This window comes from Cibotium barometz, chromosome 49 (assembly GCF_041138505.1).
Source record: "Cibotium barometz isolate CiBa-2024 chromosome 49, ASM4113850v1, whole genome shotgun sequence".
Classification (NCBI taxonomy): Eukaryota; Viridiplantae; Streptophyta; class Polypodiopsida; order Cyatheales; family Cibotiaceae; genus Cibotium; species Cibotium barometz.
In genome coordinates, this window is record NC_141094.1 from 27,830,869 (window position 1) to 27,884,548 (window position 53,680).

General features: G+C 42.0%; 1 protein-coding gene across 1 annotated transcript; it reads right to left on the bottom strand.

Moving 5' to 3' along the window:
- Window positions 1-24,027: 24,027 nt before the first annotated feature.
- On the bottom strand, window positions 24,028-47,227 carry EMB2816 (Small nuclear ribonucleoprotein family protein). The gene is made up of 5 exons (XM_086786069.1): window positions 47,078-47,227; window positions 46,907-46,988; window positions 24,550-24,621; window positions 24,404-24,456; window positions 24,028-24,324 (listed from the first exon to the last, which is right to left on the bottom strand). The coding sequence occupies exons 1-5, from the start codon at window positions 47,078-47,080 to the stop codon at window positions 24,235-24,237; spliced, it is 300 nt and encodes a 99-aa protein (XP_086642195.1). The 5' UTR covers window positions 47,081-47,227; the 3' UTR covers window positions 24,028-24,234.
- Window positions 47,228-53,680: the final 6,453 nt, after the last annotated feature.

A 53,680-nucleotide genomic window follows, 5' to 3' on the forward strand; every position in this document is an offset into this window, starting at 1 on the left:
TAATTTGACATCCCTTAACTTGATCTACTAGATCAAGTGTTAACAGTAGCAATCTATCAGCACAATCCACTAATCTCATAATGATTTGCTAAAGTCATTATCATCCTTCCAGTTACAAACATCATCACAGGGACTCGTCCCATTCACCCTCACTGTGGTTTTGCTCAGCTTATCGCTTTTCAACCAAAACTCAGGAATTATCATTTTTCAATCAGAATCCAAATCAACTCATCAGTTCTCAACCAGAATTTAAAAATCATATCAACCACATTTGAATTCATCATCTGGATAGCATTTATGCTTATAATTTCAAGGTCTTAGATTTACTCGTATATACTGCCAGTAAAGAGCTGCAGTTATATCCTCGGAATATACGGGTAGTCACAGTCCTTGGAACTATAAAGTAAATACCATCATGTCTAGGCCTCAAGCAAGTTAGGGATTCCATATAATTGTGGTACTTCCATCTAAAGACTCAATTACCAATTTATGAATTTCAGTCTGAATAACAATTTGTATGAATTTTATCACACAATTACAACCTTTTACTGCTACTTCATAAATTTTTGACATTTTTGGCTTCACGGTTGATCCACATTAGCTAAAATTTCTCTGATACCAGCTGAAAGATCCCTGTCCCCACCGCACAACAAATTCAAGGGTGCTAACAGTGGAAGTAGCACTTCTTGCGCAGGGCAGGGTCCCTCACTCAGGGCCTCGCCCCCACAGATATCCGGACAAGAGACTGATCCCTCGGTTCTTCCAAAACTTAACCCGGAAAAAACTTCCCTCGCCCGAAAAGTGCGGGCAATTCCTCCAGGATATTTTTACTCTAACGTAGTCAAAAGCCTTAACTAATTGAACTGATCTGACCAAACCCGTAAGTCCCATAGTCAGATCAAGGAAAAGATTGCACTCGGATCATAGACACCAACGCCTTTTTTCTCATCAAGAGGCATAGCCGTTGATTCTTTTCCATAGAATAATTTTTACCCGTCGGGATTTACTTCATCTATCGTACCATAACAAAATTGAGTCTCATTTTAGGGATCCATCACTGATCAGTCGAGCCAGTCCCGCCGTGGGTTAGCCAACCGCCCAACCACTGTAGTGATGGGATCCAATTAGGAATTTGGTTAGGCTTTATCTCGGGTACGAGGGAAAAGAGTTCCCAGGCCCCCTAGTCAGATATTCATGCAAACTTAAAACTAGTCACACCACTTCACACCCAATATGAAATTGCCTTTTTCACAGATTCGGCTGTCTTTAAAACAATCATTTAATGAAATCATAGTGTCACTGATCATAATCCTCAAAATCTCCGATTGAATCCTTATTTCCAGTCATTCCTTCATCAGTGTACCTATGGCATCATTGGCAACAACCAGAACGCTCACCACCTGTCCACTCGGGGGCCTTGTCGATGGTTCCTAGCTCATAGTACTCAGCAATATATTCACATATCAAAATGGAATCTCCGTTGAAGATTAGCAAGATCAACCAATGGATCCATATAAAAGAGCCATGGAGCAATGAGGACCAGCAAGGTCAATCATTCAGATCCATGCCCGAATTTAGAAAACAACTCTTACTCCTTGTTCCAATATCTTCCACGACACACGTGTGGGTATGTTCGGTGACCTAGAGCCCGAGCACCGTATGATCAGCACCCTCTAGGATCCTTCGCAAGTGACCTAACGCTTCACTCATAGGCTGCTTCCTTGGTCCCTCATCCACCGTACCGAAAGCTCACCATTTTAATCGAACCGAGGCTTGTCAAGACCTCGGCCGACTTTGCTACGTGAGACGTCCTCCATTGACTCTGTTGTAACTTTATCAGATTAGGTCTCCACCACGACCTCATTCACAAGATGGTCAAAATGCTTCCCTAGCATTCTTGACATAAAACAGTCATTTGAAAACAGGTCATAAATACAGGTCATTTGAAAACAAGTCATAAATACAGTTTCTATAACAAACGCTCGTCTTTCCACATTGTTCCACATCAATCCACATTATTTAAATTACATCCATTTCATATGTATTCCCATTCTCATCCAATCACATCATTTTCATCTCATCACATCTTTCCTCATTTATCCTCATCAGATCTCATCCACTCGCATCTACCCATCTCCACATCTCATCACATCACATTCATTCACGTCTCAATTCACATGACATCACATCTCATTTATTTACATCCTGATTCACATCACATTCATTCATATCCATCACATTCATTCTCATTACCATCCCATCACATACATTCTATCCATATCCTATCTCATTCATACACATCTCATCTCATTCATCCACATCCATCCAATCGTTCACCTGTGTACGACTACCCACATCTATTCATACATTCATATCTATCACTTCACATCCATATATATTCATGTCACATCACATCTCTTTACATCACATCACATTCTTTCACATACACATCTACATACATTCTTTCACATACATCCATTCTTTCACATACATATTCACATCCATTCTTTCACATACATATCCATGTCCAATTTCATCACATGCGTTCACATCCATTCTTTCACATACATCCTTCACATACACATTCACATCCGTATCCTTCATTTACATCCTGATTCACATGACATCACATCTCATCCATTCATTCACATCTCATCCATTCATTCACATTTATCTAATTCACATCACATCTCATCACCTTTATTCACATCACATCTATCCATCCATTCATTCACACCTATCTGATTCTCATCACATCTCATCCATCCATCCATTCATTCACACCTATCTGATTCTCATCACATCTCATTACATCTATCCACCTCACATCTCCTCACCTCTATTCACATCACATCCATCCATCCATTCATTCACACCTATCTGATTCTCATCACATCTCATTACATCTATCCACCTCACATCTCATCACCTCTATTCACATCACATCCATCCATCCATTCATTCACACCTATCTGATTCTCATCACATCTCATTACATCTATTCACCTCACATCTTATCACCTCTATTCACACCACATCCATCCATCCATTCATTCACACCTATCTGATTCTCATCACATCTCATTACATCTATTCACCTCACATCTCATCACCTCTATTCACCTCACATCTCATCACCTCTATTCACATCTCATCACCTCTATTCACAACACATCCATCCATCCATTCATTCACACCTATCTGATTCTTATCACATCTAATTACATCTATTCACCTCACATCTCATCACATCTATTCAAATCACATCCATCCATCCATTCATTCACACCTATCTGATTCTCATCACATCTCATTACATCTATTCATAGAATTTAATTATAGACTTTAAGAGAATTCTAATTTTGATATAGAGATTCTTAACGCATCTATTTATGCATAAAAATCAACTTCAATGGGAATAACACTTTTATAAAAATCCTTTTTTGCATCTTTTTATGCATAAATAAATCCTTTATGCATCTTTCTATGCATAAAATCAGTTTTAATGAGTAACACTTTTGAAGTAAAAATAAATCCTTTATGCATCTTTCTATGCACAAAATCAATTTTAATGAGAATAACACTTTTAAAATAAAAATAAATCCTTTATGCATCTTTCTATGCACAAAATCAATTTTTATGAGAATAACACTTTTGAAATAAAAGTAAATCCTTTATGCATCATTCTATGCATAAAATCAATTTTAATGAGAATAACACTTTTAAAATAAAAATAAATCCTTTATGCATCTCTCTATGTATAAAATCAATTTTGATGAGAATAGCACTTTTGAAATAAAAATAAATCCTTTATGCATAAAATTAATTTTTATGAGAATAACACTTTTGAAATAAAAAAATAAACCCTTTATGCATCTTTCTATGCATAAAATCAATTTTAATAATTAATATCAGTGATATCCATGCATATTCATAGGTGAAAATGTACATGGAGTAAATTAGAATATTTCTTTTAGAATGCACAAACGGTGGGAATTACTCTTTTTGAATAATATAAAAATAAACTTTCTTTTCCACAAAATTCTAGAAAATTTTACCATAACCTCCTTTGTATGGCTGACCATTTCTCATTTTTATTCATAGGTGAAAATGTACATGGAGTAAATTAGAATATTTCTTTTAGAATGCACAAACGGTGGGAATTACTCTTTTGGAATAATATAAAAATAAACTTTCTTTTCCACAAAATTCTAGAAAATTTTACCATAACCTCCTTTGTATGGCTCACCATTTCTCATTTTTATCATTCTATTTTTAACTTAAATTAACCCCAATTAGATGTAAAGGACTCTAATCTACACAATTTTTAATTTCCAAGAGAGTAAATAATAAGGAAAGTTTATTTAATCTTTTTGTTAATCACTCTAGGATAAAGAAGGACTGAATTGTAAAGAAGAGAAGGGGGGTGGCCTTTTCATCAAGGCGTAGCATTAGAATTTACTTCAATCAACTATAAAACAATAAAATCAAGAAAACCATAGATTTAAAATTAAAAAGTAAGAAAAATTTACCTTACATGGAGTTGTAAGCTTTCCTTTGGCTTGAAAGATTGAGGGTTCTACTCTTGTTTGAAGCAAGAGTGGCCACCAATTACTATGGAGAGGACTAAGCCAAAAACAATTGAATTATGAAGAAAATTCAATGTAAATGGCTCTAGGTAGGAGTAGAGTAACAGAAAAACCATTAAGCTTTTACAAAAGGGAGAGGCTTCTATTTATAGGAAAAAGTGAGCCTCTAACCAAGCAAACTGATTCTAGAATTTTTCAAATCATTTGTTCAATTTTTGACCATTTTTAGGTCAGTTTAGCTTACCTTTTGGATCTAGTTGAAACAGGAGAGAGGAGAGATGAAAATATCTCCTTTTTTTTTGTTTAAAACTCCTCTACACATGTGAAATAGGTGCCTCCTTCATGAGGGGAGATCCCCACACATGTGAAATAGGTGCCTCCTTCATGAGGGGAGATCCCCACACTGAGGTGTCAAAAATGCATCATTTCCTCTAAATATCTCTTAATTTTTAACTAATAAACCTTGTACTCAATCAACTCTTCATCTTATGTGAGCATTTACTCATTTTTTAGGGTTTTTCTTTTATTCTTCAATTTATCTCCTCCCTACATTTGGATTAATCTTATTGGTCCATAGGAACCTTAATTGGAGCATAGTTCTAAAATTTCTTAAAATTTGGACCCTTAGGCTAAGGTCCTTTATACCTATTTTTAATTAATTCTAATTGCACATTGGAAATTTCTTTTTTAATTTTTGCTTCAGGGGAAATCATTTTAGACACTAGGAGGATTTTTATATCTGAAAATATCTCAATTTTGAATTACCTCTCTTTAGACATTTTCTCTCTCCAGGCCAAAATATGGTAAAACAGGATCTTTCTTTTATTTCAGAGAGGAGAATAATTATAAAATCAGAAGGGGAGGTTCTTACACCTGCACACCTCAAAAGCTGGAGGGAGGAATCTTACAATCTCAAAGCTTTAACATTAGAATTATTCAATTCTAGAAAGGCAGCTTCTCTCCTCTCCTCTTTAAATACTCTCCCTATGAGCCTCCCTGCGCATTGGTCTTTTGTACGTTGTGCCATGTGTCACGCAAATGATTGACCTTTGTCTCTTCACTCAATGATAGTAACTCTTTCCCTTAGTAGGGGAGGGATCTCTAGGATACCTTTCATCTTTATGTCAGTGAGGTTAACCGGCTCTAGAGTCTTGTCATATCTCATTCTAAGAAGCTGTAGTGAACAAAATTAAGCAAATGGCTCAAATGACTAACCAAGAAAATTTTTGGATAAAATCACTACAACGTGATAGGCAAACAACCAACACATTCAAACCCATACATCACATTGTACTGCATTCACAATCAAAGAAACTCAAACAGGGCTCAAAACGACAAATAAGGAATACATTTTGGAATAAATTCACTACAATGCAATAGGAAGATTTCTAACACATTGACCTCCCCCCATATCGCATTTTATTGAATTCACAAAATGAAGGAAACTCCAACACTCAAAATCAGCTCAAATGACCAAGAAGGAAAACTTTTGAATAAAAAATCTTTACAACGTGATATGCAAACAACCAACAAATTTAAACCCATAAATCACGTTGTACTACATTCACAATCAAAGGAATTCCAACACGCAAAATAAGCTTAAATGACAAACAAAGAAAACATTTTGGATAAAATTCACTACAACACAATAAGAAGACATCCAACACATTGAATCTCCAATATCACGTTGTATTGAGTTCACAATGAAGGAAACTTCAAGATGCAAAATCGGCTCAAATGACTAATAAGGATGAATTCTGGATAAAAATAACTACAACACAATGTGCAAACAACCAACATATTCAAACCAATACATCACATTGTACTGAATTCACAATCACAGAAACTCCAACTCGCAAAATACGCTCAAACGATAAAAAGAACTCATTTTTTATTAAATTCACTATAACACGATAAGAAGACTTCCAATACATTGAAACCCCCATATCGCGTTGTATTGAATTCACAATGAAGGAAACCCTACACATGTTAAACACCTATTTTTACAAGTACGTGTACCAATCAATACAATGTAAGATGATAGCCCATAAGTGCACTATCCTCGTGTTTTACTATAGAAAGAGCAGTGTTAGAGTACTACATTTTTTGTTAGGAATCTCTTGGGAGTCTACGTAGAAGAGGAAGAAGAAGACATGGCACAAGTTAATAAACATTGGATTAAGAAATGAAAACTTACTCATCAACAAAATGTCATCCATATGAAGAGATGAGATGGCGTAGACGACAGAAAGTAGATCACGTTGACAAAAATAGATGAAAATAAGCTATTGTTTAAGAAAAGCTTGTTGCTTAATTTGATGATTAAGGGTTTAACAAAAAAGGTCCCACCTTAAGTAGGTGTGACGCTACATGATGACGTTAGAAGGGTTTAATAGAAGAGGTCCCATCTTCAATAGATGTGACGTTGCATGATGACGTCAGAAGTAATGGTGTTAGGTGCATGTGGCAAGCAATGATGATGATTGAATGCATGAGTGACAGATGTCTATCACTCATGTGTGAAATAACATGGGCGCTGTCAATGTATGACTACCACATGTAAAGACTTCAAGATAATGCACGCACTCCCACATGCATTATTTATAGCATGAGTTTCAAAAACTCTTGGCTTTTTTTCTTTGTAACTATTTTCTTGCTTCTCTATGAGATGGTGCGACCACTGTTGGCAATTCTCTTAAGTGATAATCTTCCCGATACTGATTCGTCCAACCCTTTGGAAATTTTAAGGTGAGTTTCCAAGTCTTATCCGCCTTAGAATGTTCTTTTTCATAATTGAAAAATTATTGTAAGCATCATTCCTTTACCTATGCAAATCATGTATCATTGAAAAATGATTGTGAGCATTAGTACAGCATGATGTAAGGGTTCACTCAAGAACGTCCACCATAAATGATGTTGTATGGACTTGCGTTATACAAGGTCAGTATAGCCCAAATTTGGAACCCTATGGGCAGCCCATACTCACATTTTTATAAAATAGGTTATATTTATGAGCTTTAGAAGCCACTTTTTTATGTTTTTTACATATTACCTTATATATTATAATTCAATACAACGCGATATAAGGCTTCACTCGCCAACATCCACCCTATATCACATTGTACTGACTTGCAATATATGTGGTCAATATAGTGCAAATATGGAACCCTACATCCGATTGCCATCCCATAATGGAAAACGTGGTTGTTGCATATTTATGCAACGTGAAACCATATAGTCGAACCCTAAGTTGTACATTGCGAGCTTTAGAGGCCCGTTTGTTGCATATTAGTGCAATATAGACCTTGTATATTGCAAGTTAATACAATGTGATATAAGGCTTCCCTTGTTGCCAACGTCCAACCTAAATCGTGTTGTACTAACTTGCAATATACAAGGTCTTTTTAGCTCAAATATGGAACCCTATTCCTAATCTATGTCTCATAGTCGTGTTTGCTTAAATTTTAACAATGCACATAAGTATATCTTGAATATGGAACCTTACGGGGGGGATCGTTGGGGCTAGCCCATAGTTGTGTTGTAATGAAAAGTTGTAATATTGCTAGCTTCTAATGCATATTTGTGCAACATAGACCATGTATATTTTGATTAAGCACAACGCGATATCAAGCTTCACTAAAAAGAGCAGCAATACGAGGAGACAACTTTGAATGATGGATTCATCCTCCTGAACAATGTTGAGTACATGCACGTGGATGATCTTGTTTCATCCATATCCTCAAGAGATAAGGCAAACAGGGATATTTCAAAGGTACTGAAAAGGATAAGAAGAAGACACACAGTAAGTACCAACAAGTACACAAGCGTAAATGTTGTCTTGTTGACTACCACTATGGGTCTTTAGATCACCTGCAAGATGTAGTCTCCAAAACCATCCGCATGTAGAATTTCACCTAATTTTTTAGGTTGAACCACAGTAAGAATCTCTATTAGATTGAAAAACACCTTTAGGATCTCATGGTTCTCTTTTGGAACCTCAAATGCTCCAAGTTGCCAAATTTTGTTTTCAGATTAAACATTGAAGTATTGAGGATCACCTGGCTTTATGGAAGGATCCAATGCATTGTTCATCAATGTAAACTCTCTCTTTCTATCTTTTGATTCTTCACAATTTCACTCTCATCAAGTTTTAGAACAAATTTTAGTGTGCCAACACATGCAGGTGTCGTCGTGTCCAACTGTTGGAGCCTTATCGTATATTGTAGTGATTTAGTAACCTTGCCAAATCACTATAACGTGATAAGGGTCTTCATGACCAATTGTTGGACCCTTATCGTGTTGCAAACTCTTTCTCTCTCTAATGAAAAAAGGCCCAAAATTGAGTCCACTACAATGTGATAGGGGTTGTCATGTCCAATTGTTGGACCCTTATTATATATTGTAGTGATGTTGTTTTCCTAGTCTTTTGGTAACATTATGCACCTAATGCTTTTGCAAATGTTAATAGTGATTTGGAAACTTTGGAGCCTAAGGGATTTTCATGTCTAATTGTTGGATCCTTATCGCGTTGTATAAATGTTGTTTTACTAGTCTTTTGGCAACATTTTGTACCTAATGCTTCTTCCAGTCTTGTAGTGATTTGGAAACTTTGGATTCTAATTCTTCTGTAATGCTTTCGCTCTAGTGTTGTAGTGATTTACAAAATTTACCAAATCACTACAACGCGATAGGGATTTTCATGTCCAATTATTGGATCCTTATCAACATTTTATTGATTTGGCAAACTTTGCAAAATCACTACAACATGATAAGGTCGTCATGTCCAATTGTTGGACCCTTATCACATTGTAGTAATTTGGAAACTTTTCCAAATCACTACAATGCGATAGGGGTCATCATCTCTAATTTGAAAACTTTGCCAAATCACTATAATGCAATAGAGGTTGTCATGTCTAATTTGGAAACTTTTCCAAATCACTCCTATGCGATAGGGATCGTCACGTTGTATTGATTTAGCAAAGTTTGCCAAATCATTACAATGTGATAAGGGTTGTAATGTCTAATTGTTGGACCCTTATCACGTTGTAGTAATTTGGAAACTCTACCAAATCAGTACAATGCGATATGGGTCGTCATATCTAATGGTGAACCCTTATTGCATTGTAGTGATTTGGCAAACTTTGCCAAATCACTTACAATGTGATAGGGTTCATCATGTTTAATGGTGAATCCTTATCGCGTTGTAGTGATTTGGTAAACTTTTCCAAAATCACTTACAATGTGATAAGGTTTGCTATGTCTAATGGTGAACCCTTATCGTGTTGTAGTGATTTGGCAAACTTTTCCAAATTGCTAACAACATGATAATGGTTGTCATGTCGAATTGTTTGACGCTTATCGTGTTGTAGTGATTTAGAAACTTTGCCAAATGACTACAACGTGATATGAGTCGTCACATCTGATTGTTGGACCATCATCGCATTGTAGTGATGGCTCTCTTCGTGTTGGTCCAAAATCTTTCACTGTTTAGAAAAAAGGCCCCAAATTGAGTCCATTACAACAAGATAAGGGTCGTCATGTCTAATTGTTGGACCCTTATCGTGTTGTAGTGAGTGATGGTGTTTTTCCTAGTCTTTTAGAAACATTATGCACCTAATGGTTCTACCTGTGTTTTAGTGTTTTGGAAACTTTAGAGTCAAATTCTCCCCTAATGCTTCCACCAGTGTTGTACAATGCGATAGAGATAATTGTGACCAATTGTCAGACCCTTAGCGCATTGTAGTGATTTTGTTTTCCTAGGGCTCCCTTCCTATTGGTCCAAACTCTTTCTCTCTCTATAGAGAAAAGGCCTGAGATTGAGTCCTCTACAACGTGATAGGAGTCATCATGTCCAATTGTTGGACCCTTATGGCATTGTAGTAATAGTGTTTTCCTAGTCTTTTGGCAATATTATGCACCCAATGCTTCTGCCTGTGTTTTAGTGGTTTGGAAACTTTTAAGTCAAATTCTCACCTAACGCTTCCACCAGTGTTGTACAACGCGATAGGGATCATCATGACCAATTGTCGAACCCTTACCGTGTTGTAGTGATTTTGTTTTCCTAAGGCTTTCTTCTTGTTGGTAAAAACTCTTCTCTCTCTAGAGTAAAAAGGCCCAAAATTGAGTCTACTACAATGCAATAGGGGTCATCAAGTCCAATTGTTAGACCCTTATTGCATTATAGTGATGTTGTTTTCCTAGTCTTTTGGTAACATTATGCACCTAATGCTTTTTTCAGTCTTTTATTGATTTTTTGGAAACTTTGGAGCCTAATTCTCCCCTAATGGTTCCACCTATGTTGTAGTGATTTAGAAACTTTGCCAAATCACTATAATGCGATAGGGGTCATCATGTCCAATTGTTAGACTCTTATCACATTGTAGAGATTTGGCAAACTTTGCCAAATCACTACAACGCAATAGGGGTGCCAACTTTGCCAAATCACTACAACGTGATAAGGGTCGTCATGTCCAATTGTTGGAACCTTATCGCATTTTAGTTATTTGGACACTTTGCTAATCCACTCCAACGTGTGAAAGGGGTCGTCATGTCTAATTGTTAAACCCTTATTGCATTGTAGTGATTTTGTTTTCCTAGTCTTTTGGCAACTTTATACACCTAATGCTTCTAGCAATGTTGTCTAATCAATACAAGGACGGTTTAACCTCACTCGGTCCCAATTTAATTATAAATATAAAATATTCTTTTACTATTTAAGGAGAGTCAAAACCCTAACCCTAATAAACCATATTAATTCACAAAATTAGCATCATAAAGCAATAACTACTATACTTTTGGGAAAAATTACGAGAGCTGGATTAATCTCTAGTCTTCCTCTACAAAGCATAGTAGAGAGATTTAAAGAAATGCTTAAGATACTTAGTAATTAAGGAATCACAAGGAAAGGGGACGATCACTATGGGAGAAATTATCACAATCAGCCTAGCATTACATGGAAATGTATTAGGGCATAGCTTTTTCACACAATCTCATTTCTCTTATACCCTAATCATGACAGATTTTTCTAATCTAATTAATTAATTTTTCTTGATTTATTTTATCAAAAAGATCTCTCTAATTCAAACTTGAGTACAAAAGAGAGAGAAGAATAATTCAAACTTGAGTACAAAAGAGAGATAAGAATAAGAAAACTCCAAGAATTAGCTTCCCAGGGCACTCACAAAAGTCCACATCACATTAAAGGGAGGTATAATTAAACTAATGTGTTTGAGATGTGAGGAGAGGACACTACCCATGGAGATGGAGAAAGAGCTCTGTAACTCAAACTTGAGAGGGAAAGAGAGAGAAGAATAAGAAAACTCCAAGAATTAGCTTCCCATGGCACTCAAAAAACTCCACATCACATTAGAGGGAGGTATAATTAAACTAATGTGTATGAGATGTAAGGAGAGGGAACTACCCATGGAGATGGAGCCACATTGGTGTGACACGGATGCGAGAAGAAGGAGTGAAGAAAGGAGCTCTCCACAAGAAAGGGTGGCATCTCTTGAGCTCAGCTTGTTGACCAACTTTGCACAGCATCCCTTGATCTCGACTTGTCAACCAATGCCCCACAACATTAAGAGATTTGAGGAGGATGTATAATAAAATCGGTGTGTGTGAGATGTGAGGAACGGACATTACCTATGGAGATGGAGCCGCATTGGTGTGACACGAATGTGAGGAGGAGTCAAAGGAAGGAGGCATCCGCCGTTCAGCTCAGATTGTTGAGACCAACGTTGCATGACATCCCTTGATCTTGGCTTGTCAACCAATGCCCCACAACATTAAGAGATTTGAGGAGGAGAATCCTCCTTTCGCCTTAACATTCATGCTTAAATCCTCTTTTAACTAAATAAGAAACCGGTCCCTTGCAAGAAAAAATCCACATTCAAACCATCCTAACCTTGGCGCTTATCCTTTCCCTGTTTGTTAAAAAGCCTCAATCATTCATCCTCTTGTGTATGTTTTTCAACCTGTTAAGCATGTTCCACACTTTAGGGCACCAGAAATGATGTCCAAGAGCTAGTTCTTAGCATGGAATTTGTTCCAAAAGTCATCCTCCTTGAGTTTTTAATGTATCACCCAAGAAATCCACCCATTTTGGGTCATCTTCTTAGGGTTAGTCACTATGTTACCAAAGGAGTCCAGAGCAGTTATTATACAATTTTGATCTCTTTAAAATTTAGAGGACGAAGAACTTCGAGGGGAAGTTTCATGGTGTTGTCCTCTATGCCTTCTAATGTGTTTCCTCTATGTCTCAATATCATTCCATTTGGTTTTGCACTTCCCATAGTGTCGTAGGTGCACTTCATGTCATTACTACTAGATCCTATGGTGTTAAATCTACACTTTGCATCATTACTACTAGTAGGCAATTCCTTTACTCCTTCAAGCTTTGTTGGACCAAACTTTTTCCACACCCCTAATCTTCCAAATCTCTCTAATGACATGCCACAAATTTATCCCAAACATCACCAAACCAATAATTTCTACCTTGATTTTAGCAATGAAAAAAACATATTTGAGCAAGGAATCAACTTCTTCCCATTCCATTTGGGAGATCTTTGCCCTCTTTCCATTAGCAACAAGAAGATTCGCAAGACCAAGGTGGGGGGAAAGGGAGAATTTATGATCACCTTCTACTAGAGTCCAACATACGTGTGCCTAGGGGTTTAGGCTGACCAGTCACACCAACAATTAACAACAACTATGGAGACTCAAAGATGAAAGCCATGGTTATTGTATCAGAGAAGGTGGGTTATTGTATTGGAGAAGGTGGGTTATTGTATTGGAGAAGGTGACAGTGAGATAGAGAGAGAAGGTATTGAGAGCTAAAGAGAGAGTGAAAGAACACGACTCAAAATGATATGATATTTTTCTTGTGTTGTGATTCAATGAAAGTACACCTTTATAGACCTAAAGGCTCACCTACCATCATTGCTTATGTCACATCATCACACCATAATATCTAGATTTTATTGCAACCCCTCTAAGAGGTGGTTCACACACACATAATAACATATAGCCTTAAAAGGTTTTTCACACACATAGACACCCGTACATATTAAAAGGTGTTTACACACAAACTAGGTACCTCACTACTATAAGAGTGGGTTCACACATGACACAGGCAAGACCTTGACTTCCCAACAATCCCCCCCTCAAGGAATTACCTCATACTATGCCAAGGATAAATCTAGTTCATGGTTCCTCATGCAAGTTTTTTTGGTCAAGGATAAATCACATGAATCTTAGTTTCACATGCTAGCAAGGGGTCCCTTCGATGATAGAGTACACACGAGATCAGGCCAACACATAACTGAATAGCAAACAACACATACTTTGGACTTTAATAAACCCAGACATACACAAAGACAACACACACAAATTTTACACACAAAAGAAAACACAGTTTTGTGCTTTGTATCACCACAGTTATTAGCAACCCTTGATACCAACTTGGCCTATAGTGTTTACATCTCTTTATTTCAAATCTAGTTTGACTATTACTAGACACCATCTTATCTTTGTTCCTATCAAACATGATACAAACTCCTACAATAATCTATAGTTTTTTTTAACTTTACTTGCCCGAGCCTTAATCTATATTTTCTCCTACGAACTTTCTTGTCAAAGACCCAACCAACAAAAACTAATCATTTTCCAAGCTAATATCCGCATGACTACACTAAACCCCTTTCTACTCCTCTCTAGAATATATGGAGGTTTTTGGAGTGTTATGTTCTAATATCATCCAAATATCCAATTTGTTTTGTCTCACATGCATCCAAAAAGCATGACTCTTGCTCTATTTTTCTTAACTCGAGACACTTTACATTCCAAGAGTAACCTTCATGAAAGTTACCTTAAGTTGCCCAACTTCATTTTCATCATACACTCTAAAGTCAAAATAGTCTTCAAGTTCCTCGATCCAAGCTTTAACTTTCTCTCCAATCTTCTTGATTCCATCAAACTCGAAGAGACATGCATGCTTGAAAACCTATCTTAGTGTTACATGAGTTGGATCTTTCCTCTCTCGGGCCTCTTCTATACGATGAACTTCTTGCATACATTTCATGTAACCTCCCTTTATCCTAATATTGTTGTTCACAATCAAAATTACCATCCTCTTGATCACCTTCTTCAATTGGAAAGGAACCCACCTTGGTTTGGTGTTGGTTGCATGCAACATGCAACAGCGCATGCAAAACTCCACCTTCCTCTTGTCTTTCTTATTCAAAGTCATGTTTTAAGTCAACTTGCCTCCTCATATTTATGGCAAGGAGTCATCGTTTTGTTGGGTCCAAATTTCTCTTGTAATCTTGCATTCTATTCCATTAGAATCTTAATTATTTCATTTTGTCACTTTATATGTTGCATCACTGCCATTGGCATCTAATAGATCTTCCATACCTTGTCCCCTCCAAGTCTTTATGCCTCAATTCACATTCACCACACCAACAATTGCAGTATCCGATTACTTTGCACAAGAGATATCCTTACGAATCCATCTAAATCTTAACAAAATTGATAGGGTACATGGTAAGACTCCAAGGATATACTTTGGAGAATGCACTCCCACAAGAACTCAGTCTACTTGACCACTCTTGACCTCTAGTAAGCCTCCATAAATAACTTACATGGTCTACCTCCATTGAGGATAACATAACTCACTTTCACTCTGGATCACAAGTGGGGCTCCATAGATTCTAAGGTCATCCTCCACCACAGACTCATACGCTTTTGCAAAAGACATACAAAAACCCTTTACCATAGTGGTTGATCTCTCTTTCTCACTCTCACTCTCACTCTCACTCCCACTGTTGTTCACTTAAACTAGGTTCAAGTTCTTCAATTATGAAGGTTCATTTGATTCATTATACAACTTCTCAAATATCATGATCATCTAAACAAGAAAAACTTCATAATACAATCTTTAGGTTCAAATAAAATTGAGCATTCTTTGCTTCGTATATGAACCAAGCTTGATGAGGTTCATTGATTGAATCACGTTCGAGTAGTTGCTACATCATAGAAGGTTGCTTGCCTTACCTTCACAAGAGATGCATATAATCAATGAAGGTCTTTGACTAACCCATCTCTGATCAATAACCACATAAGAGTGAGGCTCCTTTGGAGTGGTCTTGAGAAGATGTACTTGTGACCTTCGTGAGTGCTTCGATCAATAACCACATAAGAGTGAGGCTCTGTTGGAGTGGTCTTTAGAATGTGTACTTGTGATCTTCGAGTGATTTGATAAATTTATATGAGGCCCCACACAATGTGATCAACAAGCAATCTTCCTGTGATCAATCAAAACACAAATTTGGCTCAAATTCACACGTCTACCAAATTATCAACATTTCATGAGTCTTCCATAGGATCTCACTCTTATATGGTTATGGATTAAAGATGGATTAGTTGAAGACCTTCATTGAAGTTATGCATCCCTTGTGAGAAGAAAATCCCAAGGACCTTTCTTTGCCATATTATAGGCTTACTTAAGATGCCTCATCAAGTTTGGTTCATATATGAAGCAAATAATATCCAACTATATTTAAATATAATGCTAGAATGTTCTTGAGGATCGTGTAAATTCTTTCTTGTTTAGATGATCACAATATTCAAGAAGTAATGAATCATATAAAGTTTTGTAATTGATGAGTTTAAATGAAGATTGAGCATTGAGTCTCTATGGATATTGGGCTAAAGGTTAGAAATTGAGGAGCTTCAATGACGATTGAGTGTTGAATCTCTACGTAGACTGCACTAACGCTCTGGTGCAAAGTTCATGTTGTGACTCTATGTGTGTGTGTGTGTGTGTGTGTGTGTGTGTGTGTGTGTGTGTGTGTGCACGCACGTACGAGCGCGCGTGCATGTGCGTGTGCGTGTGTGATAGAGAGAGAGAGAGAGAGAGCATGTAGTGTTTGCATTTGCCCTAATTTCTCTATGGGTGAGCGTGAAGCGATTCCATCAGCAGTGCTGGTACCCGTGCTGAGGTTTTACCCCAATTTTGGAGCCATTTGTGCAGACTGATTTTCCACCCCCTCAGAGCCATTCATGCAGACAAATTCTCCATCCGGGGAGTGGAGAATTTGCGATCGCGGTTGCGCGCAAATTTACAGCCTGCATAGTGTTTGTGTTTGCTCTAATTTCTGTGTGGGTGAGCTTGAAGCTATTCCACCAGCTCTGCTAGATGTGCTACCGTTTTACCTCCCTTTCATAGCCACTCGTGCAGATAGATTTTCCATCCGGGCAGTGGATCTTCTCCTCTTTGTTTGCAGGGCTGAAATGTAACTCTTCTCCTTCTTCTGGTGTAAGCATTAATTTTTGGTGTTGAGCAATGGAAATGAGTCAGGGAACCAATTTTGTCAAGGCACATGTCTCAACAAAAGATGCAGAGAAGTTTGAGGGTGGAGGGCCAGGCTAAAAGGCAAAGATTGATCAGCAGTGAATATGGAGAGAAGGAGGCTGGTCAAATGCTTCAAGATACCTTGCTTCTTGATGCACCTCAGAAAGAGAACCATGAGGTGGCTTTTGACTTTCTAGTTGCATAAGCTAATCATATTTTGCAGCCATATGCGATGGTAAATCATGTTAGGGCTACCAAGGTTCCAATAGAGGAAGTGGTAGATACCCTAGATACCCAAGTGGAAACATGGCGGTTTGTGGCATAAGTGGAATCCTTTCGTAAACAAGTCTACAATTTTCTTTTTTGCTAGACGAATTCCATTCTTCAACAGGATTATAGATTGGTTACATGGTTTATTAGATGGTAATTTTATGGAGAAGATCTTTGACAGTCCCAAAGATTCTATGAGGTCCTATTCTCATCCAAAGAAGTTTGAGATTTAGTTATGCAAAAAGTCTTGTTATTTCTAGATGGACAGTTGGTGCATGTTGTACCCTAGTGCCTTATGGTGGCAGAGCAGGCATGCCCTATTTGGGTGGAGGTTGTAGACTTTCTATCAACTATGTGGGAATTGTTATCGTTGGCCATGCGTACTATTAGGGAGGTGTTGGTGGAGCCCATAATGTTGTCCAAGAATAAAAGCATGGTTTGCATGATGTGGGATGATATTGGGAAGCCCCGACCTCGATAATTGAGGTTATGTGTGGATGGATTTGACCCTTTGTATTTCGAATTAAAGTGGGGATCGTTTGCAGACCATTGCTTCCATTGAGGGGAGATGGGTCACTTCATTTCAATGTGTCCAGAGAGGAGGTGAATGCTCAGCCACAACTGAATGTGTCCTAGGGTCCCGACTCATAAGGATACATTAGCTCATGTTTTGCCATCTGGTTTGAATATAGAGAAGTGCAAACAAGTAGCAAAACAAAGTGAGCAAGTGGTAGATAAAGGTAAACAAGTTTTGACAAATACAAAAGATAGACCTTGGCCTATGGTGGCAAAGAGAGGTGCTCGCTAGACAGCTACTTCTAGTGGTAATCAAAATGTGGGTGCTGGTCATGGTGGTGCTTCTTCATAATTTTGTCCTAGTGCCACAAGATGGACTCAAGAGAAAGATAACCAAGGCATGGTATCACCCTCTCAGTACAATCTGAGACCTCGAGTTACGAAAGAAAATCAGGTAAATTTTCCTCTTCTATTTGATAAAAAAGGGGCTATGGTCTCAACCTAGGACAAGAAGTATCTGGATGTCGAGTGGCGACGGGATACATCACCTAGTGATGCCCGTACTTTAGGTGAGAAGGAATGGGTGGATGTTTTGCTATAAAGAGTATGGGAACAGATAGAGAGAGAAGGTATTAAGGATCTTATGCAATATTTAAAGAAAGAGAGGCCAATGGTGGTACCTCTCATTGATTGGCTTTCTGTTTTGATGGATTATGATGATTTTTCTTTGGAATGTAAAAGGTGTGTTCACCGTCCGAGAATTATCGCATGTGGCATACTGTATTTCAAGGTCAATGGGATATGTTTTGTGTTGTGGAGCATAAACAACATTCCATGGCTAGACCAGTATATGATTACAAGGAATTTTGTGTGTTTTATAGTGGGCACCCCACTACACAATAAGGGGTCAGGATTGTAGTGAAATCTCAGTTTAAGCCATCATTGGTTATGCAGGATGTCCGGGGGTGGTTCATTGTTATGGAAGTGGACTTTATGGATGAAATATTATGGCGTGTGGGGTTGTATGCGCATAATGGTGTTGCACAACATCATCAGTTAAGCCTGGCTTTGTGTTGGGACAATTTATTGTGTTTGTGCAACACTAAGCCTGGCTTTGTGTAGGGCGATTTTAATATATATGAATTGTTGGAGCATGCTTCTACACCTCATTCTATTACGGATGGGGATGGAGAGGCTTAGCTATAGTGTGTTTGCCAATCAAGTTTTGAAGCAATAATATGGTCATGGCTACACCCGCATGAGAGAGGATTTACATATGCCTCTCAACAATGCGTGGGTACAAGAGCTCGTGTGGACCGAATGTATATTTGCCAACATGATTTGTTTTTGCCAGAGATAGGTGGAATATAATCATATTTTTTCAGATCATTTCCCTCTAGTATTGGAGATGCATAGCCATTCTATGGATGCTTATAGGCCATTATTAGGAAAGGCTCCTCTTAAGGTTAACCAGACTTTCTTAGAGCATATTTTTTTCCATCAGTTTATGTTGTAGGTGTTACAAAACTTTCGAAGCCATGTAATCTCTGTTGGGGTGTCAACTTGGGAGTATTGTATGTTCAATATTCAAAAGCTTTCTTGCCAATATGGGATTCATAATGTATCATATTTTAGGGAGAAGTCGCGGAACCTAGAATCATTATTGGGGTTGATTTGAACCAGCTGGTTCAAGAGAGGACAGTTCTTGCCCTAACATTGAGATAGCTATTCATTGGTTGTCCCATCAGGTTACAGCATGCATGAGAATCAATATGTGAGATATAAGCTTATGGCTTGAATGGATGCCCTAATGGATTCTAATATGTTCTTTGCTCGTTTGTAGCAAAAGCATGCACGTGAGAATATTGTCAGGACTCAAGACAGGCACAAGGAGTATTGATTAGTGATCTTGTTTATGTTCTAGATGTGTGTGGACTTTTATCATCATTTGTTGGGTCCACATGAGGTCATATCTCATTGCAGCTAGAGAGTCTTTGTTTCACTTAGTTCATCACCAGGTATCAGATGTTTCTGTAAATTAATTACAAAGAGATATTTCTAAAGTTGAGGTGGAAGCTATGTTGAAGCACTTTCCTAAAGGGAAAAGTCCAGGACGGGATGGGCTCCCCAATGAGCTTTTCATGAAGTATGTTGATGAGTTGAAGGCCCCTCTCGCTTCTATTTTTCAGGAGGTGTGGAATACAGGTATCATGTCTACGAGTTGGAAGACTGGGCTTGTACATTTACTGTCTAAAGTTCCATCCCCACTTAATCTATGTCAATGGAGACCAATCACGTTGATGGGGGCCATGTATATGATATTTGCAAATGTCTTGGCCAACAGGTTGCAGTGTTTTCTTCCTACTTTGATTCATCCAAGGCAATATGGATTTATTAAAGGTTGAAATATTTTGCTTAATATACTAAATGTATAAATCAAAATTTATTATGCAAGGGCTTGGAGGAAAGAGGTGGTTATGATTCAACTAGATATTGAAAAGACTTATGATCACGTTAGTTGGTCTTTCTTTCACAGATTATGCAGACTATGGGATTTGTCCCTCGCATGTCTTCTTTGATTTATACTATTAGACAACATGCAATGGCTAGGCTTATGATTAATGATGAGGTGACTGAGCCCATTCATTTAACGAGATTGGTCAGGCAGGCATGCCCACTTAGCCCTCTCTTGTTTGCAATTGTTACACATCCAATCTTATCACACGATTGGATAAGCTAGTGGAGAACGGTGAAGTTGTAGGACTTACACTTCCAAGCGGAGAGCAGATGGTCAGCCAGGCATTGGTAGATGATTCTTTCATGTTCCTTAAGGCACTCAAAGAGATAATGCAATGGCTAGGCTTATGATTAATGATGAGGTGACTGAGCCCATTCATTTAACAAGATTGGTCAGGCAGGCATGCCCACTTAGCCCTCTCTTGTTTGCAATTGTTACACATCCAATCTTATCACACGATTGGATAAGCTAGTGGAGAACGGTGAAGTTGTAGGACTTACACTTCCAAGCGGAGAGCAGATGGTCAGCCAGGCATTGGTAGATGATTCTTTCATGTTCCTTAAGGCACTCAAAGAGATAATGCTTAGAAGGCCATGGTTGTTTGGGATACTTTTGGTCTTGCTTCAAGGTTATGCGTTAATATGTAGAAATATGCTTTTATAATCTATACCGAGAGCAATTTGCTTGGTTTGGAAAAGAATGGGCAAGGCATGCAAAGGGGATGTATCACATGCCACTTAAGTTACCTGATTGGAGTTGTTGATTCATAGGATTTGTTGGCATGGATTTCTAAAAGAATAAATGATAAGTTTGTGCATTGTAAATCTCAGCGTTGGCCTATGCATGTTCAGCTCAAAGTGGCATAATCCATTACTATCTTTTTTATTGCCTTTATTGCCATGGACGAGCAAAGCTTTGCATCAAATACAACAGCCAATTTGATTTATGCTATGGAAAAGAGCAAAAAATAAGCCAGGGTAGATGTGGAATTCTTGGGAACGTGTTACTCCTCCGAAGAGGAGTGGAGGCCTATTAGATGTCTGATTACATATGGCTGTTAGGAGATGTCCTTTATTGCAAGATATGTGTGTATCTCAAGAGCCATGGGTGGTAATGGCTAAGGCCCTCATAGAGGAGGTCGCACTTGTGGATGGTAATACCAGGATTGATGGTATATGGTGGGATGTAGTGAATGGTTCCCAACAAGTTCAAGTGGTGGCTTCACCACTCCTTTCTCAGTTGATGATCTCATGGAAGAAGGTGTTGGCACACACTAAATGGAAGCCTTCAGATTAGCGGTTGCAGTTGAATTCTATGACAAGTGAGATGTTGGCTACTTCACGACTTCTGGAGTGGCCTGACAAACTTGTTGAGTGGCCAAAATTCAATAGAATGGCTCGATTGGGACTAGTGAGAATTATGGATGCTTTGTTTGCCACACATAGAGGCCGCTTATTGTCTTTTCGAAAAATCCGTCAATATTTTTGGATTCCACATGGATATGTACAATTATGGGAGAAAGTGAGAAAAGCACTTACACAATTTGGTGATATTCCTCAATTGGAGGATCAGCAACCTTGTTAGATTGGGCATTTAGAAAGCCTCAGGACATTGTACAGTGTACAACAAATCAAGTGTATCATATGATGGTAGAGGATAAGCACTGGATCTCTGACAAGGCTAATAGGGTATGAAACATCAAGAAGAGTAGGGCTTGGTGGAAGGACAATCTTACAGGGCTGGTGGTCTAAGATTCCATATCAAGGAAAGGTGTTCCTATGGTGCATGCTAGTTGGAGGCCTACCATTGGGAGACCAGTTGTGAAAGCAACAGATTGCTTCTGGTAATTGTATGCTTTGAACTACATGCTTGGAAACATACCCACATCTTTTCATTTCATGTCCGGTGGCAAAGAAGGTGTGGGGTTTTCTCTCGCGTATAGACTCCGCTGACAGATAAGCCCATGAAAGTTAGAGACTGGATTTTTGGCGAAATTCCAAATAGGCCAGGTAACCCAAAATATTCAGTTTTTTTTCATTTTTTCAAGTGGACAAGTTTGTGGCATATCTTGTTAACTAGGAATGCCTTCATATTTGATGCAAAAGTTGGTATTACAACTCACATAGGTCGTATAAAAGGGCTACTATTGTGTCAAGTCTCTTCCTTGCGATCAGCTCATTTGGTGAAGAATGACACGACTATATATTGGATGAGGGTACTCTAAGTTACGCCTGTGGTTCGGAGTAATTAGTGAGGGAAAGCTAGTACATCACATGGCGGCCATGTGGCCATTTGTAAAGTAATTTTGGTAATATATCTGCTATTATGGAGAGAGAGAGAGAGAGAGAGAGAGAGAGAGAGAGAGAGAGAGCCAACCACTACAATGGAAGATACAGTCTATGAAAATTGAGCTAAGACTCTTGCACAAAATTACTCTTGTACCTCCATAAGAGAGAGAGAGAGAGAGAGAGAGAGAGAGAGAGAGAGAGAGAGAGTCAAAAGGCCAAAATGACCTATGACAAACTCTCCGCAATCACGTATTGGAGCTCGAGGGTGGTCGGGTGTGTGTGTAAGAGAGCGAGAGACCAACCACTATGGAAGATATGAAAGCTTTGAGTCTATGAAAATTGGGCTAAGACTCTAGCACAAAATTCCTCTTGTGACTCCAATAGAGAGAGAGAGAGAGAGAGAGATGTTATCCCTAGCAAAGGAACACCTAGATAAACTCTCCACGGTCGCTTATTGGAGCCCGAGGGTGGTCGGGTGGACCAAAGGTCATGCGGAAATGTGTTTTCCAAAGTATATCAATGGAAAATTAAACTTTAGGAAGCCTTTTTCATATGCCATGTCAATTGTGTTTAAGTCTAAATGGATTCTTGAGTATCTCTTGTGTCATCGGATAGTGCAATTAGTGTGATGAGGCTTCAAAGTAAAACCATGTACCCATGGGTGTTCATCTAAAGTTACTTCAATTTTTCATTGTAAATGCAAGTTTCCATTGTGGTGTAAGCATTACTTTTGGAGCCTCACACTACAAGGCCATGTTTTTCTCCACAAACTCCATAGGGAGTAATCCCTTCACCACATTAGTGCTCTCCATCCACTAATTTCCACCACATGCTCGTACATTACCTCTCTACTTGAGCCCACCCAGCTTATTAACTCATTTTGGCCCTTTCAATGTGTTGTTTCGTCGTAGCATCCATCGCCATAGTCTCCACAAATTATTTCACCACTGTCTCATTCTGTGAGACAGCAGCAGTAGTCTGCTCCCACCTGTCACCCATCACCTCGTCCTCTTCAAAGTTCCCCCAAGCCCCCGAGACCTTTACTGCTTCCTTTCCACTTTCAGCCACAAATAGATCCTCCCACCTGCTACCAGCCCACTTGGTTTTCTGAGTTGCAAGAGGGACACTTCTCTCCCGTCATCTCTCTGACAGTCTACCAGTGCAGTCGAAGAGTTCACTGCATTTGCATTTGGTGTTCTGCGCCTTCAGCACAATGTCACCTTCACTGCTCTCTGTTTGTTTCAGCATTTTAATGTATATGTACTTGAAATTAAAAACTAAGACCCTTGGCTGCCTTGGGCATGAAAATGTCTTAACTAGAAACACGTGCTCAAATGTCCACTAGGTGTTAGAACATGAAATTATGATGTAAACCATACACATAGCGCAACACTTTAAAGAGGAAAAACTAAGGTTCTTGGCCTGTAGAGGAAAAATACTCCTTTCAATTGGTAGGCTGGATGATCCAAAAGGCATCCATAGGTGAACTAGTAATATGAATCCAAGACCTCCATTTCAAAAGTTTACCATAAAACGTTCACAAGCGGTACTAGGCTAGTGGTTAATGTCAAATACAAATGGACTAGAATATGACGTTTTGGTGTGTGTAAAACAAGCCCAAGCACTGCAGGCAGCAATATAGCAATGATGCCATGAAGAGCATCTGTATAGAGAACCCATGATATACAATAAGGTAACCTATGCCACATCTGTTTGTAAAAAAGGATTGGCAATCTCATCTGTTCCATCAGTAGGAGCAACAAGCATAACTGCTGTACCTCTGCACACCTGGAAAATTCCATAAGATCAATGACTGATCCAAATAATTACCAAAAAGAAGACACACAAAGAAATTAGGATTACTTACTATGAGACCCAATGGCCTTGTTTGATCTGTAGTCTTCAACGGATCGTCTTGATCTGCAGTCACCCAATTCATCAAGAGAGAGAGAGAGAGAGAGAGAGAGAGAGAGTTTGATAGCATCTAAAAGGGTGGCCAGAAAAAGAAAAGACCTCTTAAGTACTCCACAGCTTCATCTAAAACAAGATTAAGAAGCTGATCATAACCTTTAAGCGTTCCAGTAACTGCAGGCAAAGGCGTTGTAAAGGGTTAGTCTGGGCATTTTATTTGGATACGGCACACTAATTGATATACCTCTAAGCAATAAATTATTGCAGATTACTTACAGAAGGGAGACATTGTACAGACAAACTAGGTGCACGCACGTCTGTAACATGGCAAATCACTGTCTGGAGGCTAAGGCCTTTGAGAATGTGCAAAGACATACTAAGCGTATTGGACATCAATTGCAACTAGAAGGCCAACGTAGACAAGATGAATAGGTTTGGATAGTTTCAAGGGCTGTTTACAGCCCATGGGCAGCCTGAGACCAGCCCAGGATGACCCCCAAGAGATGCGCTAAGGAAGACACACCCTTATGCCTGGTATGAATCTAAAAGATAGACATTTATTCAGATTGTTGTCCACCACTGGTCAACAAATAGCAGTAGAGGAAGGGGTTGTTACTACAGATAGTCCCCCCTCATCCACCATTTCCCTCATGGAAAACCCCTAATCCCCATCAGACCGCAGTATACAAAAAACGCCTGGAAGAGGCAGGCGACCAGCAGCAACTCTGAGAAGAAAAAACGCAGGAGGGAGAGGAGGAAGCATCTATACCTGTGTTTTGTTCCTAGCATACATAGTTACCCAGTTTCTTCATATTCCTTGCCTTCTGTTGGCGGTGGAGTGCTGTTTTTTGCTGGATAGCAGTGTTTTGGCTGCGTTTTGCTTCCCAAAGGAGTTTTCTACACTAAGAGGGGGCCCCTCTCCAACTACTTCACTTGAGGATCAGTTTCGGGAGCTGTTTTTTATCTGTGGAGACTTTCTGTGACCAGAGTTTACAATTTTATTTTTTTTGGAGGAGAGTAGTAATCTTTTCAAAGATCCTGAGCACAGTTTATTTTGTCCGAGCATGTGTTCTTTGCAGTGTTTGCAAAGAAAGGAGGGTGTTTTGCTTGTGAGGAGTGATCCTTTCACATGGATCACTTGTTTGTTACTGATTCTTGGCATCTGATTCTACTTATGGAACAGTCCTCTGCTATCAGTGATGCCTTTGAGGACTTTGTTACCACTGCAATTTATATTCCTGCTTCCCTTCCTCATTGTGAGGAGTCTAATTCTACCTCTCTTTGTGATGCTTCTGAGGATGCCCCTCCCCCCGCCAGTTTGATGCGGTGTGCAAGATTGTTGTTTTGGAGGATGGACTTTTGGACCCGATGGGATGCTTTGGATCTGTGGTTACTAACCGTGCTTGGAGCATAATGGTACTTCTAGAGTTTTTTGGATTTGGATCAGAATCAGGATGGGCCTGTACCAGTCCGACGACATCTTTTTTCAGAGGGGGATGTAGAGTCCTTTCATCTAGCGATGCCCACCTCAATTGAGTGTACTTGTGTACAGCATTGGGCAACTCATGGTACGGAGTTTGGACAGATGGACCCCATCTTTTCTTCAGAGTCTTTACATCTTGTGATGTCGACCTTTCCAAAGGATGCTTCTTTTCAGCATTTGGCAACTCTTGTTACAGAGTTTGAGCAGACAAACTCAGAGGGTTCCAGTGAGGAGCAGCCTGCTTCTCCCAGGATAAATTATCTACAAGATCTAATCTTCGTTGGTTTTGAGGTTTTTCATACCTTCTCCAAGCTAGAAACACGACATACTACTTCGGGGAGTGTTTTTACACTTGGGTTTGGAACCATTATTTGGAGCAGCACGTCGCAACCTACTTAGTTGTTTTCTTTCAGAGGAGCGGTGTACCTGGCAGCTTGTTATGTTGCTTTTGTAGCTGCGTTGCTGAGGAGATTGCTTGTGGAGCTTTCCTGGTACCTATTTCTCTAGTCTTTCATCTATGATCGAGGATGGCGTCTCTGGCTTCCTGGAGTTCACTCAGCATCCAGTGCTGAGAGGGTGTGTTGGACATCATCTCCTTGTTGCTCGCTTCTTGGTGATGCACCCCTCACATATTATTCCCATATTTTATCCCCACTTTATGGAGTCTTGAACACTTTTTCCCTAGTCGTGAGCTACATCTAGGCATATATATAGCTAGGTATACCCTCACTCTTTTTTATTGCTTAGCATTGTTTGCTGCAGTCCCTCACATACAAGGCCTTCTCCCCTCTTGCTCGGGACTTGTATCCTTGTTTGGTGATATTGAGAGCAGATCTATACCTGTGTTTCCTCTCCATCTCTCTCTCACTCTCTCTCCTATGTTTCCACTTTCCATCTTCCGCTATGCATTCTATCATCCAGAACAATCTTGAAACCTGCAGCAAACACTTAACCTTCAAACCTATCAAATCAGCCAAAAAGAGAGATGGATCAACTCGACTGTGTGTTGATTATAGAGCTTTCAACAAGATCATAGTTAAGATCGAGCTTCTGATGCCACGGGTATAATACATCTTTAAGCAACTAGATGGTGCTAAAGTGTTCTAGATAGATAGACCTCAAGAGTGGCTACCATCAAATCAGAATGGCAAAAAGGGAGACATTCCAAACAGCGAAACACCATTATGAATTCACAGTGATGCCTTTTGATATGGCCAATGCCCTGGCATCTTTCAACAAGCTGATGATGCAGCCTCTGATCAAGAAGTGTGTATTTATGTTCCTTGATGACATCTCAGTCTTCCCTAGGAGCACATGCAGCATTTTGAAGTGCTTGAGTTGCTCCACTCTGCATTACTAAGAAGAAGTATGCCTACTTTTTGGAGCAGGTTTCTCATCTAGGTTATATCATTGGACCTGACGTAAATCCTTTACACCCAGCCAAAAAAAAAAAAAGATCATAGTTTGGTACGATGTCAGGGAGCTATGCTAGCTTCTTGATTTAGCACAGGCTTACCCGAGACAAGTTCTTCGCCATAACAACTTTCACACCAGGGAGTCCGGCACAAAAAAACAAAAGATCCAAGTCACTGGAAAGGCTTTAGAAGCCCTCCATAAATTGAAAGTGGCCACCCTGTAAGCAACTGAGGAGAGGAGGGTGGAGTATAGATACCGTGCCAGGGCTTCATTCTGGACTCAAGCTAGTGACAGAGTTACTGGAGATTTCTTTGAGATAGTTGGCCCCCACATGAGGAGAGACAGTATTCACATGCTGAGTGGCCAAAATGGAGCTATTGTTTCTGATCCCCCACATGTGAGAGCCATTGCCACGGATTTCTTCCGATCTCTTCTCACTGGTGTCCCATTATCCCCCCAGGTGATGGATGCGCGCGAAAGAGTCTGGAGGCACACAAGAGAGGTGTTCCCCCCTACCTTTGGTCTTTCTTATTGACCCTTTCACTTCAAAGGAGCTGGCAAAGGCGGTGACGGCATTACCCAGGGGAAAATGCTCGAGGGCATACGGGCTTCCTGTCTCTTTCTTTCTTCACCATTGGGACCTCATGGAAGGTGGCCTTCGCGCTGCCTTCAATGAGATTATGCTCACATGTGTGCCATGCCAGAGAGAATCATAGAGGGCTTGATATATTTGATTCCCAAGGAGGGTGGTGATAGATTGGAGATCCGACACTGGAGACCCATCACCCTTAAAGGGACGGCCTATAAGATTTTGGCCAAGGCGACTTCAGCCTTCTCTCCCAGACTTGATTGACGACACTCAAACTGGTTTTGTTCAAGATCGAAGCATTCTGGACAACATCTTTACCTTTTGAGAGGCGACAGCTTCGGCCAGGATGCGACAACAGGACCTCATTGTGCTACTCCTAGACTTTGAGAAAGCTTATGGCAAGGTGGACTAGAGCTTTTGGAGGGCACAATGAGCCGGATGGGATTCCCCATGGAGTGGATTCATGGAGTCTTATGACTTTATTCAACATCACACAGCTAGGTTCTCATTCAGTGAGCCCGAGGCGACAGATTCCCCCTTTCCCGCTTAGTTTGACAGGGTTGTCCTCTGGTGCTGTACCTCTTCCTATTTGTCACCAAGGCCATGAGTAGTTTTCTCTCCGCCCAGGAGGCCGGATTTCAGGGATTGCGCCTCCCCCTCCGCATGCAGGAGGAGCTGCTGGACTCAAAGTTTGTAGACGACACAACAGCCTACCTTGCAGGAGATGTTGGGAATCTCCAAAGATTCGTGGAGGCAATCGAAATTTTCTGCCGTGCATCAGGCGCGTAGATCAACTAGCACAAGTCATGTGGTTTTTGGGTAGGCTCAGCACCCGCCCCGATTTGGCGACCAATTGAGGCTTTCTAGTGGATTCGGAGGGGCACTCTAGTCCGCTACCCCCGTTGCTAGGTTAGCATTGATATCTGTCCCGAGCAGCAACTCACTCCGCTTCTTCTGAGTGTTCAGAAGAAGCTTTTATACTAGAGCTCGGCGAGGCTATCACTAGCAAGCAGAGTGGTGGTGACGAACCAAGTACTGCTTGCCACCATGTGCTACATCACTTCGTGCTAGGCTTTTTCTCGAGCATGTATTGGCCAGGTACAGCATTTGATCTGGAACTTCTTGTGGGCCAGAAGTGATGGGGAGCTAGCGAGGGCCAAGGTGGCATGGAGAGTGATCATTCAGCGACGTAGCAAAGGGGGGCTTGGCCTCATCGATCCCGCTATACAGAGTCGTGCCCAGTGGTGAGCCTTGGAAGGATTTCCTCTTAGCCCGGATTTCAGCTCACACTCCGAGCCTAGGAGGCCCGTGGCCGCAATGTACTAGATGGATCTTCACATAGATGCGAGCCCGTGGTTTTAGCCTTGCCTTTGAGGACAAATTCGCAGCAAGTCTACTTCGTGCTTGGGATCATCTTAGGCCAACCCTTAGACAAATTGTTCCAGTGGCCTCAGAGGAGCAGCTTCGGCAGCCTTTGGTCTGGAACCCCCTGATCCATTTACCCAGTGGCCACATGCTAGGGGACCGACCGCATATATCCTGTGAGCATGGGACCAGCCAGTTCTCTCGGAGATTGGATTGCACATAGGCAGTTACCTCAAGAGGAGCAGAAGAGAGGCCTAATAGGGATCCGAGGTAGAGACAGGCTCAGCATCAACATTGAAATTTGACTCGGTATTCCTCAGGAGTGGCTGACTCCTATTCCAGACCCGACCCCCCCCCCCCCCCCCGGTATGGCTAGGTGTGTTTACCAAACACGATATCCTTGTGGCGGTCCATGGAGCAGATGAGGACAGTGGTCAGAGCACCCCTTGGCAGACTAGAGAGATCACAGCACCCCGTGGAGGATTTCAAAGGCTGCACCTTGCAGAGGGTTCGGATGATTGCTTTTCGAGCACGGGAATGGCACATAGATCCAGCACCGGCCAAGGTGGCCAAGGAGAGACTATGACGGCTATGGATTTGGGAGAGCTGACCTCTCACGTGACTGTAGTGGAACCCTGGAGAGTGGACTTGGCATGATCCCGCAGATCGGGAGGAGACTCTGGATGCCCCCTTCTTTGCATATACAGCGTGGCTTGGACGTAGGATCCAGATGCCTGAGATAGTTGGCACACCGGTAGCAACCACACACTGGCAGTCTCAAGGCCTATCACAGCGCTTCCTTTCAGATTTCTAGAAGAGGCTTTGGGACAGCTTTCGACCGAGGAAGATCACTCTCTTTCTTTGGTTGATGACACACAGGAGTTTGGCGATCGGTACTTGGATGGCAGTCGGAGGTCGGTCAGCAGCTTGCCCAAGGTGCAACCACCCCTAGGAGTCTCAACGACATTGCCTTTGGGATTGCTCAAAGGCTCAACACATTTGGCAGCGGATTCTCCACATCTTCACTATGGACAGGACATCGACCCGGCTCATCACTTGGAGTACTGTCGCTTGGGCCACCAAGGCTAGAGCGGTCAAGATGTAAGAGGAGGACGGGGGAGGACTTTCCCTTCATGTCTCCCACCATCGTATTGCAGTAGTACTAGTCACTGCCCCACCGACAGGTGTCTGGCGACCAGGCTCATGCCAGCTATGGGAGATTTGCAGTAGCATAGCCACCTAGCACATCTGGCGTGCCAGATGTAGCGAGGCCATCGAGGACACCCACACTCCGCCGGCTGAGACCATCAAGAGCATATGGCTCGAAATCATTCCTTCGCAGTCAGTGGGGAAAGCTGCAGGGAGGTTCTGACCACATGCAGAAGCGGCGGGAAGCCTTCTTGAGACGTTGGAGGCCTCGCCCTTTCCTCACAGACAGAGGCGGTGAGCCCATTTGGCATTACAGACCACTTGTCCCCCCCACCCCCTCCCCCCATGTATGAGATAGCTATAACATGCGGAAGCTCTGGGAGTCTTCTTTCAGCCCTAAACACTCTTGGAAACCATCTGATGCAAAACGCAGATATAGAGAGAGAGTAGAGAGAGAGAGAGAGAGAGAGAGAGAGAGAGAGAGAAGTGCTGGAAATTCAGTATATTCATATGGTACAAAAAGGTACCCCTACTACAGCCATAGGTTGCCTTGTACAAAAGGTGGTAACACACCAAAACAATCCTACATAGATGACCCACTCCATAAGGGAGTGAATGCCTATAGATATATACATATATGTATATATCTGTAGATATATACATGTATATATATAGATATATATATGTATATATATAGATATACATATATCTATAGATATATACATGTATATATATATTTATATTTGTATATATATATATATATATATACATATATGTATATATCTATAGATATATATATGTATATATATAGATATATATAGATATATATAAGGTCCCCTTTTATAGGACCTTTCCAAGCTTGGCCAACTGGCCGAATGCTGGTCGGCCAGTTCACGACCATAAAGCTTTCAACGCTGCCCGACTACTGTAAACGCTGCACTCCAGTCTACACACACTTCAGCGCTTGCAGCCGACACACACTTTTGGCACTGCTGACGTCAGCCGACAGTCCTTTCTGGCAGCCGACAGCTTCTTCCTGCCTTGCTCCAAGTCCTGCTCCAGTTTTCACTACCAAAAAGTGCCCTGTGCTCCATCATCCTGACTCTACCTAGTTCGTACTCTTTATCTGGCTGCCTCTTCTGGTTCTAGCCCTGAGAATGTCCATGGCATCTATGATGCACATGACATCCCCCTCTGCTAAACTTGATGACGGGACTCCCACCTGCTCTTGGATGACTGTCATCATCCCAATCCTGTCCCGAAGTCCCTCTGTCATCATCCATCCCTGGCAACCCTTTTTCTCTGAAAACCCGGCCTGTTCTCCAAACCACTCTGTCTCTGATGAAGATCTATGCATCTGGTTTCCTCTAGTCCACAATCCATTCCTGCCCTGACTTTGAACACCATCTTGGTCTTCATTCCTGAGAAATGAGTCTGGCACTCACATCACCCTTGGAGGATCAACCTCCCTTGGGACCGTTGCCCGAGAACCTATCTGGCTCACAGGACTGCCATCCCCTCTGGCACTGTGGAACACCACCAACAAACCTCCCGGGAGTTCTTCCCGCTTCTGTGCTCCTCGCCTTGGGCTTCGAATCCGTGTACTTTCCTGTACCTTGGACCTGTACACCATCATATGGGACTGAATCAGTGTTTAGGTTTGCTGAGCCTGATGCTCTGATACCAATGTAACATGGGGAAGCTCTGGGAGTCTTCTTTCAGCCCTAAACACTCTTGGAAACCATCTGATGCAAAACGCAGATATAGAGAGAGTAGAGAGCAAGAGAAGTGCTGGAAATTCAGTATATTCATATGGTACAAAAAGATACCCCTACTACAGCCATAGGCTGCCTTGTACAAAAGGTGGTAACACACCAAAACAGTCCTACATATAAGTGCCCTATGCTCCATCATCCTCACTCTACCTGGTTCATACTCTTTATCTGGCTGCCTCTTCTGGTTCTAGCCCTGAGAATGTCCATGGCATCTATGATGCACATGACAATAGCCTTCTCCTCACCAACCAAAGGAGAAGCATCTCTTTCCCTTTGATCATTTGTCTCCCGCCCTTATATGAGGTGAGGCTATATTTAGCCTATCGTGGTTGTACTTAGCCCTTTGCGACTGTTTTTCTTTAACTAATCTAAGGATCTTTTTCTCGAAGGCTCAGCAGAGTTGGCAGCGGATTCTCCAAATCTTCGCTATGGACAGGACATCGACCCGGATCATCACTTGGGGTACTGTCGCTTGGGCAACCAAGGCTAGAGTGGTCAGGACTTATGTGGAGGATGGGACAGGACTAGCCCTTCACGTCTTCCACCATCGTATTGCAACAGTAGCAGTCACACCCCCACCGACAGCAAGTGACTGGCGACCAAGCTCATGCCAAAGATGGGAGATTTGCAGTAGCATAGCAGCCTGGCACATCTCGTGTGCTAGATGCAATGAGGCCATCAAGGGTACCCACACTCCGCCAGCTGAGACCATCAGGAGCATATGGTTCGATATCATTCACACCCTCCGTGGTCGGTGGGGGAAGCTGCAGGGAGGTTCTGACCGCATGCGGAAGCCGAAGGAAGCCTTCTTGAGACTTTGAAGGCCTAGCCCTTTCCTAACAAATAGAGACGATGACCCCATTTGGCATTACAGAGCCCCTATATGGTTGTTTACCCCTCCCCCCTCCCCCTGCCCCTGTATGAGAGAGCCTTCTACTTATAGAGCGGCCAGCCGGAGGAGAAGCATCTCTTCCCCTTTGATTATTTGTTTCTAGCCCGTCGTGGTTGTACTTAGCCTTTGCGGCTGTTTTTTTCTTTAACTAATTGAAGGATCTTTTTCCCGGAAAAAAAAAACAATTTGGCTGGATGAAGAGTTCTTTCAGGAGTACCCCCAATTGTTGGCGGACTACTTGGAAGCCATGAACCTGCCGCCAAGTTACATAGGAGGGAATGTCACGTGCACCCTGCTTCGCGGAAAAGGCAAGTCGGAGTCTGCTTTTGTTGCCTCTGACAAGGGCAAAGGCAAAGACGAAAAAGGAAACTCCAACAACAACAACAAAAACAAAGGATACAAAAGATTCAAAGGAGTCCAGGGACAAAAGCAATGAATGTGATTACTGTGGCAGGATAGGTCATACTGAGGCTCGCTGCTTTGCTCATCATGATAGCTCTAGAGCAGCCACAAAAGTATAAAGCCCAGGATGCTTCCAAAGCATCTGACAAGGACAACACCAAAGACAAGGGCAAGGACAAAGTTTCAAAGGAGGATCTGTCAAAGTAGCATACATGGTTGTCATAGATTCATCCACTTATTCACAAGATTCACTCCTCGTGATCACAGAGATGACTTCTCCAGAAGAGGTTAGTGACACACCTGAAGCGGTGCAATGTGTTGGTGATAGTGATGCTTCAGTCCACATGACCAGTCAAGCCCATATCCTACAAGACTACCAAACTCTCTTCTTCGGTTCGCATCGACAACAACTCCTCGCTTCCTATCACCGGTGTGGGTAATGTTTCTTTGGGTTCCTCTGCCACCTTACATGATGTTTTATATGTACCACGGATTTCCAAAAATCTATTTTAACTGTACAAAGCTTCTCAAAAGGGACTTGGTGTGTACTTTGATGATGAGGTCATTGAAGTGATCGACACAAAGACTCTCTTAGTTGTTGCCAATGAATGGAGTCCATGATGGGGATCTCTACAAGATCACCAACTTTACTTCCCACCTCACTCGCACTGACTCCCATGATGGGCAAGCATCAACGAGATGCATTTCAAGAGGCCACTCATCGAGCAACCCAAAGACTCGAGCTTATACATGCAGATTTTGCTGGACCTATGGAGGTTGAGTTTCTTAGAGGGGCCCAATATTTTCTAGGGTGAAGCTGTGGCTACCTCAGTTTATCTCATAAACTGCTCGCACAAAAGCAGTTGAGGGGATGACTCCAGAGGAGGCTTTTACAGGACACATGTTGGGTAGGAGGATAGCTAGCCTGCACACACACACACACACACACACATGACACAAGTTCAAGCACACCAAGAAACGTGAGGGAGCTTGAAAGATTACTCGTTGAATGATTGAAATGAAAGTACAATAAGAGTACTAAAAAGCCTAGGGCTAAGTGCCCAACACACAAGAGTGGTCACACGAGAAAAACCTGTGTCCAGCCATAGGGAAAAAGTGCCCGTGAGTAAGTTGGGTTCACCCCTGTACTAGCCGGGAGTGGCCGGGTGGACGTGACCAACAAATCCCCCTCAAGTGAATGGTGTGAACGAGTAGCAAGGTGATAAAGCTGTGAATGCTGCCCTGCACTATGCTCCACAGTAAGAGTGATCAAGAGAGATCACGATGGCAAAGATGAACTCCAGTGCCAATGGGAAAAGCAAGCACTATATGACGGAGAAAATGAGAAACCCCGATGTCATAGTGCTAATGGTAGAGCACAGTAGTACAGAAACGCATCACCTGGAATGCATGTCAAAGATCATGTGGACATCAACTGCATCAAATCAAGAGGCATCACATAATACCCCCCTGAAGGCAAGCATCCAAATGCCAAGCTAAGCTGCATGTAATCCACATCAATGACAACAAGACAGCAAAGCATAGCTATGTAACTGCACCAGTGATAAGCATAAGAAGATGTAGCAGTATACGCATGTGTAAAGGCAACAGGATCCAAAAGTCATGCCTGTGAGACATGCAATGTAAGCTGCAAGAGAGAAACTCATCAATGGAGGACCCGATGAGGAAGAATCAGCAATGGTAGGGCTGATAAAAGTAAAAATTCAGCAATGGGGAAAGCTGAAAATCGGGAGAAAAAGTGGGGGCTCGGGGTGGGCATCAGCCAATGCTATGAGAGGATGGGTAAACTCTCAACAATGCCATGATCAGTGGCATGTATGGCAAGTGTAAAGATGCATAATCCCACAATGAATAATATACATGTGACATGTCAAAACCATGAGGGCAAGCCAACACTGGCCAAGTGTGGAGAAGGCACTCCCAGTAAACATCACACGTGAGAAAGTGACAATGTCAACACTAGAGAAACAATCCCGCTACAAGGAAAAACAGCATAAAAGGCATCTCCAATACACATCACATAAGAGAAAGCGTCTAGCATAGACAAGCATAGGGGTCAACAAGCATAAGTGACCATGAGGCATCACCAACTGCATGTGGGCAAGTAAAATCCCCCCCCTGAAATGCATCTGCCAGACAATCCATACCAAGAAGTACTGACTATAGAGCATAGTCATCAAAAGCAACGGCATCAGAAGACATCTCTACAGGTGATGAATGTAATGGTCAAGGCTGATGCATGTGTAGCCAAATTAGCCTGGTCTGCACCTGTTGAAGAAGATGCCAGCTTCTTTCCTGCATTCCTCTATGGTGTGCCCTGTTTTCCTGCAATAATTACAACGCTTTTTCTTTTCAGGCTTGTCCTCTGTCTTGGGAGGATCCGATGGGCTAGGTTTAGGCCCAGATCAATTCCCACGAAAGGGAGCAACCATTGCTGACTCAGCAGACATCATGTTGTTCCTGTTGAAACGGGATTGCTCTTCACTGAGCAAGAAAGTCACAAGGTTGTCAAAAGTGACCGCATTAGGTGCATTACAAGCCAACAACCGCAAAGTGGTGCCAAATGTATGATAAGAGTCGGGCAAATTACACAAGACTGTCTGAACAAGATAGCCATCTATCAAGACCTCATCAATGTTAATGAGCTGCTCTCGAAGATCTTTCACATGCGTAAGGTATCGATCGATAGAGTCACCTTCAAGCATGCGGTCAGTCTCAAGCTTACCCCGAAGATAAGCTACACGAGCCTCATTGCAACCTGAATACGCCGCCGCCAAAGCACCCTTTGTGGTGGTGCATGAACGAATGTGCGGAATGATGTGCCTGCGGTACGAGAGATTAATCAATGCATGTTCCGGAGCATCCCTAGCATCCCAAGTACGTTGTTGCTGGGTAGGAAGAGGACGAGAAGGTTGACCTACAAGAGGGTGAGCGGGAATCACTTCACCTTCCGCTAGAGCAGGTGTGAGAGGACGCTCCTCAGTGCCATCCACATATCGCCATACATTCTTGGCAACCAATACATGACGCATCATTATAAGCCCACATAGATTAGTTATCCCCATTGAGCTTGTCCACTTGAGACAACATGCCAAAGTGGTCATTGTTACTGTTGGCCATGATAACACAGCAAATCTGTTCACAAGTCACCACAAGAGTAGGCAATGCCCAACAAAACTGTAAGAATGTGGGAGAGAAATAGCAGGATAATCAATGGACTGAAAGGGAACTCCTTCACCACAAGAAATATATATGTATGTCCCAAATCTACGTGTGTACTGCACGATAATGAAAATCTGTCAAAGTGTCCACAATGGCATACATATACTACGGTAAACCACAAATGTATACATGTGCCGTGAAAAACACGACCAGTTGACACTTGTAAGAGCTGCAAGTGCTTAAATCCCGACAAAATCAAAGGTAAATGGGTCAAATGCTGCAAAAATGGACTCAATGTAAAAAAGGCCCAATTTTTAGGCAACCAACTAGACCAGATCTGAATCGGCACCTGTAAATCTGCTAAAGTGTCCAAATGTGCAATTATCACCTGTACCAAATGTTGTAATGCCCAAAAAAATGGAGAAAATGCACCAATGTCAAGTGAATGTGCCAGTTACACCCAAAATGCCTGTAAATGTCTATGATAGACCTGCAAATAGTGTCAGTTTCTGCAAAATCCCCAAATTTCTAGTGCATTGATGCACCAGATCTGATGAAATCAATGCCAATGTGTGTCAATATTGCAATTTCAGGCTCAATGGTGAAAAGCCCCAAAATTAATGCAACCAATTTGCTAATTGTTTTAGCAATTTCTGAATTTTTGAAGAAATTGTAGAAATTGTCAAAATACGCAGCGGAGATGATGACTAGATCTGGGAACACAAGAGCAAGTGTAGAAAACAGACAGCAATGGAGAGAGAGGCGTATAACTCTACTATATAAACACAAGAAGATCCCGAATACAATACACAATGTGGCAAGGGGCTGTGGGGCCATTTTATATGGCCCCCAAACGGCAGTTGACCTGCTATAGGACAGCCAACAAGAGTCCAGAAGTGCCCACGACTGTATACACCAGTCGGCCAGCTCATAGGGGTGTCAGCCAGCACCAAGAAGGTCCACGACCTGTCCACATACAGTCGGCCAGCACCACTAAGAAGACTGATGCAGTCAGCTACCAAAAAGGACATCCTGCCACCTCCACCCAAGCCACAGAAAAAATGGGAAAAATGAGAAAAGCACCTACAAGGGCGGGCACACCCACAACAAAGGCCCTGGTGTCTCAGTAAAGACAGGAGATGACTTCTAACAGAAATAACAGTAAAATACTGAACTGTTGCAGTCGGCATAGATTTCGAGGAGGTGCAGAAGGCATGCACAGAAACAGATCTGCAGTCGAGCGGCAACAAAGGGCGCAGGTCAGCACACAAGGTAGTAGCAGGGCAGCGCATAGCAGGCGGTGCACAGTAGGTCGAGTCGGTCTTCAAAGGGGCAGCACAAGACAAATCGGGCAGTCGCAAAGGGGTGCAGGGCGGCAGCTGCAAGGAGTTGACACACAGCGCACAGCAGCTGTTCGACAGCGCACAGAAACTGGTCGGCGGCACACAACAGCTGGTCGGGCACAGATACAACAGGTCGCAGGTACAGTCACAGGTACAATCGCAGCTTCAAGAGGGGTGGCACACAGGAGTGGTCGAGCAGTGTTCAGTACTAAGTACAGTAGGCAGCAGGGTGTAACCCTAACCATAACCAGGCTATGATACCAATGTTGGGTAGGAGGGCAGTTAGCCTGCACACACACACACACACACAAGCTCAAGCACACCAAGAAACGTGAGGGAGCTGGAAAGATGTACTCATTGAATGATTGAAATAAAAGTACAATAAGAGTACTAAAAAGCCTAGGGCTAAGTGCCCAACACACAAGAGTGTGTTCACGCGGGAAAAAAACCTGTGTCCAACCACAGGGAAAAAGTGCCCGTGAGTAAGCTGGTTCACACCTGAACTAGCCAGGCCAGGTGGACATGACCAACAACACAAGCCTTCTGTTTCTCATCTACGTGTTTTCAGTTGTGTTGCTTGTGTGCATGTTCATATCAAAAGAGGACCACACTCGCACCGAAGTCAAAGAGGATGATCTTCACAAGAAGCTACAGTCTGAGATCCAAAGGGTACCGCTTTTGGGATCCGGAGATTGATGACATCATCATTTCCCATGATGCTCGGTTTGATGAGAGCTTGTTTGGCATCGACTCCTCTCCACCTGATGCATCTTCCAACTTTTTGGATGATTCATTCACGGCCGATGTTAGTGATCTTATACCTCTTCCATGTCCAGCTCCTCCTCCTCTTGCTGCAACTCCAGTGTCAGCTGCTCCTTAACAACCACCAACTCCTGTTGCACCAACTTTTGCAGCTCCCAGTCCCTCTACGAGTCCTGCTTTGACTCCGGGATTACCCCCACCAGTGCTTATTTCATCACCTCTCCCAACAACATCACATGAGTCCTCTATAGCAACTGGATCTTCTTCTTCTTCACGCTTTGAGTGGAAGGCTGGCCTACCTCAGTGGATTCAACAACTCTTCAGAGATTCTCTCATGAGTTCTCTCCAAGAGATTGATGAGCCTGAGAGTCCTTCACAGCCGCAATGGCGGCAAGCCATGGAAGCAGAGATGTCCTCTATTGAGAGGAATCACACTTGGTCTTTGGTGCCACGGCCTTTACTGTCAGAATACGCAGCGGAGATGATGACCAAATCTGGGAACACACAAGCAAAAACGCAGGCAGAAAAACAGCACGAGAGAGAGAGAGATGTAGACGTGTAACTCTGCTCTATATACACAAGAAGATCCCGAGAAATGATACAAATAAGGTATGGGGGCTGGGGGCCTATTTATATGCCCCCAGGTAGGCAGTCGGCCTGCTGAAGAGGCCTCCACGACTGCAACAACAATCGGCCAGCACAGCAGATCAAGCCCACGACTGCATACATCTAGTCGGCCAGCATAACAGAGGTCCACGACTGATGTCCAGGCAGTCGGCCAGCTACTGATCCTCCAGCCGCCTCAGGGCTGCCTCCCAAGCCTCAGAAAAATGGGAAAAAATAGGGGAAAAATACGGGGAGTGAGGAAAAATGATAAAACACCTGATAAGGGCAGGCACACCCACAACAAAGGCCCTGGTGTATAAATCTAGACAGGAGATGACTTCTAACACCCCCTCTCAGCTCCTGGCTGTGAAACCAACCACTGGGAGCTGGGGTGCCGATTGAGCAAATCCTGAGAGAGCGACTTCGTGAAGAGGTCCACCGTACTGTCCTCCGTCGAACAGAACTCTAGCAAGATGTCATCGGCAACGATCTGTTCACGAACAAAGTGCCTCTGGATGACCATGGGTTCCTCCAGTGGAAGCCCAAACCTGCAATGTAACCTCCTGCTGCTCCGTAAAACTGCTCCTGGGCCTGAAGTAGATCTCCTCGTGTCCGGATCTCCTCCCCAAACCGAGTCACTCCAACCGTGGAGTCGGACTCCATCCAATAATCCCCCTCCTGTGTACAAGAGTCCCTGATCCTTCGCATGCCGCAGAAACCACAGGAAACGCAATCCTGGCTCCCAAAGAGTCATCCACAACCATGAGCTCAACCGCCTCATCAGGAAGCTCCCGTCCAATCTGGTGTCCATCAACCAGATAAATGAACCATACAGCTTCTGAATCACAGAGACATCACACTGCTCACAAGGATCAACACCTGTTACGGTGCACAAACAAGTCTTGGAAACTTGATGAAACCTGTCAACCACCCCCTCTGAATCCGGAACCACAAAGCCTGGAGAAACCACCTCCTTCTGCAAGTAAGTACCTGCCACCTGCCTGGCTTTCCGAAAGGTCCCCGTGGAAAGAACATCCTCAACAACTGGAAGTTGTATGTCCCGAACACTACGAGACATCAGAGCATAAGTGACCTGTTCAGCTTCCTCTGACTCACGAACACAAGAACTACCAACATCAGTACTGGAAAGTTCCTACCAACTGCTGCCATCTACTGGCAAGCTATCCACCACCTGGTCTCGGAAAGCCCGCACCTGCAGCGTATCCACACTTAAGTGGCCATTACCAGACTGCCACTCATCACAAACCTGAGGACCTGGGAGAGAGAGAGTGCTGAAAGCCTGTAAACTCCATTCTCCACTCCACCTTCCCAAACCACTTGGCCTGTTGCTTTGTCCCGGAGAGCAACAAAATGCTCATTAAACTCCACCCGTACGCCAGTCTTGCAAACCTGATGCACTGACAACAGATGAAAACCAAGTGCCGGAACATACAACACCTGGGAGGAATGCTTCCCCCCTCTGCCATCGGAAACTATCTCCATCCTGCCCTCACTGTGAACTGGGATAGTGGACGTATCCCCAGTAAGAATATGACCAGAAAGCCTGCAGAGATCCTGTAAACCGGAACGGGAAGGAATCATGTGCCTGGAAGCACGACTATCGAGAATCCTCCCGAGTATCCGCTGCGGAGAGTCCTCCAATCTCCTCCCTGCCTGAAGAAAATGAAACATCGGTGTCCACCACCTCCAGGTGCACAAAAGCCAGAGTCTTCATGATTGCTACTGAGGAATCTTCACCCTTCTCGGTCTTCCGCTTGGGACACTGCCTCCAGTAGTGGCCCTTCTCGCCACAATCATTACAGGTCCTCTCTGCCTTCAGTTTCTCGCGGTCAGTGTCGGACTTCTTCTCAGAAGACTTCTCCGATGAAGCCTTCCCTTTGCCCGAGTTACGGCCTTTCGATCGTTGGCCAGTTAAGGCCTCCGAACCTCCACCCTGAGGAGGGTTCGTGAATCGTTCCTCCTGGTCTAGGACCATGGGCACAAGCTCCTCCCACGTGATGGTGCTGAGCCTGCCACTGGTAATCAAAGAGGAGTAAAATGCTGAGTACGAAGAGGGCAAATGTGACAGCAACGTGATGGCCATGTCCTCTGACGATATCTCCTTCCCAGCCTGAAGAACTTCCTGCTGAAGAGCCTGCAGCTTGTTAATATGCTCCCGCATCATCGACGACTTTGCAGGGCTCATAACCCGCATCTGTACTTCCAAGGAAATCCTCTTCATGGGCGATATCCTATTGTAAAGTGAGGCCAAATGCTGCCATATACCTCTGGCCAGCATCATATGCTTTACATGATTGATTACCTGTGGCGTGCAGTTGAGGAAAATAAACCAACGGACCCTGGCGTTGACACGATCCCACATCTGTGTCTGGGCCTCCCGGTCCTTTCGGGTTGACGGTAACTCCCCTTCCTCTACTTCCGGCCGTGGAACACCAACAATGACGAAATCGGCGAGGTCGTAAGACTCCAGAACAGATTCCATCATCACCTTCCATATGCCGTAGTTGCTCCCATCCAACTGACGGTCCACCGGGAACGTGGGGAGTGTCGGGATCTTCACATGTCTCTCGACCATCTCAAACAGATCTGCCATAGCGGGGATGTACTCTGAAAAGGGTGGGTGGGTGGGAACAAAGAAGAACTAAAACCTGCAAGTGGCTGTCCAGCAAATCAGCCCGCCTTCCTCTTGCTCCTCCTCTTCCCGAACAGTCCAAAACAGTCCACCAATCAGCCACAAAACAGTCCCCCTCTTGCTCACACAAATCCCAAGACCTATCTAGAGCCTAGGGCTCTGATACCATGTCAAAATACGCAGCGGAGATGATGACCAAATCTGGGAACACAAGAGCAAAAACGCAGGCAGAAAAACAGCACGAGAGAGAGAGATGTAGGCGTGTAACTCTGCTCTATATACACAAGAAGATCCCGAGAAATGATACAAATAAGGTATGGGGGCTGGGGGCCTATTTATATGCCCCCAGGTAGGCAGTCGGCCTGCTGAAGAGGCCTCCACGACTGCAACAACAGTCGGCCAGCAGAGCAGATCAAGCCCACGACTGCATACATCCAGTCGGCCAGCATAACAGAGGTCCACGACTGATGTCCAGGCAGTCGGCCAGCTACTGATCCTCCAGCCGCCTCAGGGCTGCCTCCCAAGCATTAGAAAAATGGGAAAAAATAGGGGAAAAATACGGGGAGTGAGGAAAAATGATAAAACACCTGATAAGGGCAGGCACACCCACAACAAAGGCCCTGGTGTATAAATCTAGACAGGAGATGACTTCTAACATTCACATCTGTCAGCTTCGGTCTTGGCTATTTCTACAATTGAAATGGATATACCTCAAAGATTCAAGGACCGTTATTCAACAGATCGTGATTTTGAAAATGCATTTCGAATTCTCAATTCTCAGAATGCAACTCCTTCCGACTTACAGATTTATAAAGCGTATACAATAGTGGATGGTTTATTATATTATCAGGACCGTATTTGTGTACCTCATGATACTCATGTTCGAAGAGTATTGGTGAAAGAACATCACGAGGTCGCTTATGCTGCACACCCAGGCATCCACAAGACTTATCGTCTTTTGACAGCTACATACTATTGGCCTCAAATGAAGCAAGATGTTATTAAGTTTGTTACAGCGTGACTCTCATGCCAACATATGAAATCTAGCGGACAAGTTCCAGCTGGTCTTCTTCAACCACTTCCAATTCCCAATGAACGCTGGGAAAGTATTAGTTTGGATTTTATCACTTCATTGCCACATTCTTCTAAAGGCAATACACAGATTCTTGTGGTGGTTGATAGATTTTCTAAAATGACACATTTCATCCCATGCAAGAAAGCAGCCCAGGCTTCAGATATTGCAGTACTGTTTATACAGTATATCTTCAAACTTCATGGATTGCCAAAATCTATAGTTTCGGATCGAGATCCAAAGTTTACAAGACATTTTTGGACTTCGATATTCAAGTCTCTTGGTACAAATTTACTCTTTAGCTCTGCTTATCATTGATGGACAAACGAAACGAGTTAATCAGATTCCAAGCAGCTTATGGCCATACTCCTCTTATTCCTGTCAACTTTGTTCTTCAACATAAAGTGGCTTTAGCATACCACCTCGTTCAAGAAATGAAAGATATTCTATTACAGATTAAGGATAAGATGATCAGCGTCCAAGAACAATATCAACGCACAGCTAATAAGCGCCATCGTCACATTGAATTTCAAGGAGGAGACTTGGTATTATTATATATTGCCCCTCATCGATACAAGACAGTGAAATCAGTTTTTCCAAAGCTTCGCCCAAGATATTATGGACCCTTTCGTATTATTAAGAAGAACTCATCTCTCAGTTATAAGTTGGAGTTACCACCTTCTTGGGGTAGAATTCATCCAACTTTCCACATTTCTTGGCTCAAGAAGTTTGTGGACGGTGATTTTCCAGTTTTAGATCATTTGGATTATGTTCCAGAAATCGAAGATGAACACATACTCTTAATTCCAGAGATAATTCTTGATGTCAGACAGAAAGAAACACGACATAAACTCACTACAGAATTTTTGGTTAAATGGAGAGGTCTTGATGATTCCGACTCTACTTGGCAAAGTGATGAAGACTTACAGGAATATCCAGAACTTCTTCGAGAATTCTTTCAAAGACAACCATCTCTTCTTAGCCGGAGTCTTATTTTAAGTGGGAGGGAATGTCACGATTATGACTAACTCTCTTAATCTCTCCTTCATTACTCCTTAATCCCTTATTAACTGAAAGGACACCTGTGAAGGGTCACACCCTTACACATGGGTCACTATCAAAGGACATGTCTATTCATTAAAAGACACACCCCTAAGTCCAAAGGACATAACCATTGACTCAAGAGCCACACCCCTTCCTAGGGATGTGTCTCTTCACTTCTACCCTTTCGGCCTCTATTTAAGAAAGGCCCCTGTCTCAATGCAAACAACTCAATCTTTCTATCAGCATTTGTCTTATGTTTGTAAATTAAGAATTAATCATGTTAATAAAGCTATAAAAGCTTTACACCCCGACTGCATATATGGGGCCATATAAAATGGCCCCGTGGCCCCCCACTTCTTTGTATCATCTTTTCATTGCGGCATCTTGTGTATAAAGAAGAGTTGCATGCCTATCTCTCTCCTTCTCTTGTGTTGTCTATTTTCTGCACTCTACTTGCTCTTGTGGTTTCAGATTTTGTTATCATCTCCGCTACGTATTTTGACATCTCCCTCTCTTCTATATGTACTAATAACAAGTGGCAAGGCAAGAAACACGTTTCATTCGAAAGAAAGGTTTTTGAAACGTTTCGTTTCATAAAAAATGAATCAAACGCGATTCTTTGCAACTATGTCTTGGAGACGTATGCACAAAGCATATCCTCCAACACCCAATTCACCCTCTGTTTGTCCATCAGACTAAATACTCAGCGTAGTCTTCAATCTTTGAAAAACCAGCTGCCAAAAATGTCCAGAAAACATCGATTCCCAATTACCATCTAGATCACTCTTCATTTCCAAATTTTTCAACTTGGACATTGCTGAATTCATCCTCGACTAGTAGAAACTCTTCCCGGAAAACTCTCAAAATCTACCCACGTCATGGGCTTCACTCGTAACTCATTCCACCAGGTAAGGGCTTATCATGTTAGAAACCCTTGTACCATCTATATATCTTCTTATCCTCAAGAAAAGGATGGAAGTCAAAGTGTGTACCCCATCTATGAATCCAAGAGTCAATTGTCTCTTGAGTCATCTATTTCCGCTACCCCGTATAGAGCTCTGGAGTAAAAGAGGGTGCAACTAAAGCTGTCCTAGGTCCCCCTAATGTCACCAAACCCACCAATGTTGCTTGCATAACAACAATGGTGGTCATCCTTGCCTCAAAGTCTACCTTCGTAACCAGGTCATCAACCGTCACATCATCATCTTGATGGTCATCCGTCGAGATGAACATTCTCGTTAATCACACAATCATTCTCTGCTTCATCAACCATGCAAATCCCAAGCTAATCTAATGCTGCTCAAAGAAAACTCGCGTGCCAAGATGAAGTGTTGCAAAAAATCCCACTCTCCCATGAACTCAAGTACCAATCTCGCTCTTGGAAGCTGGCCGAGTACTTTCAGCCCTCTTAACCAAGGAGATTGACTTTGGATGTGGAGAAATCACAAGCAAGCCCCCCCTTTTATACCTAAAGTTCAAGGGTTTTACTTGCTTTTGGTTTTTTTTCTTAAAAACTAATGTGCTTTTCAGTTGTAATTAAAAAAACCCATGTGCTTTAATTTGACTTAAAGCTCCTCTCCCCCCCCCTCCTTTTTTTTTAAGCCATCAAGTATATATAATTGAAAAAACATCTGCTTTTCTCAAAAAAATAAAACGATGCTGCTTTTCTTTTTCCTAAAAACTGCCCGCCTGTTTTTTTTCTGCTTGCGCATTTTTCCCAGCTTTTTTTATGTGAATACAGCCATGGTACTGCCTCTGTTCTGTGCACACTTCCTGCTGCCCACCTCTGATGTGTGCCTTGCTTGGCTACCTCTCTAGGCAGTTGCAGACTATGTGCTCTGCTGGTTGGCTGCGCTGCATTGGCTGGCCGGCCTCTTGGCCTGGCTGCTGTGCACAACTGCCCCCTAGGGTAGGCTTTCTTGGCTGCCCCACATATCATCAGTGCTTTTACCTCATCTCCCTGACAGACAACAGACATGCAATCCTTGATGCCAATAGATCCTTGTACAACTTCAGTAGACCAATTCGTTTTTGATAGAAAGAGACAATGACAAGAGGAAAACCTGGGAGCTCCAACACCTATGATGCCTAGACTCGCATACCTCTTCAGACTCTCCGTTAGGATGTTAGCATATATCATCTCCTGTTGGTGGCCTTTCTGGTGTTTACGGGGGCCGTTTCTAAGCTCAGGCATTCCCCATATTTTCCCCCCTATTTTATGGGCCTTTGATGTGGGTTGCCCACCCATTTTATGGAGTTTTTCACCTATTTTCAGGTCGTGTAGGGGTCTAGGCAATGAATGGCTGGACGCCAGGTGGTGAACAGCCGATAGCAAGGAAAGATCCATATCCACTACCATGTCTTGAAGTTGAACCTTACAGCTTTGACATGCAATCTTAAGCCCATAGCCATTTTGATAAACTACATGCTGCTAATCACTTAGTAACCTTTTACGGCTTTCAGCTAAGCATGCTACCGGTTCATGTGGTCATTCGCTTCCTTTTCTAAACCGAAGCCTTGATTTTCAAGAATAAATTCAAGCATGGCAGCCTTTTCCAACCCTAACACTTGGTCGTAGTGATGGATTTTGGTACAACCCTCTCTTCATTTCACCATACCATTTTTTTTACTCTAACCCTAGCCTTAGCCATAACCCTTCCCTATCTTGCTTTTGCTCAGTATTTTCTCACCCTAACCCTAATTTCCTAGCAGGAAAAAAAGGCACCTTCTCTACCGCCGGTGAGCTTCACAGACACGCCTTTATCTACGAACTTCGCCAGGTCCAGCACCGTCTCCTTCCGGCCTGACTGAAGCGCAGGTAAAAACTTGCATCAGAAACCAGGACGTTATGAAAGCCAGGTTGGGAAGAACGAGCAAATACAAAGGCATGAGGTACCATTGGGCGATGGAAGCTTCGATGTCGAGCAGCAACTCGTCGCGATTCAAGCCAAACAAAGGAGCTTCTGTCTCTGACAAGCGAGGCTTAGTGTATGCGCGCGCGTGAGAGAGAGAGAGAGAATCTCAAAGGTTGGCAAGTTAATCCATCAATGGAGAGAGAAGATATTTACATTACAGGCTTGTGTAACCACCTATATTCTTCTCAAAAGTCCCCCTTAAGAGCTCTTCTGGATTTGGTCCATCTGAAACATTTTTCACACTATTCCCTTGATTTCTTAGAGAAGACTAAATTGTTAAAAGCATTGATCGCAATCTCTGGTCAGTTGTCAAACTTCCACAAGGGCCAAGTTTAGTTTCTCTCTGTCATCCAAAAGAGATTGCTTCCAATTAAAGGCATCGTGGGTACTACTTCGCTAAGCCATTTTCTTATACCCCTCCAAAGGGCCGAGTTTAGTTTCTATGTGTCATCCAAAAGAGATAGCTTCCAATTAAAGACATCGTGGGTACTACTTTGCTAAGCCATTTTCTAATACCCCTCCAAAGGGCCAAGTTTAGTTTCTCTGTGTCATCCAAAAGAGATTGCTTCCAATTAAAGACATCGTGGTGGGTACTACTTTGCTAAGCCATTTTCTAATACCTCTCTAAAGGGCCGAGTGTAGTTTCTCTGTGTCATCCAAAAGAGATTGCTTCCAATTAAAGACATTGTGGGTATTATTCCTCTAATGTTAGGGGGCTGGTGGCGAGAGGAGATCTGGGAGTTAAGTGTGAGTTATTGCGAGTGACGTGTGTGGTGGTGATCGTGGGCGAGTGGGGCATTGCCTCACATGTGTGAGTGCATGCCTCTGTACATTGAGGGGGGTGACAGATTGCATGCATGGAGGGCGAATGGATGCAACGTCCAGAGGAAGATGTTGGGGGTTGGGGGATTGGGGAAACGAATGTTCCGAAGAAATGAAGAGATCACGAGAGACAAAGGATGAGGAAAGAGATCATAAGAAGGCTTCGCTAGAGTGGGTAGCAGATAGGATCATCACTCAAGCTCAAAGACCTCAAACTAGGAGTGGAAAGGTATAGTGCAATTGTATTCTGCTCTCGTAAACCTCAATCTAAAGTTGATATCGCCAAATGGTTACAAGACGATGTATTTCATGGTAGCGTTATCTCTCAGGTATTCTATTTAGGTAAGGGGTTCTATAATATTCTCTTCACTAAGGCTCAAGCTATTTCTGAGTTGTTTGCGAGAGCTCCTCTCTTTAGGATCATAGTTCGACCCATTTTTTGATGTTAATAAAAGTCTTTCTAAGGCCTGTCCCGTCGTCTGGGTAGAGGTGGTAGGTTTACCTCCTTAGCTCTGACCAGCACTAAGTGAAATAGCTGGTGCGATTGGCCCTATTTTATATTTGCCAAAGGAGGATGCGGGAAACCGTCAGGCTAATAATGTGTGTATTTCATGGAACATAGTTGTAGGGACTCCTAAAATTGTTGAGGTGGATCTAGGTGAGCTAGGTAAACTCAAGCTGATGTTGAAATTTGGGCCCTTTCCTAGAGCATGCTTCTAATGTGGTTGGGCATATAACAAGGAACTTTATCAAAGGGGGTACAATTTAAACCAGAGGGTGAAACTAAGGATAAGCAAGAGGCTGGGGTAGAGAATACGTACAATGAAAAGGAGGCTTGCATAAATAGTGGGGAAGAGGATAAAGGAAAAGGGATTCTGGTGAATGGGGGGGATTCGGCGAGAGATGGAGGGTGGAGAAAGGTGAAAGGGAAAATGAGTGTAAGATAAGCTAAGGAGGAGGCTAGAAAGAATGTGAATAAAGGTGAGGCTTGGGCTAAGCAGGGTGGAGAAAGGTGAAAGGGAAAATGAGTGTAAGATAAGCTAAGGAGGAGGCTAGAAAGAATGTGAATAAAGGTGAGGCTTGGGCTAAGCAGGGTGGTAAATCATCTGATAGCCTAAGTCCGTTGGTGTATTCGAGCACGTTTAATCCGTTAGGGCAGGAGGACAGTGGGACCTCTTCGGTTCATAAATTTAAGTGGAAAGTGGATGAAGCGTGGAAAGAAATACAAAAGGAGGGGGATCATGGGGGGAGTGGGGAGGAGGTAGAGATGGTGCTTGAAACTGCTTTATCATAAGTTTGGCATTAAAATTTAATGGCTACACATGGAATGTCAAGGGGATCAAGGATAAAAAGAAGAATGTTACTTTTTGGGGCTTAGTCAAGGAGTGGAGTTTGTCTATTTTAGCTATTCAGGAACATAATTTATGCGGGCCTAAAATTTTGCGAAAAGATAGGTTTAAGGATTGGGTTGTGATGTATGGGGGTGTGAATGGAGGGTATAGTGGAGTCATAACCATTGTTAAAAGTTGTTTAAATCGTAGAATCATAGCTAATCATCCTAATGGGAGAATTTTGGATGTGGAAATAGTTCTTGAAGGGGAGAGGATTTGGATAATAAATGCTTATGGGGCTCATAATCATAAAGTGAGGAGTGGGATGTGGGAATGGATAGCTAACTTAAATTTTCAGGGTCGTTGTATATTTATGGGGGACTTTAATATGGTTGAGAAGAAACAAAGGGATAGGTGTGGGGGGAGCACTGTTTTGATGGGACAAGAGAAGATGAAGTGGGAAGGACTGAGAGGGAAATTAGGCTTAAGGGATGCATGGGAGATGGGTGATTGGGGCTCAGATCTTGGGCGCACTTATTTTAGCTTACAGTATTTTGGGTCGTCTTCCAGATTCGATAGGGTCTACTTTAGCCAACAAATTGTGTGGGTCCCTCACACTCTGAGAATGTTTGTGGATTCGAGCACTGCACTGTCTGATCACATGTCCCTAAAATGGAGATGGCATATAATGGGTTGGGAAGAAGCTACGTTAAACAAGTTTCCTACTAGGAAACTAAGGGTAAACAACCTGCCTACTACTGAAGGATGATCTTTTTATCAGACAGAATCAGGGGGGGTTGGGAAATTGAGAGTTGAGAAAAAAAGACAGGAAAGAAAGAGATGGAGTGATCTCTTTAGAAACTCTGCAGAAAAGAGGCAGGTTGGGAAGCTAACCACTGAAGGAGACAACTTGGTACTTCAAGTGTTAAGCTGGGTTGAGGAGTGAAGATGAGAAATGCACCAGGAGGGAGGAATTAGATACAAATGGAAAACTTTCAATAACAAAAGGAAGCAAGATGGATATCTATTTAAGCTGACTGAGTGGTTGAGGGGTAAGGAAGCTATAGGTAGGGTCTTGGATGAAAATGGTCAAGAGATAAAGGGGATGAGGTTAATAGCCAAAAATGGGTGGAGTTTCTAGGGTCAACCCTCAGTCTCAAAGAAGATTATTCAACCAGCCACACACACAGAAGGTTCTAAGTTGAGACCAAATTGCTAGAGCAAATTAGTAGGAGATTGGATCCTAATAGGGCCAAATGGCTGGAGAGAGATATTGAGTTAGATGAATGTTGGGATGCCCTTCTAAAGTTGGGGAGAGAGAAATCACTTGGATGGGATGGACTATATGTTGAGTTCTTCATTGCATTCTGGCCATCATTAAAGGATTTCGTATGGAGAATTTGCAGAGAAGCATTCACGACAGGTAATTTGGATAAGGATTTAAAGGAAGGGTTGGTGAAAGTCATTCCTAAACAGAATTCCTATGACAAATTTAATCACTGGAGGCCTATTACATTGCTGACTGTTATATACAAAATTTTGGCTAAAATCACTGGAGGCCTATTACATTGCTGACTGTTATATACAAAATTTTGGCTAAAATCATTGCCATTAGGATTACATCAAGAGATCATATATATGAGAAACGGCATGGCTTTATAAAAGGAAGGTCTATATATGACAATATCTATGCTACTATGTTGGGGAGAGATGTGGCCTTGAGGACTAATCAAAAATGCATCCTTTTGCAACTTGACTTGAAGAAGGCCTATGATAGGGTACGCTAGTCATTTGTGGCTAGATTAATGGAAAAAATGGGGTTTGGATTCAGAAAGGCCTCTTGTATATACAACCTTACTTTAGGAGGAAACTCCAAATTATTGCTGAATGGAAGGGTGGTTAAGGGACTTGAGGTGACCAGGTCAGTTAGACAAGGTTTTCCACTTGCTCCTTTATTATCTGCTACTGCTTCTCACCCTTTAATTGTGGCCTTAAAACATGCCTCTGCTGAGGGGAGGGTAATTGGGCTAAAGTTGAGTAATGGGGAACAATTGGTCATTCAATGTTTTGTAGATGACTCCTTACTCTTTTTGGGGGCTGATAATGATAATGTCAGATCAGCTTTAAGCATCATACAAGAGTTTGTTAATGCCTCTAGATCCAAATGTAATATCCATAAGTCGAAATTGATAAGCCTCTATAAGGATAATGATTTTGACTTAGAAAGATGGGGATGTGAGGTTATTAAGAGGGACAAATTGTTAGGTATCTAGGGGTTCCTTTTGGGGTTGAGGTGACCAACAAACAGTTAACAAACTGAGCATTGGACATATTCTTTTTGAAACTCTTCTCTTTTCATGAGAGGGTGGCTATATGCAACATATTCTGAATGCCTATATCATGTTCTTATGCCCAGTGTTAGACTTTGGAAAAGGACATTGACAGAAGATTTTAATGCCTATAAGAGATTTTGTGTGGAGGAATGCTGAGTCCAATAAAAAGGCATTGGCCTGGTTTTCCTGGGACAGACTTAGTCTGCCTAAAAGTGAAAGAGGCCTTGGTATTCTTCATCTTCCCTCTCATACAATTGTCAGGTGGCTTTGGTTCTACCCAAGTGTCTTCAGCAGAAGGAGATTTGGACAAGGATGATACTCATAGTAGGGAAGGGAAACTTGTTAGAAATGTATTGGATGAGGTGCAAAAAGGTTGGAATTCCACAGTAGTGGACGAGTCTTGTTGGTTAAGGGACTGGGTCTGGTTTAATGGATCTAAGCTGGACATGGGTACAACCAAGGCTCTCTACAATGCACTAACAATGAGTGAGGATAATGTTATCTATTGTAATAAAATCTGGAGAGTGAGCTGGAGTTTTAGTTGCTGGAGAAGGAAATGGAAGGCAATATGGGAGATTGAAATGCCTACTAAATCTCGGGTTTTTCTATGAAGAGTGTACATGGGAGCCTTGCCTATTGGATCTAAATTCGTACAGAGGAATTTCACCAATGGATGTTGAATTAGATGTAAGAGTGCTTTGGAAGATGGGAAGCATACATTTTGGGATTGCCTTGCCATTAGGAGTGCTTGGTCCAAGATTAGGAAATGGATTCATAGTAATTTAGGGGTACAAGGATAATGGGGGGGCTGGTTATTACGGAGATGGACAACCAGTGTTGGAAATGTTAATTTGATTTTTAATATAGTTAGATTTTGCTGTTTGGAATTCCATGAATTGTATTGTTTTCCAAAAGGCTTATGACATAGGAATTTATGTGAATGGGTTGATGCATAAGTTTATATGTATGTGCTGGTCTATATGTTTGGTTAACAAGTTGAATGGGGTAGAGCTAGTTGAGATGATTTAGGCCCTGCAAACAGCCATCACTTGATCCTCTTCCTATGGGTGAGACCATTCATACTGGGCTTTACCTAACTATATGGTGTATTTGCTTTCAGGGCCTTGTAAAGCTGAAGTTGGAATCCAAACCAGTTAGGTATGGACCTAAAACTAAGAGATGTTACAAGAAGGTGAAGAAAATTAACTACACTTTTGTTGCCTTCCAGCAGGCACTAGACCCACAATCAAAATTTGGTTCAAGAAAGGAGATGTGTTGGAGAAACAGACACCTAGGGGATGTACGAGTGAATCTTTGGTAGAGGCTTGCATTCTACTTGGTTATCAATATCTTGGGAGAAATCCTCTTTTGTGTTTGAGGATGATACATGGGATTTCATTTGTAACTTGCTCAATAGAGGTTGAAGGATAAATTAACTGTTGTAAGTTTGAAAGGATGTAATGCTTTCTAAATAATGCATACATACATATGTATATACATGTATATACATGTATATACATGTATATACATGTATATACATGTATATACATGTATATATAGCCCCGCCCGCCAGTGCAGAAAATTTCGCTTATAGAATGGTCGGAAAAAAAGGAAAGGTCAAACGCACAAATAAAAAGCAGAATTGCTTGAATAAAAAAATAAATGTGTTGAATTTATTTATTTATTTATTTTTTTAAATGTGTTGAACTTATTTTTTTTATTTTTTTAATGTGTTAAATTTATTTTTTATTTATTTTTTAAATGTGTTAAATTTATTTTTTTATTTTTTATTTTTAAATATGTTGAATTTATTTTTTATTTATTTATTAATTTTTAAATGTGTTGAATTTATTTATTTATTTATATATACATGTATATATATATATATATATATATATATATATATATATATATATGTATATATATACACATATATATATATACATATATATATACATGTATATATATATACATGTGCATATATATATACATGTGCATATATATATACATGTATATATATATACATGTGTATATACATATATACATGTATATATATATATATACACATGTATATATATATATACACATATATACATAT

Bases quoted from the DNA above. Each gene is read 5' to 3' on its own strand.
- EMB2816 (XM_086786069.1), bottom strand. The intron at 24,622-46,906 runs GTGCCTTTTTTT...CTTTGCCTGCAG, and splicing joins GCTCACCGGCGGTAGAGAAG to TTACTGGAACGCTTAAAGGT. The intron at 24,325-24,403 runs GTAAGTAATCCT...GGAATTTTCCAG, and splicing joins CAAGGCCATTGGGTCTCATA to GTGTGCAGAGGTACAGCAGT.